The 72,089-nt window shown below is 32.3% G+C and overlaps 4 protein-coding genes across 4 annotated transcripts; 3 read left to right on the top strand and 1 right to left on the bottom strand.

Moving 5' to 3' along the window:
• Nucleotides 1-314: 314 nt before the first annotated feature.
• Nucleotides 315-6,747, top strand: LOC118435417 (uncharacterized protein YOL098C-like). Its single transcript, XM_035851443.1, has 6 exons — nucleotides 315-696; nucleotides 3,957-4,173; nucleotides 4,255-4,350; nucleotides 5,098-5,468; nucleotides 6,097-6,246; nucleotides 6,317-6,747. The coding sequence occupies exons 1-6, from the start codon at nucleotides 341-343 to the stop codon at nucleotides 6,384-6,386; spliced, it is 1,260 nt and encodes a 419-aa protein (XP_035707336.1). The 5' UTR covers nucleotides 315-340; the 3' UTR covers nucleotides 6,387-6,747.
• Nucleotides 6,748-42,389: 35,642 nt separating this feature from the next.
• On the top strand, nucleotides 42,390-47,212 carry LOC118435250. Its single transcript, XM_035850961.1, has 7 exons — nucleotides 42,390-42,587; nucleotides 42,650-42,814; nucleotides 43,287-43,443; nucleotides 43,763-44,199; nucleotides 44,752-45,334; nucleotides 45,819-45,985; nucleotides 46,721-47,212. The coding sequence occupies exons 1-7, from the start codon at nucleotides 42,390-42,392 to the stop codon at nucleotides 47,165-47,167; spliced, it is 2,154 nt and encodes a 717-aa protein (XP_035706854.1). The 3' UTR covers nucleotides 47,168-47,212.
• Nucleotides 47,213-47,488: 276 nt separating this feature from the next.
• LOC110848225 (pre-mRNA-splicing factor Slu7) lies at nucleotides 47,489-51,644 on the bottom strand. Its single transcript, XM_022095387.2, has 7 exons — nucleotides 51,306-51,644; nucleotides 50,843-51,031; nucleotides 50,473-50,709; nucleotides 49,862-50,166; nucleotides 49,173-49,479; nucleotides 48,774-48,902; nucleotides 47,489-48,293 (listed from the first exon to the last, which is right to left on the bottom strand). Exons 1-7 carry the CDS (start codon nucleotides 51,450-51,452, stop codon nucleotides 47,649-47,651), a joined length of 1,959 nt encoding a protein of 652 aa, XP_021951079.1. The 5' UTR covers nucleotides 51,453-51,644; the 3' UTR covers nucleotides 47,489-47,648.
• Nucleotides 51,645-53,317: 1,673 nt separating this feature from the next.
• On the top strand, nucleotides 53,318-56,082 carry LOC118435412. Its single transcript, XM_035851438.1, has 3 exons — nucleotides 53,318-53,640; nucleotides 54,227-54,472; nucleotides 54,949-56,082. The coding sequence occupies exons 1-3, from the start codon at nucleotides 53,340-53,342 to the stop codon at nucleotides 55,158-55,160; spliced, it is 759 nt and encodes a 252-aa protein (XP_035707331.1). The 5' UTR covers nucleotides 53,318-53,339; the 3' UTR covers nucleotides 55,161-56,082.
• The last annotated feature ends 16,007 nt before the right edge of the window (nucleotides 56,083-72,089 follow it).

The following is a 72,089-nucleotide window of genomic DNA, read 5'->3' as shown; positions in this document are numbered from 1 at the left end:
GCTTTATTAATTTCAAAATTTCCTAAAAATTCAGCCTGTCTTCTAACCCTTTTCGGAGTAGATAAAAATCATGATTTTGAGAGTTTCATTTGCACAGAATTATCTGAATTGAAAAATTTTCTAAAAATTTACCAAGCTCAGAATACAAAAAATGAATACTTAATTTGTGATATTGAGAATTTTTTGGAGTTCAAATTACCTTCATGAATACCCTGCTCATTTGTAACCTCTAAGATTTCATAGCTCAACAACTAAGAAATTTGAGATTTTTCTATTCTAAAAATTTCATAAACATTTTCCCTTTTCAGATTTCTCCAACCTATTCTGCATCCGATTTCAAATGGAGATGAAACGCGTCAAGGAAGGCTTCGAGTGGATGCAGATTCTCCTCTGGAACACGAAATGGCAGCCGGATCGGTTGAAAAATATCGCCACCCGACTCGCCTCCGAGGTCACGACGCTGCTCGACCACGGCCCCACGATGGTCGCAGCCATGAACGGCGAATCCCTCTACAGCATGAACTCCAACTTGAGGGCAATGTCGCTCGTGAGACAGCAAGTCTTTCTCGAACGGTTGGGTGCCGAACTACCCAAAAGTTTCAAAAAAGTCGCCAAAATGTTGGAGGCGATTAGAATGGTGGTTCTCCGTCCGGAAAATACGACTGTCCACGTGGCCACGAGACTGGAAAAGATGGAGTAAGTACTTCGATTTTTTTAGTTTGAAGGAATTTTGGAAATGTGTACATTTTGGATTTGATTTGAAAATTTTGATACGGTTTTGAAAACTTGTGCAACTTTATGATTAGGAGAAAAATTTATTAGCTAAATCAACTAGAGATTTGCTGTGGCTGGAATTATTTTGATGGATTTTGATGAATTTTGTTGATTTTTCTAAGGCGAGACCCAAACGTAACCATGCACCCCAAAAAATACGTGCATGGTTACGGCGAAGCCATAGTATGCAGTTAAGTGGACACCTCAAAACAGTCAGACAAGATTGTGAGAGAACCGTACGTCGTAGGGACATGCGGTTTTGACCAATGGGTAGTAAATTCTGTGTAGTATTGTTTATAGGGCTTAATCGGTTCATACCTTCATGGTGTATTTCTCGTTTTACTGACTTTTTTTCTGTATCTCAAAATATTCCGCTGAAAGTGAAAAATCGGCTCAGGGAAATCGAAAGAGCTTCAAAAAACATTAGGATCATTCTTTTGGGTCATGCAGATCGGATCAAAAATGACGAAGTTATGGAGGTTTTAAAATTTTAAAATTCAGTTAACATCCATAGCAACTTTAGTAAATAATTCATTATATGTGTGTGCAAATGATGGCCCGAGCCAGGGCTTATATAATCGTCACGTCCGTCTGTCTGTAAATTTGTAATGGCTCGTAATGGAACAATATGAATTAAGTAAAATCGGAAACATATTCATCTGGAGGGACCCGAAAGGATTTATTTTAATCGTCGTATCGAACCGCAATTTGTTACATATGCTGACAATTGCTACTAATGTAAGAATGTGAATTTAAATTAGAACCATTAGTTTTTATTTAAAAAATATTGATATGCATTTATGAAAAAATTTCGTGCAAAACTTCGGATTGGGTGATCATTGCAACCTTTTCTTGACTCGGGCTATATCAAGTCTGCACTGTGGGTTTTTAATGGCGGAGTTAAAAAATTTTTCACTTAAAAACGACGAAATAAATGAATTAAAAAAATAAAACTAAGGCGAGAGGCGCCATTAGAAACAAGAAACAAGCCCTCCCACCAACACCCCCGTCTCGCCGTGGCCCATTAATATTTTTATATCCGGGGGGGTATAATCACAATTTATGATTCAAACCTAAACTTTCTATTAGTAGTTAACTACTAACGTAAAGTGTATTTAAAATTGATGTATAGTACAATTTTATATTGCACTGCACTTTTAAAACCTATTACCTGTAGTTCTTACATTAATTTCAGTTTAAACATGCAGTCTAGCATTAATCAACATATTCTTAAAAACTCCGAAACATTTATCTAAAATGTTTAATACAATCGACAAATATGTATAAAAACATTTTTTTAATGAATGATTTTTTTATTAAAAATGTATATAACAGAACCAAGATACTAAAGTTTCAAGTCAATCGGTATTGTAGTTGAAAAAGTTTGGAACATATACATACCCGGAATGCACCCATGTTGGCATATATACCACATTATTGGCTTTTTAAATTGTGTATAATGCAGGAAAAAATTTCAAAAAATAAAATTGTGGTTACACCCCCCAGATATAAAAATGTCATGGGGCCACGGCGAGACGGGGGTGTTGGTGGGAGGGCTTGTTTCTTGTTTGTAATAGCGCCTCTCGCCTTAGTTTTATTTTTTTAATTCATTTATTGTTCTTGATTTGAAGGAATTTTTGAAACGTAAAAAATACTGGATAGATTTTTGGTATAATTTGAAGGGTTGGTTAGGGAAATATTGACCGAAATTTGAGGGCAATGTCCCTCGTGAGGCAGCAAGTTTTTCTCGAACGGTTGGGCGCAGAATTGCCAAAAAGTTTCAAAAAGGTCGCCAAAATGTTGGAGGCGATCAGAATGGTGGTCCTCCGCCCGGAAAACACCACCGTCCACGTGGCCACCAGACTGGAAAAGATGGAGTAAGTTTTTCCGAAAAGAGTGTGATTTTTATTTGTTTATAGGAATTTTTGAAATGGAAAAATATGTAAATCTTAGATTTAATTTGAAGAGTTTTGAAAATTTTGGCATGATTTTGAAAATTTTGGCATGATTTTGACAATGTTAGCATGATTTTTAAAACTTGAGTAACTTGAGTAACTTTGAAACCAGATATGAAAACTTGAGGATAAATGATTAGTTAAATAATCGAAGATCAAACCGTTGAATATATTTTGTATGTTTTAAATTTGATAGATTTTGATAGATTTGACAGTTAATTATATTTTTTTTAGTTTGAAAGAATTTTTGAAATGTAAAAATATTTTGGATTTAATTGGTAGATTTCTGGAAATTTTTGGAATTATTTTGAAAGCTTTATCGCCAGATATGAAAACTAGGAAAAAATATTATTAGCTAACTGAACAACAGATTTCGCATACTGGAATATTTAAGAATTTCATGTATAATTCTGTTGAATTTTTTAGCTTGAAGGAATTTTTGAAATATAAAAATATGTTCATTTTGAATTTAATTTGAAGATTTTTGAAAATTTTAGCATAATTTTGAAACCTTGTGTAACTTTATGGCCAGATATTAAAAATACGAAGAAAGACGATTCCGGAATAGACCAACAGATTCGGTGGGGTTGAATTTCAAGGATGTTTTTAGATTTTGATCAATTCTGTTGAATTTTTTAGTTTGAATGAATTTTCGAAATTGTAAAAAAATACTGAATTTAATTTTAGATTTAATTTGAAGATTTTTGAAAATTTTGGCATGATTTTGAAAACTTGGGTAACTTTATGACTAGATCTGAAAAGTTGTAGAAAGGATTACTACCAAATTGAACCACAGGTTTGGACTGATTGAAATGTGGTGAGGTTTTGTGGATTTTTGTGGATTTATGTTAATTTTGATGAAATCTGTAGAAAATTTTGATGGATTTGGTCAACACTTGTCGATTAAAAAAGGTGTATTCAATCCGTTATATATACGTATGTATTTTTTCGGGACAAAATATATATTTTGCAAAAAATTACAATGTTTTTTTTTACTTGCAACTTTTATCTCAAAATTTCAAGGAATTTGTTGGAATTTGTTAAACTAGGTCCACATTTATTGATTTTTTTTGTTAAATTCGGTATATATAATAATTTTTTGGAAAAAAATAAGTATTTTCAAATCCAATATGCTTTGATGAATTTGGTCAAGTCTCGATTTAAACATTTTTGTATTTTTAGAGACAAAATAATTACTTAAAAATTTCAATATTTTTTTACCTGCAGTTTTTACCTGACAGACAAACCCGATGTTCGAGACGCTGTGTCGCAACTGCTCCGGAGGACATTTGACTACACCGGGTGGCACTGGGGCTACCCCACAAAACGACTCGCCAACGACCCCGACACCAAATTTATGAAGAGTTTGGACTGCATCCAACGCTGTCGGGCGGAGAAAATCCTCCGAATGCATGCCTCCTCACAGGGCGCCTTCCTTCTCCAAGTAATTAATTTTGAAAATTTTGGAAATTTTGAAAGAAAAAAACGTCAAAATTTTGAAAATATATATATTTTTTGTGTCAAGGTGGCCCCCTGCCTGAGAGAACTCAACTGTCCCGAGTACCCCCTCCTTTTGACGGCAATTCACTACTTCACACAGCATGAGGGACCATTTCATAAGGTTAGTTGGGAACAAATAATTTTCATAATTTTTAGTCATAATAGCGGCAAAAGTTTGATTTTTTTGAATTTTTAAAACAAAAAAAATTATAACGATTTATGTTATAAATTCATTCAGGGATGCTGTTTTTGTTAATTTTCAAAGATATTTTAAATCATGAATGCTGAGATTTGTTACACCTTTTATAGAAATATTCAGTGTTTCGAGACATTTTTACAACAATTTTAGGATTTACAATTTAAAAGAAACTGAAGAAACCTTTTTTATAAATCCCAAAAATTTAGCAAAATGTAGAATTTCAATACCTAATTATATTAATTAGATTAATTACAGCGAATATTTTTCCATATATGCACAATCTCAGCATTCACGATTTAAAGCATATTCGAAAATTATACAGGGTGGTTAAAATGTCACGCAACAATGGAAAATTTTTCGATGGGAAAAATTTGTAAATTTCCATTAGTTACCGAAATTTTGTCTCTAAAATTCAATGTTCTAAGAATTTCGTCATCAGTTTTCCACCAGTTTTGATAATAATTATAAAAATCTTAATCCAAAATCTTGTAACTAATGGGGATTTAGGGATTTTTCCCATTGAAAAATTTTCCATTGTGGCGTGACATTTTAACCACCCTGTACATCTTTTTAAATTTTGGTCACAATATATTTTAAAAAATCCGTTATAAACTTTTTTACTTTACAAAATTAAATTTTTGCAACATTTCATTTCCAATTTGATTTCAGGGAATACGAAACCTCGGTTATGCTCCGTACTTCCGCCTCCACCTGAATCCGGAAGAGGGCATGATATACTTTGAACTAAACGACGCCACGGATCTCGTCAAAGCTTATACCGCCGCATTCAAAATTATTCTCGACCATTTGAAGTCCGAGTCGGAAACGCAAAGTGTGGTCTCGACCGTAACGATAGCTTCAACAACAACAACGACGACGGTGGGAAATGAGGCTGGAGTACCAATCTGGAAACCGGAATTGCTCACGAGTGCGAAAAGTTCGGCAATTTTCGACCTCATCGAGAAGGAAAATACGCCCAGAAATTTAGCCCTGGGCTCCCTCCTGGATTACTATCGCCTCGTGCCGACACATTTTAATCGGTGGGTTAAAATTTTTTTTATTGAATGAAACCCGGGTTTTATTATGGGTAGTGTTTCGTTTCTGGCGGGTTTGCTATATTTATTGCACTGCAAATCATCAGGAAATACGAGATGCACGAAACCGCAAGAAATAAATATGCGCCACCAAGCCATGCGCCTAGCGGTGGAATGTAGTTTCTTGCGCCTTGCATTTCTTGCAGGTCAAAATAGCTGAAAGAAACACTTTGTTGCCGTGATTTCTTGAAAATGGTTAGTAGGACTCGAAACACGGGAAAAAATGTGTCATAATTTCCAAAATTTTTCCAATTTTGGGTCATAAGTAGCCAGAAATTTTCAACATTTAGATAACTTTTTTGACAAAATTTCAATGTTTCGTTTCTTGCGGATTTGCTATTACATTTCTTGCATTTCAAAGAAAGACACGCAAGAAATGCGAGGTGCAAGAATTTGCAATAAATAAGCACCATTTAGCCAGCCACGCGCCGTATGAAGTTTAGCGGCGGGCGTAGTTTCTTGCGCGGTGCATTTCTTGCAGGTCAAAATTGTTGCAAAAAGCTGCTTTCTTGCAGTTACTTATTTCGTGTAAATGGTTCTTTCAGCGTGAAATACGATTTTTATTAATTTTCAGATTTGTGATGCAACGAATCTCAACGGTGACGCTGGACGAAGTACGACAAATGACGAAAAAGTACTTTCAACCACTTTTCATCAAGACGAGCACGTGCTCCGTCGCCGCGCCGAGTGAACAAGTCCCATCCATTATACAAGGACTTATGGAGTAGGTTTTAAGAATTTTTGGGATGTTTTTGGAAAAAAATTGCATGTTCTTTTTTTGAATTTTTTTGCAGTAATTGCGGCAAGAGGTTGTCGCTCCTCCCACCCGTGCATCAATCTGAGATGGCTGTTTACACAACGTAAAAATTGACGGAAATGGATAAACAGAATTGAAAATGTGGCGAAAATTCAGAAATTTTCAATTCATGACTTGTATGATTTATGTTTTTTCTGTAATAAAAATATTATGAAAAATTATTTAGCATGCGAATAATATGGATCAACAATGCAACAATTTTATCTAGATTTGCTCATCAAATTAAATACACAATTTGTCGTTCAGAATTTAAAAATACATTCCCAGAGCTGAGAAATGCTAAAAATTTGTTGCTTTTGGCGATAAGTAATTGAATCTTACGTTAATTTATAGTCACATAGAACTACATTTGTAAAGTTGTAAGCTGCGTAAATTAAGGCGATATTATAATAATTGAAACGAAATATATATGTACACTTGATTTATTTATGTATTAAGGTGCACTTGTAGGCGGGTTTTGAATTGAAATTTTCGTCTCAACTTTCCCTTCTTCCATGTCTTCAAATTGCAATTTTGAAACAAGTTTTTGAAACCTGAAACACTCGTTTTTTTATAAAATGAAGATTTTTGTGCGTATAAAAATCGACAATTTTTAGGTTTTAAGCAAAGCATGACCTAAAATAGGGAAAAAATCATTCGTTTTTTACAGGTTTCAACTATCGATTTTGTACCCTGACGAAAAAAAAATCGAATTGTGAGTTTCATCAAATTGTGACAAAATTTTGGATTCGTTTTTTTGGATAAGTTGTGTCGAAAGATTATTATTGATCATAATAGATTATTGATATAATCTATATTATTGATAATTATAATTTGTTTATTATAAAGATTATTTCTAAATATATTTATAAAGATTATTGCTTGTCAATTTTTGACTCAATTGAAAAAGTTCAGGTTTTACGCCAGTTGTCACATTTTGAAGAAAATTAATACCATATCACACAAAAGATGGACAGCCTTTAGACCTTTAATTATAATTTCTCAACTAGCACAAAAACTGAATCTAAAGTTCCGTCATATTTTATATTCTCGTAAAATTCTCGTTTAATAAACCGTACATTAAAACAAATTGAAAAAGTCATTCATTGTAATAAACTCCGGCTTCAAATTCAAAACCTGCATACAAGGGAATCAAAAAATTAACCTGAAATTTCGTCATATTTTAAATTCTCGTAACAATAAATGTCTCAATTATCTTAAGTACACTCTAAATAGAAATTTTCTTCAAAAATAAAAATAAATCGGTTTTAAACTGTCACAACTTATTTTTTTTTGTGTGGGTGAAAAATTAGCATTTCAATTTCTCAAATAACGCAAAACAATAAATATGAAATTTAGTCATATTTTAGATACTCTGAAAAACATGCATCTGTCATAAATTATAATAACGCTACACCAAACTGCCAGAACTTTGTAGCTCTTTTAAAATGTAAATACGAATTTCTTCAAAAACTAAACATCGATTTTAAACTATTACAATTTAAATTTTTTCACGGATTTTTTTTGTGGGTCAAAAAATGGCTTAACAAATTAAATATTTGCTAAGACTTTTATTCCTGTTGTTTTGTTGCCTCCTTATAATAAAAATGGTTACAATAGTTAAGAAAAATCGATAAGTTTAAATATCTAAGAAAGTTTGACGCTGTATTTTCAAAAACAAGGTTTGTACGCTAAAAAATAGTGTATTATGTTAATATCTATAAGAAATATGTAAATAGTTATGAATATGGCAAAATATGTACTCAAGTAATCCAACTCTTGCTAATTGGTGCATGTATGTAAAGTTTTAATTGATTGATTAAGAAACTTTCCAAAAATTAATGTACGTAGTACGTACTCTCCATTCGCGCACAGTTGAACTTCTACAGAACTTGAGAATTCTGAGAACACTGATAGTCTCAAATTGCCTCAAATTATTCGGACGGCAGACTCGGTTCACGGGGGTGTGGCCTGAAATGTGCTTAAATTTTACTTCAACAGGTTCCTTATCTATCCTAATAATGTAGGTAGATTGTAAATTTTGACGCCCTTTCAGCAGTGAAATTGTACTTTATTTTTTTTTAATCTCCCAGCGCCAGGTTCTCACGCGTTTTCAAACTTTGATGACTTCAACTATCTTTCGAATGCCATAAATGCAAATTTTATATTTTCGCAGGTTCGGAATTAATCATCGCATTGTATATATTTCTATACAATCTTATGAGTTTCGAGCATTTAACATTTTAGGTACATTTTTAAAACCAGAAATACACAAATTAAAAAATTGTACATGTTTGTGTACAATTTTATTGACTCTTATAATCTTAAGTACATTTAAAGAATAACATTTCTTATCAAATGTAGAACCTGGCGTTTGATTTTTTTTCATGTAGATGAAAACTCAACAAGAAATACTTTGAATTTCTCAAAATTCAAAAAAGCACAAACAAGTGAATATGAAATTTCATCATATTTTACACTCACGTAAAAATTATGCACAAAATTGTGGCCAACTGTGACTATGTGTTTCACGAATCTACAGTACATTTTAGATTCAAATTTTATTTAAAAACTAAAATGGGTTTTAAACTGTCATTCATAACTTGAATATTTTCATATGGGTGAAAAATTAGCACTTAAATTTCTCAGATAACACAAACCAATAAATCTGAAGTTAGATCATGTTTTAAATATTCTTAAAAACATGCATAAATTCAAAATTGTAGCGCTATAAATAACAAACGGCCACCATTTGGTACATGTTTTAAAATATAGATACCAATTTCTATAAAAACTAAACATCGGTGCTAACCTGTCACTGATCAGATAAGAAAAAAATCAAAATTATAACCTCCTAACTTATGAGTCCTAAGTTAGGACTCCTAACTTTGTAAACCTAAAATTATCGATTTTTGTATGCAATAAAATCTTCAATTTTTAAAACGCACGGAGTTGAGCAGGTTTCAAAATCGCAATTTGAATACATGGAAGAGGGGACAGTTGAGATACAAAAATTTAAATTCAAATCAAATTTTGATTATCAAAATCCGCATAGGATAGCACGTTAAAGTATTTGACCAATTGGTCCTTCAATTTGGAGTGAGTTTCACCCAATTCCAAAGAGTGACACTTTTTTGTAGAAGAAATTGGGTGAAACTCACTCCAAATTGAAGGACCAATTGGTCAAATACTTTAACGTGCTATCCTATGCGGATTTTGATTTGAATTTAAATACAAATTAAAATAAAATATTTAAAATACACAGAAAAAAAATTAAAATTTAAAATCAATACCTGAAATCATATTACTCTTTTGTATAAAATGTAACGAATGGTGTTAAACCGTCACGATGAGAGTTTTATCGTTTGGGTAAAAAATTTAAAATTTGTTAATTATTAATTTATCGTAAACTTACTCAGATCTCAGGCTTTAATTTAATTTGAACAACAATAATTTTGCATATCTTCTTATACAGTTTACGGAGTTGAAAACTTTCGCATGAATTGATACAATTTTAGAAATCTGGTATAGTCAGGCAACTATTTATACCGCGGTATTAAAATTACTACCGCTTGGTGCTAAAATTATTTATACGGGGGTATGTAGAAAAAGTTTTCTAATGACATTGTCAACCTTTAATACCGAGCTATTACTACACACACGGTATTACTTATCAGTACCACTTTGGCAGAGTCTTATAAGAATATTACCGCTTGGTAAAATTTTAATACTGGATTTCTAAGAGTGTGGGAACACCCTATGAATTTTTTGGCAACCATTTGTATATCAATATTCTAAAAGTTTGACGTATTTATTTCGCCCACGCTGTAATCAAATTTAGTGCTTTTGTAAAGAAAAACGGAGCCAACAATACAATAGTGAAATATTGGTGTAATCGCATCATCAGATTGTATCTTGATATTTATTGAGATGAAAATAAACTCCCGAAACAGATTTAATGAAGTAGGGGAAGCAAAGTGCTGAAAATCCTGGATTGCATTTCCCACATTTTTGAGGTGTATAATCCAAAAATTTGACATTTTTTTAACCCTTTGACCTCTTTTACACGATCGTCTTACCTCGAAATTATGTTGATTTTTGAAACCCCCTGTCCCAACTTGGGCTAAAACTATCAAAATTAAAGAATTATACATTTTCGCCTTTTTCATTTTTTGAGTCGATAAATATTGATGAAATTCAAGTTGAATTATTCAATACATGCCAAATCCATTAAAATTAAAACCTATCAAAAATAATCAAAATCGTCGAAATTCCGCAACCTAATAATCTGTGGTTCAATTTATCAATCATTTCATTTGCACTTTTCATAACTGGTGACAAACTTTTACAAGTTTCCAAAATCATGTTAAAAAGTTGACCCCATCGCCGTGACCTATTGACCTTTATTTAACAAGCTCCCTCTTAATCTTAAAATTGGATCTCGATATCCGAAGGTATAAACAAACAAAAAACTGACATTTTCGAAAGTTATCGTCCGGACGGACGGACAGACAGACGGACAAACCGGTCGCAAAAAGTAGCTTCAGCTCCGTTCCTTCCGCTACATAATAAACGATGAGGAGATGATTCGACTATTTTGATTTCCAGTATTGTCACCACTTTCCCATTGTTCGTTTCCCCCATTGAATTGAATGGCACTGAAAATCCTGTCTGATACGTCTGCATTGCACCCCTAATTTTGATGGTAAGCCGATTTTCTCCCCATTTACCGATCCTCCTCCTCCGCTCAGAGAAGTAATAAATAAGTGATGATCACTAAATTGAAAGGAAATATTGGGCTTAATTTTAGGTATTATTTTGTTACCGATAATTAATTGTTATTTATTGAGGCAGTCTTTGATAACTTGTAAAATCCGTAAACTTACAAACTTTTCTCATATTTCGAAGTAAAATTAGGTTACAAATGATTTAGTAGTAAATTTACTTATCCTTAGATCGTTTAATTTAGTAATTCTGTAGGAGAACAAGGGCGTCTCTTTATTTTGTAAAAGTTTGTAGAATTATTTTATGCTTATAAAATGGGAAGTGACAACAAACGCCGAAAGTGAAATTTCGTGAAATTTGGAATTTGTTAAACCAAATTGAAAAGGTGTATCAGAGTAGTCAATTTAAATACATTTACGAAAAATTGGATAAATTTGGGTAATATTTTCAAAACACAAACCAAAATATTTAAGAAATATTAAAAAAAACAAAAATAATAATTTTCAGAAAAACCGTATTTTTAAATATAATGAAAAAATTCTTTTGGTAAAAGAAGTTCGGAATTTCCTCGATAAAAAAATTTTGTCTTACATCATTGAAATAATTATAAAATACATGTATTTTTGAAAAAATGAGTAAAATATTTCTGTATTATTTAAAAAAATAATATCGAAAATATTTACAAATCTGTCTGAAAACCTGGAATTATGTACCAATAGTAAAGTAACAAATACCACATATTTCGGAAACGAACAATATTCTTTGGTTTTTTATTTCCCAATATTTCTATAAGTAAATAAACGCAAATCTTATTTTATTCTTATTTTTTTTACCTGTGTTAATGGATATTTGTCGTGTTTCGGATTTTACCCGTAATGGAAACTAAGTAATTTTTCGAACTGTTTAAAATCGTGTAAAAAATAAGCCCCATGTGGAGAAAGTGGATGGTATAATAATTCGATTAGTGCCGGTTAAGTGGGCCGGGTAGACGAGCCATGCATGCAAGAAACTATTAACACGAATCATTTATCCCATATCGGGAACTAATTTCGGTCTGGTGGAGAGAGAGAGCATCATGTAAGTATAAGTAAGTAAGTAACTAACCAATAATAATGCCCGGATTCGGGTATTATGTATAGAAAACCACTTAAAAACCACGTTTTGTTTCACACACAAACACCACCCGGTCATTCTCTCATGGATGGAATTATGTATCTCAATATGTATCTAATGATGCCATACGTATGAGCAGAGGGCGGTTATTTATGAATGCTCTACTTTTTCACGCGATGCTGACCGAACTTTGTGGGTGGATGTCTTAACTCGTATAGATTTTCAAGAAAATTTCGAAATTTTTGTAATTGTGACAAATTGCTACATATATTTTTCTATTTTTTTCAGACATAAATATATCTGCCATTATTTATGAAATGCGTAAATCTTTTAAGATTTTTTAAAATGTACGCATTTTGTTTTTATTTTTAAAAAAATTCGAAATTTTTGTGAGTGTGGTAAATTGTTACATATATATTTCTAGATTTTCAGACATAAATATTTGTGCCATTATTTTAAAAATGCGTAAATCTTTTAGGATTTTTTTTTTAAATGCATACATTTTGTTTCTATTTGAAGGATACGAGACGAAATTTGAATACTTAAAAAATTACGTCAAGAAATCCACAGCATGAATTTCAAAAATACAAATTTTGTTTTTTTTCTTACATGCATATTTCGTAAAAATTTTGACATGTTTTCGTAAATATTAAATACATAGGTTTTTCAAGGAGTTTTTGTAAATACTTATCCGGCCTCTATATATCATCAGTTATCAGTAATACGTATTTACTCGTGAAGTGAAGATTGGGTTTTATTTTATGGACTCGTGAGAAAAATGTTACCTGGATTTTATTTATCCTCATGTTTACGACTATGTTTTGTAATAATAAGAAAAACTTTGTAACTATCTATTTGTTGCGCAATTCGTGACTTTGCGTGTCTCGTGATAAAGACTTTCACTTTTTTGTGGATTGAGCAATAAATAATGGAAAGTTGTATAATATCCAACTGATTTTTTTTCATATCACCAGAATTGTTATTTATCTGTAAATATGGCGAGGAAATAATAAAATGATGAGTTTGATATTACTTAATTGAGTGAAAGTTCGCGTGACAATTTTTTTTAACATGTAAATTTGTAATAATTGAAAAAATTGGCAATTTTTTTGCAAAGATTTTATTTTCTGTGTAAATTATAAAGGATTTTTCACATCAAGAGAATTGTTGTGTATAAAAAATGGTGATGAGATAATAAAATAATGACTTTGGAATTATTTATTTCAAGTGAAAGTAAATATGCGTGACATTTTTTGTTTGTATTTTACTTTTCCCGATTTTTATGTGCCAATGTTTTAGTTCTTTTCTCATGCGACAAGTAATTTTTCGTAATCAAGATTTGCCACAACTTCGAACCTGTTTAATAGTAATGATCGGCTTTATTTATTGCAAAATATGCAAAACGACGTCGCAGGGGACAAAAGAAAAATGCAAATTGGTATGTTAATGTATAATTATTTTATAGTTACTTTTGCTGTACAAATTCTATATATCTGCTCAAATTATAGAGGATTTTTCCTGTTAAGGGAGTCATTGTACATAAAAAATGTTTTGGTATTATTTATTTTAAGTGAAAATGAACTTGATAATCTTTTTTGCCTTCTCTGACTTTTAGGTTAGCAATGTTTTTATCGTTTTTACGTAACGGCAGTTATTTTAGAAACCAAACGAAAACAAACGACAAACGAAACGAAACAAGACGAACGAAAACGAAAACAAACCAAAACGAAAACAGGAACTGAAAAAGAAGGTCTGCCAATTATGCTCACATATTTGGACCAAACTGGTGTCAATCGATCATAAATATAATTATTTTGAATTTTTCAAATTGCACTATCTGCAAATGCGCAAGTTTGGCCGAGATATTTCCATCCGAAGTGTAAAATTTGACAATTTTCGGGCCCATTTTATCTTCTTTTTATGCAAATATCTCTGTCAAACTTGCACATTGGGAGATAGTGCTACTTACAAATTTCACACTAGTTATATTTGTGATCGATTGAAACCAGTTTGGTCTAAATTTGTGAGCATAACTTGGGAGACCCCCATTGTTAATATGTAATATTTTTGTACTTTTAATTTGTACTTATAATTCAAGGTCTGTGTAACAAAGATCGACAGGTTAACCTATTTAACAACAATGACACACCATTATTTATTGTAGAATATACATAACGACGTTGCAGGAAAGGGAAAGTGCAATTGGTATAAAAACTGAACTCAAATGATAGTTATTTTTCTATACAAATTGTATATTTTTGTACAAATTATGCAGAATTTGATCCATCACGAGAATTTTTAGAAATATGTCGACGAAATAATAAAATGATGAGTATTTATTTTGGTGAAATTAAATATACGCGACATTTTTCGTTTCTATTGACCAAAAAATATTCAAGCGTGATGGAATTTCTGCCCGCCAAAAACACGTGTCTACTTGATTAACGTTGCGAGCGGGCTGAAATTCAAATCAAATCCAGGACCCAATCAATATGTTGCTTTCCCCGATTTTTCTGTGTGAAATATTCTGTTGTGTGACAATCATTTTTTAGCGAACAAGAACACAATCAAGAGATGCTACCTACTTAATAAGGAAACACTTACTATTCATGCAAAATATGCAAAACGGCGGTGACGCAGGATAAAGAAAAAAATTAAATTTCTGAATAATTATGGTTTAATTTTCTGTGCAGATTTTAAACTTTTTGGAGGAGTTTTCCTACCAAAAGAATTGTGATTCATACAAAAAATTACGAGGCGATAATAAAATGATGAATTTGGTATTATGCAAGTTGGTGAATGTAAGTATGTAAATACGATCTAAGTTTTATGGCCGGGCACCTGATTTGCATATTTTGACGCATTCGCGAGAGACATATAAAGTTTATTCAACATGGAAATCCCAAAATCGCCGAAAATGGACATAGTGAGATTTATGCAAATCAGGTTCCAAGCCTAAATACGAGGATAGTATTTGTGCTATTTTTTTGTTTTGGCTGGTTTTATTTTTCAGACTTTTATGTGCCAAATGTTTTTTTGGGTTCCACAGCTGATTTTTTTATATTCAAAGTTTGTAAATAGCCTAACCCATGATAATATGTATTTTCGATCTGTTTAGCAACAACGGCAGGCTATTATTTATTGCAAAATGTGCAAAACGGCGGTGCGGCAGGACATAGAAAAAATGTAAATTGCTAAAAATCGATAACAAATTATGATTATTTTTCTCTACAAATTGTACTTCAGTGCGGAGAGGATTTTTCCTAACAGGAGAATTGTTATAAAAATAATAGAATGAAGCATTTGATGTTATTTCTTTTTGGTGAAAGTAAAAAAAATATGCGTCACATTTTTCGTTCGTAATGCCTTCTCCGATATTTAATTGTGAATTTTTACGTGCATTTTTACGTGCGAAAGCTATTTTTTTCTAAGCAAGGTGTTCAAATAGTAAATATTACACCTGTTTAACACAAAAACGGTTTATTATTTATTGCAAAATATGCAAAACGGCGATGGTAAAGAATAAAACGCATGCAAATTGTTATAACTTGGATAAAAAATAGTTATTTTTCTGTACAGATTTTTGTGCAAATTATCTAATAACGATTTTTCATGTCATGGGAATTACTAAAATAAATAAAATGACGAATTTGGTATTATTTATTTGAAGTGAAAGTCCGCGTGACAATTTTTTGGTCTCCGATTTTTGGGTGCGAAAATTTTTGGTTGTTTTTTTTTTTGCGGGGGACAACAATTTTTTTGTAATCAAGGTCTGTATCAAATTTGGCAAGTTTTTACCTATTTAAGAACAAGGACAGCCTATCATTTAGTACGAAATATGTAAAACGACTTTTTAATAGGACATGACAAATAAAAGAAATGCCAAAAAAATCCCTAAAAATATTATGGTTTGATTTTTTTACGGATTTTATATTTTGTGGAAATTGTGGAAGAATTTTCCTATCAAGAGAATTGTTGTAAATATGACGAGGAGATAATACGAATACATGGAATGATGAGTTTGGTATTTTGCAAAAATTTTGCACTTTACTAAACGCATGTATACATGCGTGTTTTTGTGGAACTTGATTTGATAAGTGCGCGTGATAGTTTTTCTTATTATTTTTTTCGATTTTTCGATTCGAATTGTTTTGATTTTTTATGTGGGAATGATTTGATGCAAACTGTTGGTCTATGAGATGCTTTTTATTATCAATTTTTGCAACATAATTTAATTACATAGATTAATTAATTAGCATTCCGTAATTTGGATCAGGCCCAACCACATCTGACTAAAATTATTCTAAAACTTATTTCTTGCCGAATATGCGAAAATACTTTGTGTCAGAACAATTTATTTTTTATTAAGAATCCAAATTCTTCTATAACTAAAATTATTACATACAAATTACATAAAAAAAGTATAGTTATAATATCAAATACAAATTTAAAATATATTATTTTTAATTTTTGAAATTCAAAATTGTAACTTTGAATTTTGAAACTTTTTTTCCAGAATTGTTTACGTACACGTTTTCTGGTATGAATTTTACTCAAATTCTTACTCGCCGTCGTCTTCATACATAGTCTCGTCTATTGCGTGTTGTGAGAATCATCATGCATAAAACTCATGATTTTTAAAATTAAATAAAAATGGTAAGTTAAAATTTTTCGAAATTAAAAATTTCTAATTTATACTTTTTCTAGAATTGTTGTTTCACGATTTTTACTTAAATTATTCGTCACCTACTTCGTCTTCGTGGTCGCGTCGATTGTGAGAGTCGTCATTCATAAAAATTATAATTTTTAAAATCAAACAGAAATTATAGGTTAATTTTTAAAATTTTTGAACTTAAAATTTTTTAATTCGCACATTTTTCAAAATGGTTTACACATTTTATGCCACGATTTCTACTCATCGTTACCTTCGTCTTCATCGTCGCGTAGATTGTGAAAGTCGTCATTCATAAAACCATAATTTTCAAAAACATAGAAGTGTTAAGTTAAAATTTAAAAATTTTTGAAACCGAAAATTTTAAAGTTACACTTTTTTCCAAAATTCTTAACACATTTTCTGCTACGATTTTTACTCAAATTCTTCGTCACCTTCGTCCTCATGGTCGCGTCGATTGTGAGAATCATCACTTTCCAGGGTGGTGGATGAGGAAACGTAGCACGACGGCGGGGACCATTCTTGGCGTCGTGGCGTCGACGCCATGGGCGCCACTCGTCGACCTGGCGACACTCCGACGGCCGCTGCTGCTGCCGCTTCTCGGAGGAGGGAGAGTTGATGGAGGTGCGGAAAGTAGGTGTTGAATGGGGTAAAGTGAGAATTATTGTGGTCAGGGATTAGGGCGGCGGGATGTGGTAAATTGTTGTGGGGGTGAAATAAGGGTCGGTTTTCTTCGACTGAAGGGGACGAGGACGCGGGTCGTGTAACGAGACCCATTGAAGACGCGATGCATCTGGAAATTTAGGTTTTTCGAAATTATTGTTGATTTTAGGATAGAAATATATTTTCGTGGGGTTGTTTTTGGAAAAGTTAGAAGTGTCGTTTTTAACAGGGTTTTCATCAAATGTGTTTAAAAAAATACTTGCAGTTTTTTTAAATCGTAATTATACAATTTTTTTATTTTGAAGGATTATTTGGAAAAGTTGAAAATTTTGTGGCATGACTTTCGAGATTTTCTAATAGCGGGTTTAGATTAAATATATAAAAACAAAATTCGTAATTTTTTAAAATTGTATTTGTTAAAAATTTGGGGCTAGTTCTTTTGTGGGGTTGTTTTTGGAAAGCTTTGAAATTAGATCATCATACGAATTTTAATTTCAAAATGAAAATTTCCGAGATGTATATTTTTACGAAAAGTATGTATTATTTTATTTTCTACTTACCGTACTTGTTGATCGACATGCGCCTTTTCTAACCGCTTGTCCTTTGCGCGACGGTTTTGAAACCAAATTTTGATCTGAATGAGAATAAATTTAACTTTGTATAAAATTGCGGTTTTTAATAATTTAATGAAAATTCTCGTAAACTGTGGGTGTAATTTTCGTTGGTCAGAAGCTGATTTTTCATATACCTATAAGTAGACTTTGTGTGCGTAAATTTTACACTCAACATTTTAAAAAATCTTAAAACTTTGTAGTAATATTTTTTTATTACACAATTTTAAAGTAAGTGCCAAATTGTAAAATTTGCATCAGGGAGAAAAATCCCATCTCAAATTTACGTAATTAATTACATACTTTTGAAATAATAAGTGAAGCAATTCATGCAGTCCTCCTTAGTAACTTTGTAAAATCCGTAAAGTTACAAACATTTAGAAAATTTTACAATTACATATTCCAAAGGAAAATGAGCTTTTGCAAATTTTTGCAAACGTACTCAGATCAAAGGTCGTCTATTAAATAATTGTAGAGTAAAAATAACAGACTTTGCAAAGTTACAAAGGACTGCGTCACTCACGTTTAGAGATCCTGTTATCTAACTCATTCAATTCCTACTACAAATTTCCTGAATTTTAATTTTTGGCATTATTCCTTCTCATTTTGCAACCATAAAATAATTTTAGACACTTACAAAATTTGTATTTTGTAAATATTTTATACAAAATTTACCAATTTTACAAAATTACAAAGGACTACCTGAACCATCTCAAAAAACGAATCTAATTTATTTAATTTAGGCTCTAAATTTTCAGAATTTCAATTTGTAGTGTTATTCCTTCTCATTTTGCAATAATAAAATAATTTTTAAAACTTTTACCAAATTTTTATTTTCTAAATTATTTTACAAAGACCTGCATGAGTTTTTACCTGTGTTTCCGTCAGACAGAGACGTGTCGCCAATTCGCAGCGTCGTGACCTCGAGATGTACTCAGCCCTCTGGTATTCAACCTCCAAAGCGACCGTTTGCTCATTGCTGAACGTCGTCCGCTGTCGACGTGACCGTCCATCCCTCCTTTTTCGTCGAGCTACTAAACAAAATTTGGACAAGAAATCATGCATTTTACAAAAATTGATGAAACAAATAGATAAATTTAAAATTAGCGACCTGTGACCAATTAAATCTAGTTTAATTTCGTAATTTAATTTTCGGTCGCTAAAAGTTGGCAAAATTTAAAAAAATCAACAGTAAAAAAACAATTAATTTTTTAAAAGTTGAACATGGAATAAAAAAATCATGCATTTTACAAAAATTGGCATAACATTCAATCCAGTTAATGCCCTTTGTTTAATTAACTCTAGTAAAATTTCATAATGTAATTTTCAGTCGCTAAATGTTTGCTAAAAAAATGGAAAGTAAAAAAGTCACAATTGAATTTTATTAAATTGAAAATGTAATCACTATTTGTTATCCGTTTTACAAATATTGCTGAACAAAGAGTAACAATAAATACCTCTCGCAATTAAAATCTAGTAGAATTTCATAATTTAATCGTCAGTCGCGAAAAGTTAGCAAAATGCTAAAAAAATTTGAAAAGTAAAAAATGATTGAAATTTTTTAAAACTTTAAAATGGAATAAGAAAAGCACCACTATTGAACACAAAACCTTCCGTTTATTAAATATATTAGATTTTCATAACTTGACTTTCAGTCGCTAAAAGTTAGCAAAGTGCCACAAAATTCAAAGGCTAAAAACAATTGAATTTTTTTTCAAGTTGAAAATGGAATCATGATTTACAACTGTATAAGCAATTGTACTTATCAAAAAACACATGTTTGCATTTTCTAATAAAATATATTTCTAGTTTCCCATGAGTTGGGCTTAAATGGCGACTATCAACTATCTGTAAGTAGTCATAAACTTGTGCAACATTGAATTTTTAAGAATTTTTAGACTCCCAGATATTTAAATTTGAGATGAAATGGTACCAATTTCAAGTAAAAATAAAAATGTTACCCGTTTTAATTTCAAACCAAGCTTTTAGAAAAAATCTAATCAGTCGTATTTATCGTAGGCCGAAAATTATCAATTTGCAATTATGTTATTTCGTTGGAATTTAGTATACCTTAAATTTATCTCACTAGGGGTACCTTTTACCTGATAGGCGAAAAATGAGTTCTAATTTAACTTTTTGCATACATCATACTATGTTTCAAGCGTAAACTGCAAAATTTTTTCTGAAAATTCAATTCGCGAATTTTTTATTAGGCTCCGAAGATTGCGAAATAATGGGTGAAGGAGCAGGGGAGTGGGAGTGGAGGGCCGCCCTCCGAGGGCGAGGCTGACCGAGCTCGCGAGGTCAACTCTCCCATGCTCACTCTACCTCTTCACTCGTCACCCTCCGTTTGCATTTCTCCAAATAAATTTCAGCATTTCAATTGTGATTCACATTACCCAACCACTCACCAATAATTCAAAGTTTTTTAGCGCTGTAATTTTCTCTCATTATTATTGTCTAATTGTAAAAATAAATATGGCTACAATTATTAAAGTGTGTGAATCGTTATTAGAGTTAGCAAAATTAAAATACCCTGTTCCTGATACATCTTTAGTAGAAGATAATTTTAACTTGGATCAGTTAGCTAGTGAAGCACTTGTGTTAATTGAAAATTTATTGAATCCTGACAGCAGTGAACGTGAAACAGTTATTTCATTAGATATTGATTGTGACGATGAAATTGATATTTATGAAAATGAAGACGTTCCTGCAAGTGAAAACGACGCTAATTCACAGGAATCAGGTCTCGCATCATCCCAAGAATGGCAGGTCGAAAAAATCGGGCAAGAAGAATACAATCTTGAAGAACTGATAAAGATCGTGAATTTTTATAACAATGTTAAAACCAACAAATTGTTTCAAACCCAGCGACGTTTCCCAAAAGTTAGAAGTTATGCGTCAATCTCTCGGATGAAAACGTATGTTGATCAGAATGGTAAAAAGCTGGAGAAATTAAGTAAAGTGGAAACTTTTGTCAAGGAGAGATTTAATCATGCTAGACAATCTTTAATTCATGTTAGTGAAGTTGATTTAAAGCGTTGGGGAATCATCAAATCCAAAGATTTATCTTTACAATTTAAGGCTAGCTCAACATGGATTCACAACTTTAAGAAAAAAAATCGAATTGTTTCACGCAAAATAACGAAATATTTAACAAAAGCTGAATATGACAATAAAAGTAATGTCGAAGAAGCAGCCTACACGTTTGTGGAAAATGTCAACAAAAAACTTATAGGTGTTCAACCAGACCTTGTACTCAATTTTGACCAATCTGGATTTACATATGAATATTCACCGAAGCGGACTTTATCAATTAAAGGAGAGAAGGACACTCTTGGATTGGTTGTTTCGCACAATGCTAACACACATTCGTACACTGTGATGCCATTATTATCCATGAGTGGAAAATTTATCGGAAAATTATTAATTTGCCTCCAGGAACCACAAGGATATTTGGGTCCAATAGTCAAGAAAAATCTCGAGGTTCCATCCAACATTTATTTGGTCGCCTCCAAGTCAGGAAAGTTGGACAAAACTATTATGAAGAAATGGATTACTGATTGCGTTGCTCCATACATCAGTGAAAATAAAGCCATCCTAATTTACGATTCTTGGGCAGGACAAGTTGACGATTTGACCTACGAATCACTTTCAGAACAATGCAATATGCAATGCAATGCAATATCCCAAGGTTCCAAATTCCAGCTAAAGCAACATCCATCATTCAACCATTGGATAAATATATTTTCAGACAATACAAAATATTTCGTCGAAAGATATTTGAAAAAGTAGTCCTAGATTCCATTGATATCGATTTACATAAAAGACAAAACGTAATTAAAATGCAGTCCTTAATGTACAACCAGTTCCAGTCAGCTGCTTTTGAGCCGATGTTCAAATACGCATGGTTTGCATGCAACTATAAGAGTGACCGAGTGAAGTTTAAAAATGTGGCAGAAACATTATTTTCGACTAGTTTTGATGACTGTGAGGAGGAAATGTGCAATAGAGAGACTTTTATCAAATGTGCTCACTGCTCTGTTAATATGTGTTTTCATCACTTTTACATCGATAATCACTTTCATTCGGATGATTCAGATTTGGATGAACTCGCTTCGCTTAATTCAAGTCAATAAATGTAAGTACTTGAAGATTATTATATTATTATTTAAGAAAACATTATTATTGGATTGCTGAAATTTATTTGGAGAAATGCAAACGGAGAGTGACGAGTGAAGGGGTGGAGTGGAGTTGACCTCGCGAGCTCGGTCAGCCTCGCCCTCCTCTCCCACTCGCCCGCTCCTCCACCCATTATTTCGCAATCTTCGGAGCCTAATAAAAAATTCGCGAATTGCATTTTCAGAAAAATTTTTGCAGTTTACGCTTGAAACATAGTATGATGTATGCAAAAAGTTAAATTAGAACTCATTTTTCGCCTATCAGGTAAAAGGTACCCCTAGTCAGAGCATAATTCCAACGATCTCCAGAATGTATCTATCTTGAAAGGTTTTAAGTTAAACTATTCAAAAATTACTGAAACGAGCAGAACTAGTTCACACAGAGATTTATTTATTTGCTGCAATTTTTTTTAGAATTTAGAATTTTATTACATTAAATTTTTCGATTTTGCACAAATTATTCTACCCATGGGCAAAAAAATATAGGAAAATCCTCTACAAATTTGCAATTTTTTCTTCACGAATAAACTTTTTTTAGTAAATTTCCTAAAATTGTCAATAAAACCCCAAAATTTGTTACATGTATACCGGTGGTTTCTTCCACCTCATCTGTTAATAAAAATGAGCCCTAATTCTTCCCATAAATATGTACTTATAAACACGCGTAATTGGTAATTGATGCGGGATGCACACCCGAAAAGAGAGGAGAAAAAGAGAGGACCCTTCCTAATGCGATGATGATTTGTTACTTCCGGTTTTAGGACGAGATCGTTTAAATTATCTATTTATTTTTATCATCTATTTACCCCGATTAATAAAGGAATCCAAAATAAAATATAAATACATAAATATTGCTTACTCGTAGAGACAAATGAGGAAATATTTGGTAGGTGAGTAGTGACTCAGAAATTGTGTGGTTTACACATGTGGGTACTTACAGATATTTAGGTCATTAATAGGCTGTCATGAGTGAATCCTTCCGTATTTACTTCACTCCCCTTCGATACAATAAATTAGTTCGAGTGCACATGGTGTGCAGGGAAAGGGAACAAAACTCGACCCTTCATTTCAGCTAATAGTAAACAGACAGTGGCTGCGGAAGGGTGAGGACTATACCTGTTCACTTTCATTCATGTGACTGATTATGATAGGGAAATGATAGTGAATGAAAATGAATTTCCTGTGATTTGAATAAAAATGAGTGAAAAATTCAGTAATTTCAGACGAGTGACTGTGAATGCAAGGATTTTTCACTCATTTTACTACTCACCCTATGCTTAATTCATGGGGCGAAGTGAGAAATGAAGGCCGATGAAGTGAAGTGAAGTGAAATGATTGTGAATGATGACTGAACTTTGAATGAAAAAAGTTTTTTTGAACAGGTATGTGTTAATGTCCCCAGATATCCCCACAGTTTCCGCGGCCACTGATTACATGAGTATAACATACTTTTATGCAGTGGGCGCGGAAGCATGGGTGGGGACAGAGGGACAATGCCCCCACGGTTATTCGATGTCCGCATCATCTGCCTATGTTATACAAACCCCTCCTTCCCCTATTCTACAATGGGAATGTTCCCCGATGTCCCCACAGCTTCCGCGGCCACTGAAAACCGGACACAAAAATGAGGAGAGGATTGCACACGAGATGAATGAGTGAGGAGACACGAACAATGGAAATGTCAAAATGAAAATGAAACCGATTTTGATGATGACACGTTTTGAATGAGAGTGTAAATGACTCGTGTTTCTGTAGAAAGAACCGTTTTCACTTAAATTCAGGTTAGTAATTGTGGTTATTTAATTTTTTTGATCTAATAAATTTGATATATTTGAACTCTGATCATTTTGATAATTTTGATCACTTGATTAACTTTGGTAAATTTGAATTATTTGATAAATATGATTTTGATAACTTTGGTAAATTTGAATAGTTTGAAAAATATAATTTGATGAATTTGATAAATTTGATAATGTTGATTACTTGTATTTTGATAACTTTGCAAAATTTGAATAATTTGAAAATTATAATTTTATTTGAAAAATTTGATCTTGATAACTGTGGTAAATTTGAAAAATTTGAATAATTAGCGACCTAATTATTTAAGAATATAATTTATTATTCGGTAAATATTTTTTTGTATTCATTTATTTCAATTGGTTTAACCAATACCCCCGCTACTTCATCTACTTTAACATTTAAGCAAACCAATTAATGACAAAAATTCACATGATCGTTGAAAGTGTGCTAAGCTGTGTTATATGATGTCTCATTTTCTGGTCATAGTATTTTTTTGCGGACAGTTTTTAATGAATGATTCGTCACCAAAATCGTCAAAATCAGCACATTTTTAATCATATCTCGCCTCTGGGAATTTATTTTAAAATTCTGAACAACAAATTTTGTAGAGCAGGTCGTTCCCAATTTTAAAAAAATATGCACTCCAGATTTTTACCCTTTTTGAAGGAGGAGATCTTAAGTTTAAGAAACCTTCAGAAAACTTGGAACTCATCGAAACTGGCTAAAAAAACTAGCATTATTCCCTTAATCAGCTCACTGACTGCAAATTTGTCGTCCAGAATTTTAAAATAAATTCCCAGAGGCGAGAAATGATTAATATGTGTGAATTTTGACGATTTTGGTGATCAGTCATCTAGTCTTGCGTTAATAGCAGCCCTGTTCTTTTACTTACTTGCCTAAAATAATTAAAACCTGTTTTTTTTATATATTTTTGGATGCAATAAAAACTTAATTTTAAAAAAATCGCCGGAGATGAACATGTTTCAAAATAGTAATAATTTGAAGAGTTGGAAGAAGGTTTGAGACAAAAACTTCAAACTCAAAACCCGTATTCAATGGAATGTCCGATCTTATAGCTAAGTTCCCAAAGATGTTTCATCTCTTGTGTGATGTGATATTAATTTTCATCAAAAATCTAGCAACTGGCGTTAAACCTGAACTTTTTGAATCGAGTCAAACATTAACAATAAATAATTTTTAGATTTACACAACTTATCCGAAAGACTGAAATTTTGTCACAATTTGGATAAACTCACATTTCGAATTTTTTAACATCAAATTTAGATTGGAATTTTGATTTTTCTCACCCACGAGAAAATATTTTGATTTTCACTTATTATTTTTTTAACAACCCTATTTGACTTATATTTTCTCGTAGAAGAAAAAAATCAAAATTTTAACCCCAATTATTATTATTATTATTATATTATTTTAACCCCCTAACTTTATAAACCTAAAGATTGTCGATTTTTATAGAAAAGAAAATCTTCGTGTTTTTAAAAACGCATGTAGAAGGGAAAACCAAAATTTAAATTCAAAACCCGAGTACAAGTGCACCTTAAAAATACACAAATAAAGGAGGCACATATTTCATTAACTTTACACTTCTTGCATATCTTTCGTCGCGTTTTAAGAACAACACTTCTTCTAAATTTAGAACTGGTGTTGGACCTTTACAATGCCAATTTTTTCATGTGCGTGAAATGAAAAAGTAACATAATATTTTTAATTTTTAAAGTAGCGCAAAATAAGCAATTTCATAATATTTTAAATATAGATGGATATATAATATTCTCTTAAAACTCCAATCTATTTCACCTTAAATACACTATAGGTACTCTTTGTATTCATTGATTGGTTTCAACAGTATCTCAACAATTCCATCTAATTTAACATTTAAGCATACCAATTAATGATGAAAATTCACACGATTGTTGAAGGTGTGACATCTCGTTTTCTGGTCATGTAGTGTGTTTTGCAGACAGTTTTTAACGTAGGATTCATCACGAAAATCGTCCAAATCCCCACATTTTTAATGATTTCTCGGCCCTGGGAATTTACATATTTTAATTCTGTTCAACAAATTTGTAAGAACGTTTGTAAATTTTGTAAAAAATTTCAGTTAAGAAATCCGGAAAGAAGATTTAAATAAGTTTTGAAAGATTTCATTACAAAATTTTGAAGATTTCCTACTCTCCAATCTAATTCAATTTTATAAACTGTTCTTTGATAAAATTATTTTTCTGGCGTGAACATGTTACATGAAAACTTTCGAAATGTGATGTTCCCGTGAAATCAAAAACGGGGAATGTGACACAATTTTTTAAGGATGAACATCAATTAATTATGCAGCATAATTTATGCTGTTAATTTATTCACGTTACGCAATCTTGTCGGCAACCGAATTTTAAATTGTTCACGCTCAAAAATAAACGGACCCATATTTTTGATTTTTCCATAATGTGCATGTTTGCATGGTGGAATTTTAAAAAATCAGCCAAAATTAGGATTATTTCCACAGAATACAGAAGATTGAAGAAATTTTGCAGAAATATGGCAAGAGTGGAAACTTTTCCAAAATCATAAATTCATACTTTTTTTCATAAAATTCTAATCAAAGTCATATCTTTGCAAAACAACCCCAAAATGCAAAAAAACCCTTCTGCTATTTTTGTGCATCTATTGTGATTAATAAAGAATGATTTTCCAAAATGCAAAAATCGACGCGTAAATCAATCAATCAAAATAATGTGGCCACATCCGACCCTCTTATTTAGCAAGTACAAAATTTACCGCTGTCAAGTTTAATCTCGTCCACTTTTTGTGGGGTGAACAATTATAGAATAATCAAGAAAAATTTTGGGATTTAAATTTCTGGAAAATTTTGACACAATTTTCCACCGAATTGCTTGTATGTCGTAAAAAACGTATTATTTTATGACCTTGAAATATCGCTGAGAAGTAAATAGTTTTAGAAATGGCAAAATTGTGGCCAAATGTATTCTTCACTGTAAATAAACCCTTACAAACGAATATAAAAAAGTAGCGTCAGAGCGATCGAAATTTCCTTTAAAATGTCACCGTATCCGACAATTGTGTATTTGTGACCCTTGAACTCGTCCTCAAAGTCATGAGGTCAAAAATATTAATGTCCTCACAATCGTTGTCAAATTTCCTTTAAAGTGACACCGCATATGATAATTATATATTTTTTTGACCCTTAACCTCGTCCGCAAGGTCATGAGGTCAAAAATATTAACGTCCCTAAAATCGCGGTCAAATTTCCTTTAAAATGACACCCCATATGACAATTAAGTATCTTTTTGACCCGTGACCTCGTCCACAAGGTCATGAGATCAAAAATATTAACGTCCTTGAAATCGCGGTAAAATTTCCTTTAAGATGACACCCCATATGAAAATTAAGGTTAAATTTAATTTTGGACCACACCCCCTGGCGCAGTTGGGTGTGGTCAGATTGACCCAATTTCCGAACTCGACCGAGAACTAAAAATTAGGAGCACAATGGCGAAAACGGAGTTTGATTATGTTGACTCGTTCTGGAGGTATCCTGCTTACGGACAGACGGACGGACGGACAGACGGACGGACGGACAAAACGATCACAATAAGTAGCTGACGCTACTTAATGAGTAAAATTGCCACCAAAGCAACTATTGAGTAAAATTTACCCCGACAAAGGTAAAATTTACTCAAGGTTGAGCAAAAATCTTTCAACTTTGAGTAAATTTTACCTTTGTCAGGGTAAATTTTACTCAATAGCTGCTTTGGTGGCAATTTTACTCAAAATTGAGTAAATTTTAATCAAATTTATTTAGAGTGTTGTCTTATCCATAATCCATAATTAATCTAACTCTTGCTAGTTAACGTATGCAAATTTTAATTGGTTGATTAAGAAACATTTCTCAAAGTTATACATTTCCTCTGCGAAATTATTACCATAGGCTGATTTTTTATGGCAAAATTGTGGCCAAATTTAACCTTGCCTTATCCATAGTTAATCAGGGTATTCCTACCCAGGGTTGTATTGGGTTGGGTTTTTTAGCTTTTTGGGTTGTTAATGAATAAAACCCAGTGAGTTTTACCATGTTAAATGGGTTTTATTTGGATTTTAATGGGTTTTAACTGAACTTTGCCTTAAAATTGCATCATTGAAAACACCTCTCATACGTTAGACGAAGTTTTTTCACAGGAGATAAGCAGTTTATTTCATTAATATCGTAATTTTTTAAAACCCCGAAAAAATCAACAGTGGATAACATCCCTTACCATTCAATGTTACAAAAAATTAATTTCATAACCGAAACAATTTCTAATATGGACAAGGGGAATTTGTATATGATTAGAAATAGTTTCAGGATTTTGTTGTTGAGTTTATTACCTAAAATCTATAACCCCTGGGTTGTTATTTTTTTATTAAAACCCTGGGTTTTTCCGAACAAATTAATTTAACTCGTGTTAATCAACGAGTATATAAATTTAAAATACGTTATAAAGTTTAGGCGATAAAATTCAATGTGCGGTTTTAAAACCGCACATCGGTTGACGGGGATGAATCTTGCCATTTTTTCGATAAAAAATTTTCTTGTAAAACTAAAACTTGGTATTTAACTGTAACAATTTAAATTTTTCATGTGTGTGAAAAATAAAGAAATAAATTAAGAAAAATAAAATCGAATCTTAAATTTTGTAATATTGTAAATACTCTTAACAATACACATGCACAAAGTTATCTGCAAACTGCAAATGGTTCGCACCTTTTTTATCATGTGAATATAAATTTTCTTCAAAAACTAAAACTTGGTATGAAACTGTAACAATTTGAATTTTGCTGTGTAGTTTAAAAATCAATCAAAATCGGAATTTTTTAAAACGCTGCCACTTTTCGAATTTTAACCCGATTTCAAAAATTGAGCATAATTTATGCTCAGAATTACTTCCCTAAAATTATAAAATTTCATTTCATAATTTAGAAAAATTACGTCCCGAAAACAGAAGATTAAATAGATTTTGCTAACACATAAAAAGTATGGAAACTTTTTCAAATTATGAATTTGTCACAAATTCGCAAAACAAAACCTATATGCTACTTTTTCTTCGCAGATCTTAGGCATAGTTAATGGTTAAGACTTATTTTATAAAGTACAAAAATCGAGGCGTAAATCGAGCAAAATAATCTATAGCTACTTCCGCCCGACCTTATTCAGAAAGTTGCAAATTTGTCAACGCTAAGATATTAAATCTCGTCCAATAAAACATCTTATTTACAAAACAACATGATTAATTGAGAAATACAGAAAATAGTGTAATCATATATTATCATATTTAAATAAAAAAGATTGCTTTAAAGTAAAATAATTCGATTTAATTAATAAAATTTCTACTTTTTTAACAAATTGTCACTTTGGGCAAAAAAAAGTAGTTCATCATTATTCTTACATCGGTTTAAAACTGGAATTTGATAAAAAATGTAAATCAACATTTTTCTTTCGTTTGGAGATTTTAGGTAACAATTATTAAAATTTGTTCCCTGCAAAATACCACGAAATACACAAATAAAAATAACAGAATCATAAAAAAAATTCGTTAAAATTTCCTCATCTAAAAACTACAAATGTCATATTTATAAATAAACCTTAATTACGTAAAATTAACCGAATATTCAGAGTCGACCTTAATAATTTAAGCTGCATAATTTACACAAATTTGTACGTGCTCAAGTTACACGAAATTAGAAAACTTTAACTCCATTTTACGAAATTTTGAAATTCAGAAATTTTTCCAAAATAACTAAAGGTAATATAGTCCATCCACCAAACGCGTTGTCAAGAGTGAGTATACAATCAGGAAGAATCTGAATGAATCTCATCAAAACTTTGAAATATTTGAGAATTTTTTCATTTTGTAAAATTTCGAAAAATAAATTTCATCTTACATCTTTACGAATTTACCAATGTCCTACCTATGAGTTACAAATTATGCAGTAATCATAAAATATTACAAAATCAGGTTTGAAGTCATACAACAATTTTTGACTGTCAAAGAAAACCTTGATCAAATTTTGATTTGTTTTTCATCCGGAAGAAATACACCTTTAATGAAAATGAGACTAATTAAAATGAAAATTTATCTTAATAGTTGTATAAATGAGGCATGTCTCGGACAAACACCATTCCCTTAAATTCGAAATTGACAAATTTATAGTTTCACAAAATTAGAAAACTTTAACTCCATTTCATGAATTTTTTAAGTTTTTAGAAGAGCTTGAAAAATATACCATCGGCAATAATCTTAATCTCATCTAAATTTTTAGTTTTGTAAATTTTCTAAAATAAGTTATACCCTGAAAAATGTTTATTGTAGAAAGTAGAAAATTCTCGGAATTCGGAATTCCTCGTGAGAACCTAAGAATTATTTACAATACGAACAAAAATAATGAAATATAATAAATCAGACTTGAAGCCACACAATAATTTTTAACCAAACAAAAGCTTGACAAAATTTTGGTTATTTTTTCATCTGGAAAAAATACACCTTTAATTAAAATTAGAATTTATTTAAATCGTTGTCCAGATGACACATATCGCGAACAAGAAGCATTCCATTAAATTCGTGTCTGGCCTATTTAATTGTGGATAAACAACCGAGAAAATTGACAATTTGAAGAGAAAAAAATCAATCAGAAAGAGGCACTAAAAAAGTCTTGATTCAGGTTTTAATGTCCTGAAATATTTTAATTTATTGTGATCAAATCACCAATACCTAATGCAAATCTGGTTTTTATATTTATCACAAATATTATTCAAGAACAAAAAATTGGTGTTAAACAGTCACAATTTGAATTTTTTTATGAGTGAAAAATTATTTTAATAATAAAAGAATAGTTTGTAAATTTAAATTTTTGGAAAATTTTGGAAAATTTTGGCACTGTATTTGAAGGGAAATAATTTAAACATTATTTAAAAATTTGAGTATTTGTTTGGATTTGTTTCCTTGTTGGTGCCGGCTTATCATATTGTTTTAACATTTCAGAAAAATTTGTGAATTTTAATTTCTTGAAAATTTTAAACCTATATTCATATGCAAGGTTTGTATGCCACAAAAAATGCGTATTACCTTATGAGCAATATAACATATGGGACCTATAACCAACTATAAAATGCATCTTGTTTATATTTTTCATACAAATAGAGACTTAGAGATTTTTTGTATTTTTACTTGTACTGTACTGTGGCTACAATACAATACAAAAATTAGTACAAAATTCAAAAGACCTAGAGAATTTCCATTATTTTGTACTCTGAAAAATTGTATTGTAGAACTCCGCGAAATAGATGCGTCAAAAATTGAGACAAATCAACTCATGATATACGAAATGAACCTCCTTCCACAAATTGGGTCTAAAATGTTCAAAACTTAAAATTCGATATTTTTGACCTTTGACCTCGTTTACAACAATCACCAGGCTGATGTAATCCGAAACGATAGTGATTTTTGAACTCCTCGCCTCAAACTAAACACGTCTGCAACGGTCCAAATAAAAAATAAACATTTTTGACCTTTGACCTGGTCTACGTGGTCTCAGGGTCTTCGCACGTTAAAACTGTGTCAATTTCTGAAATTCGCGCCCAAACCCAAGTCTAAAACAGTCGACACTTCAATTTTGACCTTTGACCTCGTCCTCTGGATTATGGGTTGGTCGGAGGTCAAAAGTATTGACGACGATGAATTCTTCGTGAAATTTCCTTTAAAATGACACCGCATATGAAAATTAAGATTGAATTTTGCGTTTACTTCACGCCAGGGTGACCTTGACCTTGACCTTGACCACAGGGCGCCCATCTTCGAACTCGACCTAGGGTAAAAAATTAGAAGCAAAATGGCGCAAACGGCGTCTGATTATATTGAGGCGTTCTGGAGATATCCTACTTGCCAACCCTTGATTTTTCCACAGTAGTACAAACTGAGCCGTTGAAGGATCCCTTTGAAGAAAAATATTGGCGACAAAGTTCAATTTTTTAGTAAATTTTCTCTCTCTTTCCCTCCACGAGGCGAAAACAAGGCACTCGTGGGTACTTTGACCCCCAATATTTTTCTTCAAAGGGGACATTCAACGGAATGATAAGCACGATCTGATTCCTAATTTTCGGCTTGATTTTTTGATATAACTCACCAAATAATCCCGGTGCAGCTTGAAAAATGGTTCTATTGTGAGTGGAATTTTTTCATGAGGGTAAAAAATTAACAAATAATGCTTTACACTTTCTCAACTAATACAAAAAAACTGAATCTGAAATTTGGTCATATTTTATCTCTTTAAAAAGTACACACGCATAAACTGTCAAATTATACCAAACTGCAACTGGTTTGTACCTTGTTACATTGTATGTACAATTTTTCTTGTAAAACTAATAATAGGTGTTAAACTGTAGCTTTCACAATTTGATTTTTTTGTGCAGGTGAAAAATTAAAATTATTCAGCAATTTTGAATATTGTCTAGATTTATTTTAATATTGCTGCCACATTATAAAATTGCTAAAATAATTAGGAAAAATTTGTAAATTTAAATTTTCTGGGAAATTTTGAAAGGAAATAATGCTTGTATGTATGTGTATTAAATGTTGTATTTCTTGTGTTGTTCGATTTAGATCTAAATGTTTGTAGATTCCAATTGTTGGAAAATTTTGACACTACTTTCAAGCGAATTGCTTGTATATCGTAAAAAATGTATTATTCTATGAGGTTAACATATCGCTGAGAAATAAATAGTTTTAAAAACGGCAAAATTCTTGCCAAATTAAATTTTTGCTTATCTAACTCGCCCAAATCAATGTAAATATCTAAATTTAAATTTAACGCAGAAAAGTTTTGGCTTAACTTCAATTTAAATAAGTCAAGAGTCATTTTTACAACAAGACAGATGCAGATAAATCTTGTCATGCTTGCCATACAAATTTTTTTAAAAACAAAAAATTGGCGTTAACCTGTACCAATTAGAATTTTTTCGAGTGCGTGAGAAATTACTTTAAATTTCTCACCTAAAATACAAAGTGGATATGAAATTTCGTCAAATTTTAAATACTCCTTAAAATACACATGAACAAAATTGTCCGCAAATTGTAAACAATTGGTACCTATTTTACCACTTAAAACCAAATCTTCTTCGCAAAGTACAAATTGGTGTTAAACAGTCACAATTTGAATCTAGTTGAGTAGTTTCAAAATTATTTAAAAACTTGAATATGTGTCTAGATTTGTTTTCCTGTTGCGGTCGTCTAATAAAATTGTTAAAATAATTCGGAAATCCAAATTTCTGGAAAATTTAGAAACTGTTTTCAAATTAATTGTTTATACATATGTCGTGGAAAGTTGTAATACCTTATGAGCCATGTAAAATACACGAAATAGAATTCATGCTTTGTAAACTATCTTGTTAATATTTTAGCTCCAAATTTTCTTAAAAAAATAAAAATTTGTGTGAAACTGTCACAATTTAATTTTTTTTCGTGTGGGTAAAAAATCAACAAACAATACTTCAAATTTCTCAATTAAGACAAAAATTGATTATGTACCAAATTCATAATACATATTTTAGATACTCGTAAAAATTCACAAAGTTATCTGCAAATTGTCAGCATTACGTACCTATTTTACTATTTAACAAGAAATTTTCATCAAAAGCTATACAAATGGTGTTAATCAAGTCATAACTTGAATTTTTACTGTGGGTGAAAAACTATTTAACAATTAGCATATTTGTTTAGATTTTTTTTCTTGTCGCGGCCGCCATATAAAGACTTCTAGAATACTTAAGAACAAATTTTGACACTGTTTTTACAGGGAAGGTTTGTATGTGACAAAAAACGTTATATAGTTTTATCAGCATTGAATATACAAGGAATGCAGAAATAGCTGGACACATCTTTTTTCACATTTTCCGTAACAAATTTTCTTCAAAACTACAAACCGGTGTTAAATTAGAACTTTTTTGAGGGGGAAAAATTACAAATATGTAATACATTCAAGTTTCTGAAGTAGCACAAAAAATTTCGTCAAAAAATTTTCACATTAAATTTATTGAACTGAGAAGCTTCTTCACCTTTTTTCCAAATTTCTGTACAAATTTTCATCCACAACTAAAAATTGGTGTTAACCTGTCACAATTTATTTTTTTGAGTGTTCTCAACTAACACAAAAAATGATTTTGAAAATTCGTCATGTTTTCGACACTTAAAAATTTTTCAAAAAATTTTCCCCTTAGTTAGTACCACCTGTTTTACATTATAAATATGAATCAATTTCAATTTTTTACCTTTTTTTACATCCAAAATCAAATTTCGTTCTAAATTATAAATTTGTGTTAAACTATAAAAATTTTTTTGTGAGCTTAAAATAATTAACAAAATAAGCACTAAATACCAATTTTATTACTGATACAGATAATCAACCATAGATCAGCCAGGCCTCCTCTTTATCATGATTGATTGTTTTACCCGAATGGTTTCCACTCCACGTGCGTGTCAATTATCATAAAAAATGTTGAACCGGAAAGAAGGAGGAGAGGGTGACTAATTATGTACATGGATATTTTTATTATGGCTATGCAGCTTTATGGACGCTTTATTAATTAGCCAGTAATTAGAGAAGCCATAAATTTTGAGGCTAATTTTAATTCACAATAATTCAATCTAATCCACTCTAGAGAAACATTCGTGGTGGTGGTGGTGGTAATAATCATTTCATGTTAATGCTAATTATCGCGGTATTTTTGCTGTTTTCATAGAGGTAATAAAGGCAAAATATTTTTATTTTGTGGGGAGGTGAACAGTGTTTCGGTTTTTTGCGGGTTTGCTACACTTTTTGCAGTGCAAAGGGAGAAATGCGGAAATGCGAGGTGCAAGAAACTGGGAGAAAGTGCGAGAAATATGCGCCATTTAACCACCCACTAGTGGTGAAAATTGTAAATGTTTTGCTGGGTGGAAGAAACGATCTGTAAAAAAGTTGTTTCTTGCCGCAGCTATTCGGACCTGCAAGAAATGCACGGTGCATGAAACCACTTCTTGCAAAAAATAACGGAAATATTGCAATTTTTGCATTATTACTTTTCAGCGTAAGAATTGTAGCAAACCAGTAAGACATGATTGACATGAAACCTGCTTGCAAGAAATTCACGGCGCCAGAAACTACGCCTCGCCAACGCTATACTTCATAAAGCACGTGGCGAGATGGCGCATATTTCTTGCACTTTCTCCCAGTTTCTTGCACCTCGCATTTCTTGCATTGCTTCCTTTGCATTGCAAGAAATGTAGCAAACCCGCAAAAAACGAAACCCTGTGGGTTGCATTAGTGCAATTATTAGGAATTTTGCAGGCATATTTTTTTATCGTGGGTGGCTCTGGTGTGGTCGTTTCGTTGTTGTTTGTAATCATTTTGCGGAATGATGATGAGGTATGATTAGGATGGTAATTAATAGCGATCATTAATTATTTACGAGATCGACAGGGCGGATCACACCCGGTTCTTTTTGGGGGATATATTCGCATATTTCTTATTTAGCTAAAAAAGTTATGAAAAATTTGCGAAAATTTTTTTCCATAAATTTTTATCATCTTGTTGATTTTGAAAATTAATAAATGTAGAATCGACGAAGGACCTAAATTATTTAGTAATTGCCTTAAAAAAGTAATTTGTATTATTGGCTTTCGGAAATGACAAGAAATTCTTTAAACATATCAAAATTTTGGAAAATTTAGAATTTGAAACTTTTAGGAAAATTTGTGAAATATTTTATGCACGGGGGTTTAATGTTCTCGTGTTTGGAAATTAATTAGTATTTTGCATGCAACACATCTGATTTATTGAAAAATTGCGTTAAAAAAGTAATTTCTATTATTGACTTTCTGAAATGACAAGAAATTGTAAATATATCAAAATTTTTTAAAACTAGATGTTTTCTAACAAATGAAAACTAGATTTTTTTTAACAAATTCAAAAATTGAAACTTTGAGCAAAATCGAGAATTATTTTCTGTAAAATTTTGTATTGTTATCTTGTTGATTTTGGAAATTAATAAAACCGATGGGTATAAGAAATCTGCTTGATTGAATAATTGCGTTAAAAAACGAAATTGTATTATTGGCTTTCTGAAATTGCAAGAAATTTAAATATATCATAATTTTTTAAAATTAAAAAGTTTTTTGAACAAATACAAAAATTAAAATTCTGAGAAAATTTGTGACATATTTTCTGCACACAATTTTATTGTTGATTTTAGAAATTAATTGATTTGCAATTTGTGCCCTATCTAATTTCTTCAATAATTGCGTTAAAAAAGTAATTTTTATTATTGGCGTTTAAAAATGACAAAAAATTAATTTAAATATCAAAATTTTGGAAAATTAAGATTTTTTTTAGCAAATACAAAAATTAAAACTTTGAGGAAAATTTATAAAATATTTTCTGCACAAATTTCTATTATCATCTTATTCATTTTGGAAATAATTAGTTTAAAGGGTGTAACCGATGTAATTTATTGAACAATTGTGGTAAAAAAAGTAATTTGTATTATTGACTTTCTGGAAAGAAATTGTCAACATATCAAACTCTTGGAAAATTAACAAGTTATTTGAATAAATTTAAATTTAAAAAAAATTGTGAAATATTTTCTACCCAAATTTTCCATTTCTCTTGTTCCTTCATAGTATAAACGACAAAAGTTACTGATTAATTGCGCTAAAAATTAATGTCATTAATTTTGGTATGCGAGTGTCGAAAAAATGCATAGAAATTTTGGACATTTATAAATTTTTGAATCAACTATTTGAGAAAATTGTAACTTTGCGAAAATTTTGTGAAATATTTGCCGTGCAAATTTTCGCCTCTTCTTCTCCTTCGTGAGATGATTAACGACAATTGTTACTGACTAATAATTGAGTTAAAAATTAATGTCTATCATTAATTTTGTTCTTAGAGTGTCGAAAAATACATCAAAATTTGGAAATTTAAGAATTTTGCAAAACAGAAAATTTAGAAAATTTAAAATTTGCGATAAATTTATAAAATATTTTCTTTTGCTTTTACTTTTTCTTTGAATAAGAGTATAAACGACCAAGGTTGTTGATTAATTGAGTTAAAAATTAATGATGCACATTAATTTAGTATCGAAAAATTTTAAAAAGATGTCAAAACATTTGGAAATTTAAGAATTTTTTTAACCAAACAAAAAATTGAGCAAATTTCGAACTCACAAAAATTAGTGAACGCGGGTGGAAGATGGAGTTGCGACGAGGTGGCGAATTGTTGAAGGAGACGCCACGTAGAAAGTGTGGTCGAATTGTAGCTCGGTGGCGTCAAAGGATGTGGCGATACGTCGCCAGAATTTCCGTCGCCCTTGTCGTCAAAGTCGTCGTGCTGGACAATGGGGCCGTGCAGCTGGGTAGGAATGATAACCCCGTCCTTATCGAGGTCACGATTTTCATGTAGTCCGAAATGTGAGTTCTGCCTGTGAAATGGGTCCAGAGACGGGGAAGAAGTATCGCAATTTTGGGGAGGATTTAATTCTGGAAATATATTTCAAAAAATTTAATAATTAAAATTTGTAAAATCTGGAAGCAATTTCATGTTTAAAATGGAGGTGAGGCGTATAATTCTGGAAATTAATTAAAAGCTGAATAACATACTAATTACAATTTGTAAAATGTGGAAAGTAATTAATGCAAACGAGATGTTAACTTTTGTAGCAAAATTACGAAATAATTGTTAAATACAATTTGAATTGTTAAATACAATTTGAAAGTGGTTATATTTAATTGAACATTTAGGTTTTTTTCTGGGGATTAAAAAATACCGAAAAATTCTCGATATCTTAAAATTATTGAATTACTCCGGCTCCGTTAAAGTGTTTTAAAGAGTTCTACAATTTGAATACAGATAACTCCTCAGGGTCAGTTGAATTATGCAATTTTTTTAATGAAATAAAATCCCAAAATTTAGAAATAAATAAATAAATAAGTCCCGATCTCCTCAGATTATCTTATATTATCTTATTTTACCTTATCTTATTGAATAAGTTCGGCTACATTTAAGTGTTTTAAAGACTTTAACCTCGAACTCCGATAGTTTTTCTGGAAAGCTCAATTATGGAATTTTTTGAATACTATAAATTCCCAAAATTTATAAGAAAAATAAATAAATGCTAAATTGCAAATCTTACAATAATATTGTACAAAATAATTTTGAAATGAGGTATAAAATAATAATTTTCTTTAATACGTTCCATTTACTTTGCTAGTTTCTGAAACCATGCTGAAACAAATAAAAATTTGATTTTGCATATCCCCCCTTCGATTCGGGAAGGTTAAAAAGTGCAATAAATAAATAAGTCAGATTCCTCACATTATTGAATAGATTTGGCTCCGTTTAAATATTTTAAAAGAGTTTTACCTGAATTCACTTTAAAATAGATAATGTCACCAAGTAAGCACAATGATGTAATTTTTTGAATAAAATAAAATCATAAAATAAATAAATGCAAAATTATAAATCTTGAAATGATATTGTACAATATGAATTTAGGACGAGTTATAACGAGATAATTTTTCTAATAGGTTGAGGCAATTCACACATTCATTTGTAACTCGTAACATTTCAGTACGTTTTGCAAAATAATTTTACAAACTTACAATGCAAGTCTTTTACGTGTACAACTCAGATCTGGTTGGGACCAATTTTATTTTGTTTACCACAAAAAATAAGCATACCCGTATTTTTTCATTTTTCATAATGCGCTAATTTGAGCGCGGGGCGCGAATTTTAAAACATTTTTCAGCCAAAACCTCGGTTTTTTAAAATTCTGTAACTTTTCCAATTTTAGCCCGAATCCAAAAATTCGAAAACATGTCTCTTCAGAATGACTTACCTGACTTATGAAAAATCCCATTGTCTCGAAATTTGATTTTCAAAATTTTTTGCCAGTTTTTGAAATTCATTAAAATTATAAACTCTTTCAAATTTTCAAATTTTCAAAAAATTATGCATGTAGATTTTTCATTGGTCATTTGTAACTCGGAAAATCCATGCGTTTTGTAAAATAATTTTTACAAACTTTTACAAAATAAAGAGACACCAGTGATCTGAGCAAGTTTACAAAAAATATGTGTAAGATTAAGCTTGTAAGTTTACGGATTTTACAATGTTACCAAGGACTGAGTGAATTGGGTCAGTTTGTTTTTGGCATAGGTTGCATCCCGTTAATAAACTTTTGAGGGGCTCCAGTATTTAAGGTGGTACGTAGGTGAATTATAGACATTTGAAAATATCTCAATGGCAAAAAAATTAGCAGAAAATAATTCCTAAAAATGTACCAATAATTTTATGATGAGAAGGACTAATTTTGCTTAGAAATAGTTGCAAAAATTTGCAAGTTTACAGAATTTATGGAATTACAAAGTTCAGTAACTGCCTGAATTGGCTTAGTGTATTTTTTGTATAGTTTGTAAACCGTGAATAAATTTTTACTCCGCTATAAAAGGTGACCACGAGGTGAAATATTTCCGTGAAGAATGTTTTGAATTTGATATGTAGATCCCAATTTTAAAAATCTAGCATAAAATATTTCCCAAAAGTACCAATATTTTCATGACGAGACCGACCAGTGGGAGGAGGAGGGGAGTAGTAATTGGTCCAAATTAGGGAAGAAGTTTCCAGCATGACTTTCTCCCCGGGACGACTTTCTCCAACCTTCTTGACCCCGGGGACGAACAGTTTTCTTAATTTTGGCGTCTCCTCGGCGTCAATTTTTATCTGCGCGTCTTCTTGTTCCGCGGATTCGTACAATTTCGCGAAAAATTCGCGCGGACTTGACGGGACTTTTTTGACAAGGGTGGAAAGTTTATTAGATGAGTTTGTTTCCATTTCCGGTTTGGGTTGAGTGTTCATCATGTTACGACGGGAGAGAAAGTCAAGTCGCATTATCAGAAGAGTAGAATTTGAAGTTGAGGCAAGGTGAGACTATGCAGGAAGAGAATTGTTCAGTATGGGTAATTTGAGACTGTTTAGTTTTCACGGTCAGTTTTTAGTGGAAACAAATTGAGATGCAATGACGTTTGAAGTTGAGGCAAGTTGAGACAATGCAACCGCAATAGAATTATTTGGCGAGGGGAACCTGATGCACAATTTTATTAATTCGCACAGTTATAAATTCACAGTTTTTTTAAATAGAAACTTTTTTGATAAATTGATATATAAAATTATCTATTAAACAAAATTCTGAATTTAAAGCTGAGGCAAATTGAGATGTAAATAAAGAGTTGCGACGACGGTTTGACAGTGAGGCAAGTTGAGACAACGCAAATGCAACTGTTCGACTGGGGTAACTTGAAAACACAGTTTATTTCTCACCGTCACAAATTCACAGTTTTTAAATTGAAATTTTGTTAATAAATAGAGACACAAAATTTGCTCTAAAATGAAATTCTGAATCTAATGTCGAGTAAAATTGAGACGTATGTAAATAGCAACACAAAAATTTTGAATAAAGTTCTATCCAACCTATTCCAGAAGTTGAGGCGAATTGAGACCCCTTAAACTAAACCACACTTACAAACTTGAGACAATCTCACTTTCCCGTGCTGACACCGTCAACCATCACTCCACTTCGAACCAAAAGTATGAATGAACTGCTTGTCAGAAAAGTGGGAACTTCCAGTTCGGAAACAATAACAGAGAGACATAGACATGCAACCAAACCACACACCTCATCATTGGTCGACTCATCCTCTCCTTTGTGTACATGCACATGTATGTATCATCATAAATAATAATACCTTTGCCAAGTTTACATAGACAGAAATGTATCGAGGAAGATGAGACACCCTTGCAGTTTTTCTCTCCCAACTTGATTCAATCCCACCACAAATATTAGGAAATTTTTGTGTGCTAAGGATGAGCAATGAATCATCATAAGTTTTCGGGTAAAATGCATATGTACATCCGGACATATCGTCGTCACCCTCACAAAATTTTAGCTCTGTGTTTCTGAGCCGAATAGACGTTTAGTAGATTGGATGCATGATTGGATTCTTGAAAATGATGATGATAACAATGTATGTATTTATAAATGATGTCCGGATTTTATTTGTGTGAAGGGTGCTTATTATTAGTTGTGTATGTATTGGTGTGAGATGGTTCTATGTAGTATGATGGGGAAAATACCCGGGTGTTGTATAAGTAAATCGGGTAGTATATATCTCCTTACAAAGTGAATAAGCGGATTTGGGTATTTATTCTGCTTCGATTTCTATTCATTTCTGAATAATTCCGACTTTTCTGAGGTAATTCTACTTTGTTATTTATTGGCGGCGATGATGATGATATCGTGATAATGATAAGATTAAAGCTTAGACATTGGTTGATAAGTCTAGATTTTTTATAGACATTTTTGTAAATAGATTATTTAATTTGTCCGTATTTTGTTGATATTATAAACTACACTCTTAGAAATCCGGTATTAAAATAATACGAAGCGGTATTCATATACATACATAAATGACTCTACCACAGTTGTATTGATAAGTAATACCGTCTAGTCATAGCTGGGTATTAAAGTTTTATCATTTCGGTAGCAAATTTTTACCGAGCGGTAGCAACTTTACCCCCGAGAAATCAATACCTGCCTGACGATAACAGATTTCTAACAATATAGATATTTGTATGTATTTTTTGCTATTTAGATTAATTGGATAGTAAATTGTGTCAAATTAAATAATCTTGTTTGCTACAATTCATTCCCGAAATATTGGGGAAAATTAGTAGAAGAAAAACATGTGTGCATAAAAAATTGCAAAAATACTTTCAAAATGTACTAAAAATGATAATTTAAGTATGACAATTAATTTTATTGAATGTGAGATTACAACGCCAAATTTGAATTTATTTCAGAAATACACAGCACAATAAATTAAAAATAGATAAAATTAACGTACATTTTGCTTTGGATTGGAATTTAATGATAATTAATATAATTGTGCAGTTAAAACTTAATTTGATCGTATAATTGTTGTTATCAATTCTAAGATAAGGTATCAAGATAACTCAATACAGCTTTTGCAGATATTCATCATCACGATTAAACTTTTTTTAAAGAAATTTTCTTCCTAAATTTTGTTGCTACGCTATACTCCAAGATTCTGTCAGGATTTTCCACCCAGAAATAAATTACAAACAATTTATTTGTTGAAATAAATAGTTATCTTATATCGCTTATCTTCTCCTCTCCTCTCGTCTCATGATGTCGAAATCGGGCAGAAAACCTGGCATGGATAAGGATAACCCGGACAAGAGGAAGTTCGGGTCAGTCAAAACTTTTGGTGGTGGTGGAGGAAATCAGCTTGACACGGATAAGCAACGGGGCTTATCATCCATCCTCATGGTGCGCGGAAACTCAGCCCGACCTCGAGAAGGAGATGATGTCCCCTTAAAAACTGTGGTATTTTAGGATTCAAATTCAGATAAGGTCAAGATAACCATTAATAATAAATAACTTCCCAGATCTCTAAAACCGACCACCTCGCCCGAATCTCGAGCTGGGAAGCCGCCATCCAGGACAACTTGGATTCCGTGGATTTCGAAACAGCCACCTCCGCCCTCGTCGACGAAGCGGTACGAACCCTGTCCAATTGGGAGAACGAGGTCGGGTCCATTCGGCACTTGGAGGTGAATTAAATCTACAATTTACAGTGTTTAGATTATGTGCAAGAGTAACCACTTGCAATAAATAACTGCAAGAAAGTGTAGCCCGCAAGGAACGAAACATTGAAAATTTTGTCTAAAAGCATTGAATTTTGAAAAATTCTGGATAAATATGACACAAAATTGGAAAACTTGTCGAAATTTTTGACACATTTTCTGCAGTGTTTCAGGTGCAAGTAATGACTTGCAAGAAATAGCGGAAAGAAAGTGGTTTTTCGCAGCTATTTTGACCTGCAAGAAATGCAAGGCGCAAGAAACAACGCCGCGCCGCGCATAGTTCATTTGCACTTTCTCCCAGTTTCTTGCACCTCGTTTTTCTTACGTGGCTTGCTTTGCACTGCAAAAAATGCGATGTACCAAACCCCGCAAGATACGAAACACGTATAATTTCATAAATTTTCGTCATAATTTTTTATCATCATAATTTTTTCGATAGACGGAGCAACCCTCACCCTCGACGAAGGAAGTCTCGTCGCAGCATGTCGACGAGAAAATTTCGCCCTCCGCGAGACTCAATCTTGTCGCGGATTTGAAAAAGATTAAGAAATTTATCGACCCAGAGGATCACATTACTCCTCGAATCATGATTTCCGGTATTAAATATTTTTTTAAAAATTTCCAAAAAATACCACCTACTTTTTCCAGAATTTAAATTATGATTTCTATTCGATTACAAATTTTTGTGGGTACCGTTTTTTTTTTAAATTTCCAAACATTACCAACAACTTTCCAGAATTTGAACGGTATATTTCCTCCAAGAATCAGTTCAGGAAATGACTCCACAAATGTTTTAAAATTTCCAATAATAGCAATAACTTTTTCAGAATTTGAATAATGGTTTCCAGTCGATTAAAATTTTTTTATATCCACCATTTTTTTCAAAATTAAAAAAATACCATCAACTTTTTCCAGAATTTGAACGCTACATTTCCTCCAAGAATCAAATCCCTGTCCAGGAAACGACTCCACAATCACCGACAACGCCACGACGTGTCCAATTCGACACGCCGCCCAACGAGGAAACCGGAGTCGTTTACTACCCGCGTCGTCCGACCGGGGTCGTTGTGGCGAAACCAGGGCCGACGCCGAGAGGGCGGCAAGATGTAGATTTGCGCCTTCAACGACCCGGCGCGTTGACGACTTATCGCGCAGAAAATGATAAGGCGACGCCAAGTGGGAGGGAGGAAGAGGGCGGTGGTGGTGGGGCCAAAATGCCCGGACCGAATACGGACTGGTGGAGGAGGAAGATTCGCCAAGGAATGATGCAGACGGAGATGCTGATGAGCGAGCTGGTTCGACAGAGGAGGGCGGATGAGAAGTATTATCATGGAATTAATCCGTACATCTATGTAAGCACGGTCGATAAGATAAGATAAGCGACGTAATTGAAAAACTAGTTCTAATTGATACAGTTAAAATTCAATTTCCAAAGTTTTGTGAAAATTTTGAGTCTCCGTCCATGATTTTCCATGATTTTTTCATTTTTTCAATACTGATTTTGAAATTTTGCTAGATTAAAAGATAATTTTTGGATAAGTGACGGTTGGATTTGATAAACTTAAATTTAAGCCAGAAAAGGTTCAAGGTTTGCCAAAGTTTTTAAAATCCTGACCCATTTTCTCAGGAATTAATCCCATTTTCATGCTTGATTTTGGAATTTGGACATATTTTTTCTATTAAAAACAAAATTTTCGATTAAGCGACAGGTAGATTTGATAAATTCCTAATTTAATTCCCAAAATAGTTTGAATTTTGTGAACATTGTAAAAATCCTGCCCCATTTTTTCACGATTTCATCCCATTTTCATACCTAATTTTGCAATTTTCATAACGTTTTCCACAATTTTTATCCCATAAACTTCCAGAATTTTGATCCATCCCTATTCTCCCCATATTTTCAGGGTCTCGAAATGTACCACCCTCAAGAACACGGCCCACCTTCATCCCGCCATCGCCATCCACCCGCCGTGCTCGCGGTCCAATCCCGTCTCCGCGCCTCGCTCCAAGAATCTCGTCGTCGTCACGAAGAATGTTTCGGATCGTGTCCAACATCAAGGACGAAAACTGTTCCGCAACAAGAGGAAGCCCCCGCTAAGAAGTTTCCTGCCGAGAAAAAACACCTCGTCAACACCGCGTCCGGTCGAGATGACCATGACGACGACGAAAGTATCACGTCCGCCGCGGAATTGAAGGTCAGATCTGTCTCGCGTCCGGTCAAAAATCCAAAAAGTGTCACAACTGGAGGAAGGAATTCTGATGTCAAAGTCATTTTTGAACGGAATTTTCGTACTGGTGGTGAAGATAACCGTCACCCCGACGTGCTGATAACCCGGGATGATAACCCGCCCCCACAAAAGAGCAGAGTTGCCACGAAGGCGCCAACGGAGACGGCAGTGGTGACGAAAAATGTGTCGCTGTACAAACCTAAACAGGTCGTTGTGGTGGATGCGGTGAAGGCTAAGGCGCAAACGGCGACGCAAAAGGGTATAGATATATGATAAGACGTTATCTTCAAGTTACTTTATTATGATAAGCAGAAGGCGGATATGTATTTGCGAAAAATTGCTGAAATATATTTATGAAATATGTATGTATGAAAAAGAATATAAAAATAAGGTCGAAAAATTCGTATTCCCGAATTGAATGCTGTAGATTTTTTTGGGGTCCAAGTTCTTTAAAAATTTTCGTCTCACATCGTGGAAATAGTTATAAAATTTACGTACTTTTCATAAAATTTCTAAGAAAATTACGTATCTTTTAAACGGTAGCAGGAATATTGATATTTCTGAAAACCTGGAAATATGTTCCAATATGTAAAATATTTGGAAATTTTTGTGATCTATGCGAGTTAGGGAACACGCCTACAAAATTTGACATTTGGTCGTCTTCAAACAAATGAAAAACTCGAAAATAAGTACATACCCACCCTCTGATGATAAGTGATTATCTTATCTTGCATTATATGCAGGTCACTCATCCATCAATCCGGAATGGGTCGAACGTTTGATTCAAGCGCAGAAAAAGCATCAGAACAAAGATCTCGTCGCGACCAAGAAACGCATCGAAACCGAACGGATCGCCACGAACGAGCTGTACTACGAGTTGAGGAGGAACAAGTCCCGGCTGGAAAACGAGGTTTCAAAATTTCGACTGTCATATTACTCGTTGACTTATCACCAAAATCGTCAAAATTACCACATTTTTATCATTTCTCGGCTCTGGGAATTTATTTTAAAATTTTGGACGACAAATTTCTGGTCGGTGAGTTAATTACGCCGGTTTTTTGAGCCAGTTTTTGTTAAAATATGCATGTTAACAAAGTTTTCCATATTTATCAATTTTTAAGTTTGTCGACTTTTATGAGGGCTGAGCATTTTCCAACCTTTTTCCCAGGACAAGGGATTAAAGGGTCCTTTTGTTTTTATGCCTCATTAGAAGGGACACTTCGTTTGAGCATAACTCTGCGTAGTTTGTATGGTCACTTCTGACCACATATTATTACATATGTATGAATGTCTCCTATGTACTGTCAAAACCTTAAAACCAAGTTGTTTAATAAAAATCACAATCAGTCTAAAAATATCTTCCAGCGAGATCATTTTTACTTTCAGTTTTGACTCGTTCCAATTTTTCTGAAGGCTTCTTAAACTTGAGATCTCCTCCTTCATAAAGTGTCAATATCTGGAGTGTATACATATTTTCAAAAAACTGGCAATTCCCTGCTCTACAAATTTGTCGGCCAGAATTTTAAAATAAGTTCTCACAGCGGAGAAATGGTTGAAAAATGCGTATTTTGACCATTTTGGCTGTGGGGCATCGAATCTTATGCTAAAATGTCAAATTTTTACATTTAAAATTTCCGAAATTTAGGTCAACATGGAAAAACGAAGGATGGCTCTCAACTGGAAACTTCTCAATCAGAAGAAAGCCCACGAATCTGACTCGTCCGATGAAGATATTCACCGTAAAAGTCGTCACTCGTCGAAATCTCGCGCCAAGAAGTATCCCACGTCACGACCGGCGACGTCGACCTATTCTCCAAAATTGTACTACCCTGATAACCACCAAGATAAGCATGACCACCATGACCACCACCACCACTCCGAGCATAAGAAAAAGACGCCCAAACCCGCATTTCCTCGGTGGAAAGAGACCCCCAAAGGTCTCTCCGACTGGTTGGAGGACGTCGTCGCCAAAGCGAAAGAACACAAGGACAAGGAACATAACGTTTCAGAGGAAAAAGAACAATATAAACCTATGAAACGGAGAGGGGATCATACCGGGTGGGCCCCGTTGGCGAAAAGTATGCAATTTTAAAAAGATTAAGTTCGAAATTTTGAAATACAATTTGTAGAAACAGTTTCGAAATACTACAAATTTTGTACGAAAAAAATAGGAAGAAATAAATATCACTTAAATAATAAATAAAGAAAATTTAACAAAGGAAACTTCAAAATTCGTCATTTTTCAAATTTTAGGCGATCAAAATGAACTATTTTTTTGAAAATTTAATTTTGTACGAAAAATAATAGCAAAAAATAAGTAACATTTAATAAATTAGGAAATTTTAGCATAGTAAAGTTCAAAATTGGACAATATTTCGTAACTTTTCAAATTTTGGGTGATCAAAATCAACGATTTTTTTTGAAAATTTAATCAAAAACAAGATGGTTTTTATTAGTCTGAAAATTCTAATCCTACAAAAACTTTATACACAATAACGTCAAGATTATGCAATACATAAGACAAAATCTGACATCTTGGCGACAAATTCGACACGATATATATAACACAATTCCTACTTCTTCTTCCTCTTCTTATCCTCAATAAATCCCAGCATGGGATCCTCTTCTCGACTCCGTGTGAGCAGAAATGCCTCCATTTCCATCTCCGTGGGTGCCTTGGCGTCATACATGGAATTATATTTCCGCTTCCGGTCGTCCATTTCTTCCCCTTTGCGCCGCTGCTCGATTTCCAACGCTTTCGCCAACTCTTTCTTTTTCTTGGCGGATTCGTCCTCCTCGGAATCAGACGAATCAGACGAAGAACTTGAAGAATCTGATGAAGAAGAATCGGAATCGTGCTTCTTTTTATTTTTACTGCTACCCGGTTTTTTCTTAGACGCCCGGGTTTTCTTCTTCTCTCTCCGTTTCGCATTCTTCTTTTGGTTTTTGTTGGTTTTTGAGGAGGAGGAGGTTTGTTTATTGTTTTTGGAGTCGGAATCGTCAGAGTCGGATGAAGAGGCTGATTCGTCGTCGTTTTTACTCTTGCTCTGTTCTTGTTCAAGTTCTTGTAACGCTTTTAGCTTTAATTGTTGGTGGATTTCGACAAGCGTTTTGGGTTCGGCGTTGCTGGAAGAGAGGGATTTTGGGAATTCGGAGACGTCAGGTGGGGCTGTTTCGTCGTTCGCTTCGCGACCGGCTTCTCCAGTGCAGTATGAATTCTGTAATGATAAAAGAGTACAGTAGTTAAAGTAAGGGGATATTCGTGGGAAATATAGTAGATTACAAAGATAGGACTCGATGAGTAATCACCAAAATTGTCAAAATCAACACATTTTTTTATCATTTCTCGCCTCTGGAAATTTATTCTCAAATTCTGTACGAAGAATTTGTAATCAGTGACTCAGTGAGTTGATTGATAGAATAGCAGTAAGTTTTTCAAGCCAGTTTGAGTTCAAATTTTTCTGAAGGCTTCTTAAACTTAAAATCTCCTTCAAAAAGTGTCAAAATCATAAGTTTTTTTAAATTGGCAACGACTTGTTCTACGTCGTCGAGAGTTTTAAAATAAATTTCGAGAGCTGAGAAATGATTAAAAAGATTTAAAATGTATTGATTTTGACAATTTTGGCGATGAGTTTTCCAGTCATACATTAATTGTGAATTATAAATATCAAAATATCTTATGATGATGATAAGCATACCTGGATAAGAGCATGACAACACTGATACCCCCACGCGCCCGCTCTCCAGTACGACCCGAAAATGGACGAGTGATTATTTGGGTAAATGTCTTCCTCATATTTAGATCGGATTACGGCACGTTCTCCTCCCTGTTAAATATCAAACGGGTTTTAATTTTATAGTTTCAAAAAATAATTAAAATCTGAAATCTGTTCAAAACTGAATTTCAAAATAGATCGAAAACTTTAAAACCAAGAAATAAACTTGAATTTAAAAGAACAAGTTGAAATAGAAACCTCTTAATTATTACAAACTTGTAAAACATTGAAGAAATTTAAAACGTTTTCAAAATTCTAATAAAAATTTCTTGAAAAATATTGCTGCAGAATTTTATAGAGATATATTTCCTGTTCTCCAACCTTAATGATCTTTCCTTGTCTCGAGTACTCGATGTAATCTTCCGTTTGCGCCATGAGGAGTGATTTTGGCGGCGCGTTGAGATGCTCTTCACCGCCATATTTGTCGATAATGTTTCTCGTGAGCGAGCCCTTGAACTCGTCCTTCTTTTTCTCAAACTCTTTCTTAAGGATTTCTAACTTCGTGGGTTCTGCGAGCAGGTGAACGTCCACGCCGCGTTCTTGCGCCTCCCACGCGAAGAGCTGCGCCTTTGCGTGCTTATTCGTGTCGCCAGTAAAACGGATAAAGTTCTCACCGACGAAATCCATGCTGGAAAACGAAAAATGGTGGAAATTGATTAGTAAATATTTTTCAATTTTGGAAATTCGCCATAAGAAATAGTGAAAATTTCACAAAATTACTTTAAATTATAGTAATTTTTACAAAAATTAATATTTAATGAGGTCAGGTTTTTTTAAAAACAGGTTTCCAGAAATTTTAAAAGTTTCAGATCAGCAAAAGTAAAGATTCAATTTAGGAACTTCGCTAAAAAACTTGTAGAATAGTGACAAGTTAGTGAAAATGAATCTGACATTAATATTGTGATCTGAAGTTTTTAAAAATTCAGGAAATTTGTTTCTAAAAATTTCTAAATTAATAAAATATTTATTTTCATAAAATATTCTCATGATTTTAAGAAATTTTGACCTACTCTTCGTCTCCCAGGTTAGTCTTTTTGTACGGATTGTCCCTCATAGATCTGGTCTTGGGATCATAATAAGCCGAATTTGGATCCAGATTTCTCAAATATTTGGCCGTGTCTTCACGAATTCTGAGATTTCTGACAGTAATTCGCTCCTTGGAGTCCATCTTGGTTCCGGGCATGTCAATATCGTCGACGTATTTGTCCTCGTCTTCTTCCGGTCCGTCTTCGTCCATCACCATGTTGTCCGGCAATTCGCCCTCAATTCCACTCTTGAGCTTTTCCGCTTTTAGTAAACGTTTCGCTTCTTCGACCTGGACAGAACAAAAGAAAAAAAAGTATGAAAAAATTGGTCAAATTCAAAATATAATTAATTTTTGGTTTCAAATTGCACAGACTTTCGCAATTTTTTTTACATGTTTCCACCAAACTTTTGAAACTCGTCGACAAGAACTAAATATTCAAAACCTAATTAATGTTCGCTTCAAATTGCAGATTTTTTCACAAATTTTGACAAATGTTGGTTTTTAAAGAAACTCAGTAACTAAATGTTCAAAACCTAATGAATTTCAAATTGCATACATTTTGCACACATTTTTACACAAATTTTCACCCCTCACCTTTTGAAACTCGTCGACAATGACTAAATGTTCGGTGGGGTCGTACCCATTCCAACGATCCCTCTTCCCATCAAAGTCTAGCGCCAGGTTGGGTTGGGAATGCTCATCGGGGGCGATTTCCACCCCAGAATATTTCGCCAAAACTTTCCTCGGCCGTTCTAAACAATCCTTTTTCTTGTGCGTCATTGCGCCGCAGTTCTCGCATGCGCCTTTTCGAAACTTGGTGGCGATCTTGGTCTATAAAATGATTTTAAAAATTGTAAAGTTAGACTTTATTCGCGAAAATTCGAAAAAAAATCGCAAACATTTTATTGCGAATCAAGACACTTGTATTTTTACGCATGAATTGAATCTTATCGTTTTTTCGTACCGTATCAACACCACGTTTATACCACTCGTCCAAACTAGAATATTGCTTTTGGCCTTCTTCCTGGACGCGCTGATGGCGTAGAGTTGGTCCTGCTGCGCCATAATACCACGGCGCGGCGGAAATATACTGCGGAATGTGGGGATTAATATCTTTCCCTGTCTCGTCAACGGCAGCGGGGGCGGTTCCGGCCTAGAAATTTATGGTGTGAAAAAATAATTAGTTTCAAAATATTACATCTCAAAATGCTTCAAAATTTAAAATCCGTACAATTTATACAGTAAGTTCAAATAGAAATTTGTGGAAAAAGTAATTTAAATTGAAATGTGTGTGTATAAAGCCAATTTCAATAGATGTTTGCGTAAAAAAAAGTTAATTTCACTAGAAACTTGTGTTAAAAAATAATTTCAAAATAAAGTGAATATTTCCTCTCAAAATGTTTCAAAATTTGAAATCTATTCCATACTTTTCTGGCTTCTTCCAGTTCCTTTTCCTTCTTCCAATCCTCCCTCGACCGCCCGACGGCGGAACCTCCCACTTCCGCCGGATCCGGAACGGCATCCTTCATCCGAATTAGTTCCGATAAGGCGGGTGTCACTTGGTGGGACGACATGGTAAAGGAGTCGTCGTATGTTGATTAGTTAACGTAACCAAACAATTAGGTAATTAGTAATTACCAGACAAAAAAACTTAATTACGAAATTTATCGAAAAAATAACTAAAAGATAATTAATTTTTTAATTTGTGAAAAATTGAACAGTTTTGTTTTGAGAGTTCGATTTAGGTTCTGGGGTGAGATTTGAACTTCCCGCGGGTAAAGTCTCACTGTAAACTGACTTGGTGTTAAACTAATCTATACTTATTTTCATCACTGAAAATCTGCAAATTAATTAAAACGGCGTTGAGATGCTGAAAAATTTCAAATTTTGTGAAAAATATTGCGTATAAAATTTTGAAAATATATTTTTTTATTCAACTATTTGCATTTTTTCTTAAATGATTTTTTCTTAAATGATACCTGAATGTCAACTGTGCATACATTAATGAAATGGAAGTATTTTTTTGCATGAAATGCTTTATGTAATTTTTTAATAATGGTTTTCTTTTATGCGCATTATGTGATAAAATTGACTTAAATTTTACAATTATTTACATAATTGCACAAGAATAAAAGTAAAATTGGAAACAATCGAGTATTAAAAACAGAAGCTGGGGAACATTCATTTATCATGTAGTTTGGTTATATCGTTAAAGTAGTGTAAACTGAAATTAATGGTTAATTTTTTTTTAGGAAACTTTACTCTCCAAAATATAAATTAAATTAAACTATTAGTAATTAAAATTAAAATTCAAATAGTTTAATTGGTCCTCTTGCCATCTTTGTTTTTTATTTACAAAGTCGTAAAGCGTATGAAAAATGCCGCACATTGGCAATAAATAACTTGCAATTTTTATTGTTTTGTTTTTCATAGGTTGTTAATGTACTCTTTATTTTGCGCATAATATTTTGCACATGCAAATCATACCGTCCTTTTCGCAAAAAAGAACAAAGCTTGAAGAAACTTAACGTTTTAAGTTTCTCGAAAGTTCTCTGAATCATCATTATTTAAAAATTACACAAATTTTTAATTTGAAAAAAACTAAAAGCACGAGTCTTTATTTTTTATAAATTTCTCCCTAAGAAATAATCAAAATTTGGAAAATGTTAATTTTTTTGCACAATTTTCTAAATTTATTATTCACCATAATTTTCGCCTTATTCTTTTCTTCTACCGAGGCTACGTTACACGCGTCGAGTCGAAGCCACGCCAAGGTGAAGAATGATAAGAACAATGATAACCCCATCCAGCAGTCGTCGTCGCTTAACAATATCGATAAGCTGTAAGTGCTTATTAATTGAATTTTAATATTTTTAACTAATTTGTATAATTGCATACTAATTTACATACATATTTACATAATTATTAGAAGCAAGAAGGGCTTGGGCGTGGAGGATGGTGACACGTACATGACAAGCACATCGATAAGTGTGGCTTATCATCACGGCTGGTATTCCGTGGCTGGGGGAAAGAATCAAACGTATCATTCCTCCGGGGGAGCTGAGCAGGTGCGAGATATCCGAAAAATACATATGTATTATGTACATAATACCCGGGTATAATTAAGACTTTGGGTTTTTGCTATCCGTTAAAAATCTGCATGGTTTCAACATCGGATAAAATGATAAACTAACACCGAAATTTCAGAAATACCCGGTAAATATAATATCACTAATATTTAATAAACCGGTAAAAATTTATCCGATTCTGAAATACCCGACAAAATTCTATTTAAAGTTTCGTTATATTTTTTATAATTCAACTATTAAAATTGCAAAAATAATAAAAATTTCGTCAAAAATAAAACAATTTTTTAGAGAACCGAAAATGGAAACATTCCTCCCATCAAATTGTTTCATGTTTTATGTGACTGAAAATTTTGGGGAACCGAAAATAAGAATATGCCCAATAAAATTGTTTCATTTTTTGGGGAATGTTCCCATTTCCGGTTTAATTTTTTTCAGACCGGAAGTAACAACGCGACAACGGAGGAGAAGATGCGTCGCATAATTGAGATGACGGTGCTAATTTGTGGCATCACGGTTGTCGTAGTCGTTTTCTTCCTCTCCGTCCGAATTTCGGCCCATCTCTTCAAAAAGTTCAAGATATACAGCAACCAGAGATTATCAGCCCCGAACGGAAATGGGAACGGGAATGAAATGAGTGTCCATTACTCGAATGGGAGGAGTGCAAATGGCGGAGGTAAAGAAGAGACGAAAATCTTTGCAAAAATTATGTAAATTATTACCTAGTGAAAATTGAGATTGCAAAAATTATTTCGGAATTTATGCAAACTTGTAAAGTAAAATTGGAACGTTTTTTTTCGGATATTCGTATTTAATTATCTAATTAGAGTTTAATTATTTTGTAGCTGAAATCGATACTATTTTGTGTACGTATTTTTTGCAAAATTTGATATGCCATATAACGAGTTAAAAATTCGAAACAATTTTTTGGCTTATCGATGCTGAATATTCTTTTTTGCAGGAATTTTGCACACAGTTTACTTTGTAGTAGAAATCGATATTATTTTTTGCAAATATTTTTCTTACGCATTTTTATTTTTTGCAAAATTTGATATGCTGGATAAGTAGTTAAAAAGTAGAAACAAATTTGCTTGCGTGTGCATCTTGAATGTTTTGTTTTTTTGCAACAATTTTGCACAGTCTACTTAATATAGTGGAAATCGATACTAATTAAAAAAAATTCTTGTAAAATTTGCTACGGATTACAAAATCGAAATATTTTTTTTGCATGTACATTTTTTGCAACAATTTCGCACACACAGGTTCCTCTTCTGGCGTGGAGTCTTCGACCATCCGCTCCCCCACGGCGCCTGCTGCTTCTCTTTACGCCGTCATGCCCGGGCACTTCCTTCACCAGCCTTGCTACCCGGGTAGCAGTAGGGACCCACCGACCGGAAGTGGTTCAACCAGCGGCGGCGGCGGCACTGATGTCAGACCGACCTCCACAACGACGACGACGATAAGCACGTCGCGACATGTGGATGGAACTTATCGCCCCGGAATTAGAGGTCAGATTGCAAATTTTTAAGAAATATGTATGAAATTTCACTATTTGGTGACGTAACTTGCGCCATAGTTAAATTATAACATTGGCGCAAGTTGGGATAGAAGTATAAAAATGCACTTCATTTCGTAGCACACAAAAACCGCAAATCTGAAATTATGTAAACTATAAATTAAACAAATTATAAACAACTTGCATAATGACGCAAAAGTTTTCCACTGTTTGCACTATATTTAGAATAATAATATGTATTGCAAAAGTACATACAAAATTTGCTCTGTGATTATGAAGTACAAGGTTATCTTACGTTTTTCATATCTTCTTCAAAAATGCAAAAAATACAGAAATACGCAAAAAATTACGAAATGGATAAAAATATTGTTAAGATTCATAATCATTTTTATTATCAAAGACGACTTAATCAAACAAAGTACGAAATAATTTGCGAAATAATTTGCGAATCTCTCCCAATTTTTTTAGGCATGAGCAGTATCACGACGCAAATTGAGGACGATGCCCAAATTCATCATCACATCGCCCAATCCTACGCAAGCACGTCACACCCAACGGCACCACCACGTGCAGAAACACCACCCCCACCCTACCCAGGACCTACCAAGGACGAGGTCAAAGGTCAAAGTGACCAGAAAATTAACAATCAACTTAAAAACAGAGGGAAGAATGTAGAATAAATAATTGTAATTTAGTTTTTTGCAACAATTTAAAGCATTAATTTGTTGTCTAATCCTTATTTGATTTTGATTGACTTTTTTATTTTTTTTTCTAATTTTTGATTTGATTTTTTTGGTACAACTCGCTAGAAAATCTCGGCGTAGCTTGAAAAAATGTTCAATTGGTTGTGTTATTCCAAAATCTATAACGTTTACAAAAATTATTGTACTAAATTTACATAATTATCGTAAAGGCAGATCTAAAAACATCTCAATGTGCACATAATAATTAAATGATACTTTCTCGCTTTTTCGGCGTTGGAGTGAGACATTTTGAATTTTATTGCCCGATATTTTGATAATTTTAAAGAATTTCGATAATTTTAAAAATTTAAGAATTTTCGAAAATAGCGTGATAATATCTAAAGGTAATTGGAACCCTAAACCTAATAGTTAGATTTATTAATTGAAATTTGTTTCTTTAGTTTTTCGGCGTTAACGTAAGACATTTTCAATTTGGTTGCCTAATATTCTGATGATTTTAAAGCATTCTGATAATTTTTAAGAATTCACGAAAATAATGCGTCTCGGAAAATCTGCACTTTGTAAATTCATAAGATTTGAGTAAAATTTTTACCGATCGGAACCAAACCGCAAATCAATTTTATTTTGAGTGTTTCAATTTCCACGACAAAGTAATAAAGGATTTGGTACACGGAGAATGTATATGGCGAGCAGGGTGTAAATCAAGATAATTGAATAATTAATTACTAATAAAATATTTAATGGAAAATTAATTATGCAAATAATGAGCATTGCAAAGATTTGATCTAGCTGGTTAGGAAACAAAAATTAATAAGAAATTGGTTTGAAATTAAGAGACACAATTAAGGCGGATGTTTGTAAATCTTTAGAAAATACTATCAACTATGCAGAAAAAATTAAAACTAATTAAAAAAATTGTAATAGTCGCAAAAGTAGAAAAGTTGATTGACTGCTGACAATGGCAAAAGTTTGGAAAAACAATATTTGCAAGATTTATCCAGTTGACAAATATCACCCCGAATTCTAATTTGGCGACCCCCCATCTACCTATTAATCCATTCGACAATAATCTCGCAAAAAATTCAGACTGGCGTTTTAACGTGACAAATTTTTACATATTTCTTCAGTTTGTCAATTCAGATTCACGCGGATGTCGTAGTTTACAAACTTCTGAAAAATATAATGAGATATATAAAACTTGTAGTAAATTTTGAACCTGACTTTCATGCCTAATTTTTATAAACCTTCTTTTCCAAGCAGGTTTGTTAGTACAAGTTTTTTTATGAAAAGTTTGCTAATTTACGAAGATAATGATTTTAGCGTGAACCTGCATAATAAATGCTCGACTAGACAAAAGTGAAAAAATTGGTTGATCACTGACATCAGTAAAAGTTTGGAACCTAATTTTGCAAAATTTACACAGTTTACAAATATCAACGTGAATTCGTCCGTAATAAGTTGTTATTTCGTGGTGCCCTTCCTACCTTTTAATCTAAACTACAATAATCCATTACGCAAAAATTTCAGACTGGGCTTTTAACGTGACACTTTTTTTCAGTTTTCATTGAATCATTTATTTTGCAAACTTTCGAAAAATAATGAGATCTATACAAGTTTGTTGTAAATTTTGAACCTGATCTTCCCCCGTAATTTGGTCGATAATAGTTTTTAAAAATAAAGTTTGCTAATTTACGAAGATCGGGATAATTTTTGGTTTGACATGGACTTGCTTAAATGTCGATGAGCCAATTCGACTAGAAAAATTGGTTGATCGCTACATTAGTAATGGTTTTCAAACTAATTTTGCAAAATTTATACAGTTTACGTGAATAATCAACTTGAATTCACCCGTAATAAATTAATGGATAGCGATGCCGAATCTGATTATGAATCTAAGCGACGATAATCACGCAAGAACTTCGAACTGGCGTTTGAACGTGACAAATTTTAAATATTTCTTTCAATTTTCATTAAAGAATTAAATAATTACGAATCAATTCGCACGGATGTTTTTTTTATATTTTGCATACTTTTGTAAAATATCGAAACTATGAGCCAATTCACGCAGTCCTTAGTAACTTTGTAGAATCGATGATTCTTGTAAAATAATTTTGCAAATTTTACAAAATAAAAAGACACCCTTGATCTGAGCAAGTTTACAAAAATTTGGGAGCCGATTTTCCTTCGAAATATGAGTAAAATTGGTTGATCGCTGACATTAACAAAAGTTTGGAAACTAATTTTGCTAAATTTACACAGTTTACAAATATCAACGTCATAGTCTCGTTATTTTGCAAAATTTTGCAAAATACGAAACCATCCGCAACAGTCGTAGATAATTATGAAATGATTAAATGAAAACGTCATGAACAAAATATTTAAAATTTGTCACATTATAGTAAAACGCTAGTGAGAATTTGTTGCACTATATTGTTTTAAAGGTTCATAACTAAATAGATCTTCAATAACTCCATGTTGATAAAAAAACACAATTTATTACAGATAAGTATGGTAAGGCGAATGATTTTTATTATAATTATAGGTTTACAAATATTCACGCGAATCCTGTTCCAAAAAAGGAAACTGAATCGTTATTCACGTGGATATTTGCAAACTGTACCAGCATTATAAGACCACCTGAAAATGAGTTTTCCTAAATAATATTCTTTCGTAGAGATTTAATTGGTTAAGGGGCAATTCACTTCACGCTGTCCCTGGTAATTTTTTAAAATTCTTAAATTTTGTAAACTTTACGAATATTTGTAATAATTTGTATAAGGAAAATTAGCGAGATTAGAAAATTACTAGTTTTGCAAACTTACTCAGATCAATAACGTCTCTTTATTTGGTAACATTTCATACGTATGTCAATTTGAACTGAAATTTAACCCCGAATTCAATACTGACCTCTATTTTGACCTCAAAGGTTACAAAAGCTCACTAAAAGGGCATAGAATGGTCATCCACAGTTAAATTTGATATATTTGTTGAAAACACATTAGACATGACAATTCTAACAGATTTTGAAATATATACTGTTCAGTTCGACCTTGGTTACATTGGTTGTAACGGTTTAAAAAATTTTGCAAAAAAAATTTTGCAAAAGTTTGTCAAATAAACAAAACCACAGATTTTACAAAGTCACCAAGTACCGCGTGAATTTCCTCATCATCTCGTTATTTTGCACAAGTTTGTAAAATATAGCATCATTCACGTGAATTGTCTTGTCTTATAATGATTTAGCAAAAACCGAAAAAAGAAATACTTATTTAAAAATGTCCTGTTAAAACGCCAGTCTGAATTTTTTGCGTAATTTTTGTCGAATAGCTGAATAGGCAGATGGAGGGTCGCCAAATTCAAAATTAGAATTTTGATGTTTGTCAACTATAAATTTTGCAAAACTTGTTATTCCAAACGTTTTCAAAATAATGAGATCTATCAAAATTTGGAGTAAATTTTCAGCCTGATTTGTGTCCGTTATTTTTGTAAACTCTAATTTTTTAAAGTTTGTTTAGTACAAAATTTTAAAAAATAGTTTGTTAATTTACAAAGATCGGTCGGAGGAGATGATTTTTGGCTGGACTTATAGAAACGTAATAGTCGAAAAGTCAAAAAATTAATAGAAACAATTTTGGAAACAAATTTTGAAAAATTTACATCGTTTACAAATATCAACTGGAATTCGTAAATTCATGGTTAGCAGCACATTATCTGCCTATTAATCCAATAGACAATAATCACGCAAAAAGTCAGAATGGCGTTTTAACATGACAAATTTTAAATTTTTTGTTTTATCATTTGTCATTAAATCATTACATTACAAGTCTTATCAAGCGAATGGTGTAATATTTCACAAACTTTTGAAAAATAACGAGATGCCTGTGATCGGAGTAATTTTACAAAAATTTGGGAGCTATTTAATTTTCCTTCGAAATATGAGTAAAATTTTGTAACTTTACAGAATTTAAGGATATTGCAATGCTACCAAAAGGCCTGCAATGCATTGTCTGAATGAAAGTTTGTAGTAAATTTTGAACCTGATTTTCCTCCGTAATTTTTGCAAACTTGATTGATAAAAATTTTTTTTCGTAAAGTTTGCTAATTCAGGAATATAGACGGGACCTGATTTTTGGGTGGACTTACGTAAACGTAGTCAAAATTTTTGACTACCTTTTGACTCAAAAAACCAGTGGAATCCCAAGTAAAGTTGGAGGACGATGACGAGAAACATGGCGATGATCCAAGGCAAAATCCACCTCCGGATTTCCACCCGCACCTCGTGAATCATCAACCAGGACGCTCCGATGAAGTAGAGAAAGAACAAGATGACAAATCCGCCGCTGATTTGAGTCGCTGAAATTTGGTAGTAAATCATTACCGGCCGGAGTACATATTTATGTATGACTCTACACCGTTAGACGTCTGGTATAGTCAGGCAGGTCTGGATTTCTCGACTTCATATCAAATTTTTAAAATGATTTCCCAAAAATTTAACGTTTCCCGTTTTTTGCAATATGTAATTGTTTACTTTTTTCCCATTAACTTTAACGCCACTTTGATTATTTAAATAGTTTTAACTTATAATTTTGTTGTACAGGTTTCGCCAGGGTTTAATTAATTTTAAAATTTGTGGATGCTTTAACTTTAAACTTTAGTAATATTTTTTGTCTAATTTTTGGAAATGTCAAAAATTATTTACTTTTTTTCCAGCAACTTTAACACCACTTTTGGTAATAACAGTTTAGTATTAAGAAATAATTTAACTGAGGTGGTGAAATAACTTTACTGTCGTACTGAGGTGCTTTTAAATCTCTCTTCAAATTTAAGAATTTTAGTACTATTTTTACCGATAGAGACCAAATCGTTACCAATTTTATTTTGAGCATTTCAATTTAACACGGAAAAGAAATAATGAAAAGGGTTATATTTTGGGTAATAATGTTACATATTCCAAAATGTACAAACTTGATAAAAATTATTTTAAAAAATTGTATTGTCGTAAATTTGATTAAGTCAGATCTAACGATACAAATTGCCATCCACCGTCAACCTGACGTGTGCTCATACTTATTGATTAAAAGTCACTTTCTTACGTTTTAGGCGTTAGAGTATGACATTTTAAATAATTTGCTGCTGTATATTTTGAGCATTTTTAGGAACTTTTACTGTGCTTTTTACGGGTTACATGAGTGATGCTAAATGCTCATGCTGTTGACTAAATAAATACTTTTATATATTAACCTAAATATGTTTTGTTATGTAATATTATCGTATGTTAACAAAAAAATCTGGTATTTGAAACAAATTATGGTTGATGATTACGACGGGAGATTTTCATAGGCGGGAGAGGATGAACGGGAGTCGGTGGGCGGGAGATTTCCACGGGCGGGGGCAAATGGGCGGGATATGGTGGGCGGGTTGCTTCCGTATACCAGTAATTTATCGCTGCAAGGTGGTAAATTTGCAGATTGACAAAAAATTGACAAGGTTTATAAATATTATTTTACTAAATTTTGTAATATAGATACATAATCAAAAAAGGAGACTTTTCAGGTGTTTATGTTAGAAAGTAATCTTTTACTTTCCGGTGCTAGAAGCTGAAAACAAAATAATTTTAAAATTGTCAAGTTAGAACGCCAGTTTTAATTATTTACGTGATTTTGTAGTTGGCATTAATATGCAGATGTGCTTCGGGGATCTTTCAATTTATTACGAGCGAATTCACTTTGATATTCGTAAAATTTTTAAATTTTGCAATTTAAAATTAGTTTCGAAACTTTTTTTTACTAATTTTAGCGATCAACCAGTTTTTCGGCTTTTTCGACTATTACATTTCTGCAAGTCCAGTCAAAAATCAACTCCCCACTAATATTTTTCCTCCCTTAGTTAGCTCATATTTTTAAGTAAAAGTCATATTTTCATATAATTTTGGTTTAGTTTTTACTCGGAATTTTGCTCTAATTTCCGCAATTAGTTAAATAATTGGTTAACCGGTAACGAATTAATCTAAATTATATAAATCTTATATAATTTACTCACTCCTATTGAGTAAATTTATTTCGCTAATTAATTTACAGAATTTGAGAAGATTTCAATGCCAAACTCGGAACTACATATTATTTCTTCCTTCGTAATTTTAGTTTAGGTGTTTCAGCGGCTCTGCTTAATTTGAAATTTGTAGAATTAGGTGCTACATATTTATTACCGATCGGGATCAAATAATTACCAATTTAATTTTGAGTGTTTTAATTTCACACGACAAAAAATATTGAAATACGATTAATTTGAAATTTATTTTTTTATTTGACTTTGTTATTACAAAATTTATAAAGCTTATAAAAATTACTTTACTAAACGTTATTATTATGAGGTCAGATCAAATTACAAGATACTTTCTTACATTTCCGGCGTTAGAAAGAGACATTTCAAATTTTGTTGCCTGATATTTTTAAGAACTAATTAAAAACATGACAAACTGACACATTAAAAAATTTCCAAAAAAATGCGCCTGAAGAAACTGCACATTATAAATTTCTAAGATTTGAGTAATATTTTTACTTATCAGTACCAGTTTTATTTTGAGTATTTCGATGTCACATGACAAAGAAATATTGAAATGGGTTTAATTAATTTTTTTATTTGATAGCGTTACATATTCAAAAATTTCCAAAGTGTATAAAAATTATTGTATTACGAATTATTAGTGTTAATGACATGCTTCAGCACCAGAATGCTACCTTAAACATGTATAAATTAATTAAAGTTTCATCTTTGACTTCATATAATTTCATAAGTAGCTATATAGTATCACCGTTCCAAATTTCAACTTCTTGGTACAAGTTATGAAAACCGGTATGGGTCACCCCCACGGGTTTCGGATATGAAAATTTTACCAATTTCACTTCATATTCTTCCATTAGGGGCCATTAGGTCGGTCAACTCGTTCGAGAGTTATCGAAAGACAGACGGACGGACAGACGGACGGACATGACGATTACATAAGCCCTGGTTCGGGCTAAAAATTGTATAATGCTTATAAGTTTATAAGTATTATTTTACTAAAGTTTGTAACATACAAAATCAAATAATGAGACCTTTCAGGTGTTTATGTTAATTAAAAGTAATTTTTTACTTTTTCGGTGCTAGAGTGAAACATTTTAAATTTTGTTACGTAGTATATTGAATTTTTAAGAATTTCGATAATTTTCAAGAATTTTCGAAAATACAGTAGTAATGCGTCTTGAAAAATCTGCACTTTGTAAATTTCTTAGATTTTACTATGTGGAAATAAATCTTATTTTGAGCGTTTCAATTTCACGTGACAAAGAAATATTGAAACGGGTTTAATTTTTAATTATTTTTTAGTTTTTAGTTTAACATATTTCAAAATGTACAAAATTTTACAAAATTTACGTGAAGTCAGATTTAATGACGTAAATTACATTCCGCAGCCTTTCAACCTTGCAACTGTGTATATTAATTACAATTTACTGTCTTACATTTCCGGCGTTAGAGCAAGACATTTTAAATTTTGTTGCCTGATATTGTAGAGTTTTTAAGAATTCCGATAATTGTAAAGAATTTTCGAAAATAATACGTCTGGAAAATCTGCCCTTTTGACTTTGACTTTGTACATTTCTAACAATAAGATTTGAGCAATATTTATACCAATCATTACCAGTTTTATTTTAAACATTTCGATTTCATATGACAAAGAAATATTGAAATGGGTTTAATTTGCAGTTTACTTTCTTATTTGATAGTGTTACATATTTCAAAATTTGCAAAGTTTTTAAAAATTATCTTGCATTTTTGATTTAGTGATACAGTGCTATTATTTAGTGGTACAGTTTTAACAATTTAGTGACATGCGTGGGCAGCAAACTGCCAACCTTACAGTTATGCAAAATAATTACATTTTACTTTCTCACTTTTTCGGCGTTGGAGTGAGACATTTTTAATTTAGTTGCCTGATAGAGGATTCGAAAGAATTCTGATAATTTTTTAGAATAATGTGTCACGAAAATCTGCATCATTTTGAATTTTCTTATCTGATTGAATTTTTAAGAATTTGACAATTTTACTGTCTCATTTGCCGGGACTCTGAAATCGAGGATAGAGTTTTACAAGGGAACTGGCCAAGGTGTACAGCTGCTCCTCCCATAATGGACGAATCCGGGATAACATTACCCGAACAGCCGAATTATTTTATTATTTCACAGCACTCATTTTTATTTTGGCGTTCAAATTATTCAATTTCGTAAGACTTGTACGCCAAAATAATAAAATAATTTTAAAAAAGCTTGCTTAGGCGAGGCGCTGCTAAAAGTGAAAAACAAGGCCTGTGGGCATATCTTTTAAATATCTCGTACCTTTATCATTGTAACAGGAGTTGGTGGCTTTGCATCACCGCGCGGCCAAAAATTTTGACCATATAACATACCACGCCGTTTATTACTAACATCTTCTGCTAAGAAATGGAATTATTGCTAATTAAAATTGTATCTATATATATAAATGCTTAAACAAACGATTATTGCTTCGAAAGGGTTATAAAATTGAGTGTAGTTTGTAAACTTATTATGCGGAGGACCAATATGATCAATCATGTTTATTTAGCTCATAATTTAATTAAATAGTTAACCAGTATTTCAGGTAGCTACTAAATTTTATGGACGTGCACAATATTCCGCAGGTGTTATGCAAGAAATTAAGATACCGACGCACGAATCAGGAGGACACCACGCGAGGATGTATTCCCTAATTTTATTTACATAGTAAAACAACTAGTTTTCAATTCGAATTTAAAAGTGATAAATGATAATTTTGAGAAATTCGTGAGCCCAGATTATGTTCTTGTGAATTCTTGAGAATATATTCTTTATTGCTAGAGATTTAGCGTAAAATGTTTGACCTCGCGGTGATGCAAAGCCACCAACTCCTGTTACAATGATAAAGGTACGAGATATTTAAAAGATATGCCCACAGGCCTTGTTTTTCACTTTTAGCAGCGCCTCGCCTAAGCAAGCTTTTTTAAAATTATTTTATTTCAAGGATTTTAGGTGATACATATATTTAATTAATTGCACCTCAAAATTGTTTTAACAAAACATATGCAAAACTTTTTTTAAATGAAGACCGAATGTGATTTGAATTTGCAAAATAATTTGTAATTAATCTGGAATCTGGATTAATAATCATGCCCAACATCAGGAAAGAAGTTTTTGGGCGATTGGCCAAAAATGGAAATTACAATTGACCAATTAATTTGGCTAATTGGAATTGCGTAAACACAACTACTTGTATTAGGAAAATTGTTATATTGATAGCTAGTAGCAACCAACTAGGAATATTGTAATTCTTGCTTAGCAACATGAATAGTTTCAGATGCCTCCATCAAAACTTTTTCAGTTTTGGACCGATCTCACAAGGGACACTCACGACCTGTCGTTTGAGTCCAGGGTACCCACTATGTTTTTCAGAATCTACTAGGACCCCAGATGAAGGATCCATTCATATTTCCGTGTAAAACTCATATTTGGCGCCATGGCGTGGCGCCAAACTTAAAAATTTGCATTTTCGACCAATTTCAAACCCCCATAACTTTTGCAGTTTATGTCGGATTTTTAAAATTTTATGCTTAAAATGATCAGCAAAGTTGAAATTTTAGAGAAAAAAAAATAAAAATAAAAAAATTTTAATTTTTGAGATATTTTTAGCACTTTTTCGACGAACACGAAATTTTGAAATTTTGCGAAAAGTTAAAAGCGATAATTTTGGAAAAAATTTCATAGAATACGAAAGTTGAACTCCTTGTCATGATTTTTGCCAAAAATCTTGAAAATCCGTCCAGGATTTCAAAAGTTATGGTGGTTTTAAAATGAAAAACCATCAAATTTGGCGAATTATGAGTCATTATGAATTATGAATTATGCGCCAAATATGAGTTTTACACGGAAATATGAATGAATCCTTCATCTGGGGTCCTAGTAGATTCTAAAAAACATAGTGTGTACCCTGGACTCAAACGACAGGTCGTGAGTGTCTCTTGTCAGTCGGATTTGTTTTAAATGACGCACAACCGATTTCTGCATGATAAAATCATGTTTTACACATATAGTCCTGTGGTGCAAGTATCTCAAATTTTGTTTTTAAAGTTTCAAATCTAAATTTGAGAGCGAAGAGTAAAGTTTTTCTATCGGGCATATTGAAAAACATCATCTCCTTATTCTCCTCTGCACGATTGCTCTTCACACCATTTGCGTAAGATTAACCGTTTAGGCTCTAGCCTCGCTGACAGTTTCAAAGGGTGTATACGAAAGCATACTTAGGCTTCGCCGTAACCATGGTGACGCTTTTTGCAGCACCCATTGTTACTTTTGCCTCACCTAAGAAAAATAGTAGAAGTAGAAATCATACGAAATTGAATAATTTGAACGCCAAAATAAAAATGAGTGATGTGAAATAATAAAATACTTCGGCTGTTCGGCTAATGTTATCCCCAAATTCGTCCATTATGGGAGGAGCAGCTGTACACCTTGGCCAGTTCCCTTGTAAAACTCTATCCTCGATTTCAGAGTCCCGGCAAATGAGACAGTATAATGAGTTAAGAATTTTAGAAAATAAATATGTGAAATTTGTGTGTTATACGAAAGTCTGCAACATTTTGAATTTTGTTCTAGTATATGTTTTTTAATTTGAGTACCTTTTGATAATTACACAATTTTCGAAAATAATACGCTACGAAAGCCTCAAATTTGCACATTTTTACGATTTTACTGGACGGACATTTTTCTCAAGTTTGAGGTTAGTTAATTAACTCACATTTTTTAAGTAAAAGTCATATTTTTATATAATAAATTTACACAGTTTACAAATATCAACTTGAACTCGTTCGTAATTAATTATTGCTACATCATCCCATTCATCGCACATCTGCTTATTAATCAAAAAGACAACAATCACGAAAAAAGACAACAATCACGAAAAAAGACAACAATCACGAAAAAAGACAACAATCACGAAAAAAGACAACAATCACGAAAAAAGACAACAATCACGAAAAAAGACAACAATCACGAAAAAAGACAACAATCACGAAAAAAGACAACAATCACGAAAAAAGACAGGCTGGCGTTTTAACGTGGCTAATTCTAAATATTTTTATTTTCCGAACAAACGCATCACACAACTTCAAACATCACAAACACAATCAATAATCACAAACTTTTGCAAAATAATGAGCCGCCCCGATGTATGAAATCTTTAATCTGATTTTCTTCAGAATCTTTAACTTTGCAAAAATTAAAAGTAGGGTAGGCTCATACAAGGTTTTTTATACTGAAGTTTGCTTATTTGCTGCGATCGCGGTGATTTTTAGTTGGACTTAGGATTAGAGAAATGTAATAGCCGAAGAAGTCGAAAAATTGATTGATTTCGGACATTAGCAAAAATTTGGAAACAACTTTTTGTAAAATTTATATTTATATATTTACCATATGTATATTTAACACAAAGATTTGATTTTTTTAATGCGACATTTGTCGCGTATCTGTTTTGTGAGGTCATAATATAAAATACTGCAATAAATTCAGATAGACGTTTAAATGTTACAATTTTTATGTTTTTTTTTTTAATTTCATTACAACATTGCATAATTACGACTCACCATTTGCACGGATGTTTTTATATTTTAGAAACTTTTGCAAAATAACGGGACTATCTACGAGAAAACTCACGCAGTTTTTATCAACGTTGTAAAATCCTTACGTTTCGTAAAATCATTTTATAAACTTTTAAAAAATAAAAAGACGCTCTTGATCTGAGCAAGTTTACAAATATCAACGTGAATTCGCCCGTAATAAATTAATGGATCTGGCCTATCTATCGCCTATTAATTTAAACTGTAATGATCACGCAAAAATTCAGGCTGGCGTTTGAACCTGGCAAATTTTTTTTTTAATTCTTCATTAAATTATTACATTTACAAATCAATTCACTTCAATTATGTTGCATTTTACAAAGTTTTGCAAAATAACGGGACTTTTTAGCCAATTCACGCAGACATTGGTAATTTTTTAAATTCATAAATTTTGTAAAATAATTTTACAAACTTATACAAAATAAAGCCACCATTGATCTGCACAAGTTTCCAAAAATTTGTGAGCTAATTTTCTTTAGAAGTATTTGTAAAATTTTTACGGAAAAGTTTACGGATTTTACAATATCATGAAGGCCTGCGTGTACTGCCTCAGTGGAAGTTTATAGTAAATGTTCAACCTGATTTTTCTTTGTATTTGTTTAAAACTTTCTTTTTAAATTCGTTTTAAACGTTCTACTTTTGGAATTTTTTTTGCATAAAGTTTGCTAATTTACAAAGAAGGAGCCAAAAGTCGAAAAATTGGTTGATGTCTGAAATTAGTTAAAGTTTGGAAACTCATTTTGAAAAATTTACATAGTTTACAAAAATTGTCGTGAATTCTCCCGTGATAAATTGGGTGGATCAATATGCCCTATTTGCCTATTAACCCAAACTACAATTATCACGTAAATAATTCAGACTGGCGTTTTAACTTGACAAATTTCAAATATTTTTTTTTCAGTTTCCATTAAATTATTACATTACAAATCGGTTCACGCGAACTATGCTAAATTTTAAAATTTTACAAACTTTTGCAAAACAACGAGACTACGAGACAATTCACAAGATCAAGTGTAACTTTGTAAAATCTGTGGGTTTTTTAAAATAATTTTATAAACTTTTACAAAATAAAGAAACGCCTTTGATTTGAGCAAGGTGAGAAATAATTGCAAGCGAATTTTACTTCGAAATATGTATAGGAAATATTGAAATGGGTTTAATTTTGTGTTTATTTTTTTATTTCGCTCATTGTTAGTTCAAAATTTACAAAATTTATAAAAACTATCTTACTAAATTTTACAATTGTATAGTCAAATCTAATGACATATCAAAAAACAAAAGAAACGGATAACCTAAAAACTGATTATCTTGTTTAAAAAGTACGTTTTACTTTTTCGACGATGGAGTGAAGCATTTTAGGCTTCACTAAAATGCTGCTTGATAAATTTAGAATTTTCAGAATTTTGATGATGTTCAGAACTTTTAAAAATTCAAGGATTTCCGAAAATAACGTGCTACGAAAGTCTGCAACATTTTGAATTTTGTTACCTAACTGAATTTTTTAAGAATTTCGATAATTTATTAATTTAAGAAGTTTCGAAAATAATTTGTTGAAATTCTACAATTAGTAAGTAAGTATCTAATATTTTACTGGAGGACCATTTTTCAACTTTTTGACATAAATGTAGTAGTCGAAAAATTGGTTGATTGCTGACATTAGTAAAAGTTTAGAAACTAATTTCGCAAAATTTACACGGTTTACAAATATCAACGTTATTAAACCCGCAATAAATTGATAGTTTGTCATCACATATCTACTTGTTGATACAATCGACAATAATCACGTAAAAAATTCAAACTGGCGTTTTAACGTGACAAATTTTATATATTTTTTGTAGTTTTCATTAAATCATTACATTACAAGTCAATTCACGCGAATGATGTGATAATTTACAAACGTTTGAAAAATAACGAGATTAAATCATCAGATTAAATTATCAGACGTGTGCGAGACATGGTGGTGTGAGGTTGCTCTCTCTCCGACTCTCTTACTTGACTACAGAAGTGGGCGTATTTAGTTAATTAATTAATGAAAAATAACGAGATTAAATCATCAGATTAAATTATCAGACGTGTGCGAGACATGGTGGTGTGAGGTTGCTCTCTCTCCGACTCTCTTACTTGACTACAGAAGTGGGCGTATTTAGTTAATTAATTAATTAATTACGAAAAGAATTACTATTTTGGAATTTTGGAAATGTTATATTGTCGATCATATACTACTAAATTGTGACATTTGAAATTGTTAAACAACTTTGTTACAAAATATTGGACACGAAACTTTGGTGAGAAATTTATCCCATGAAAAGCTACGTTGAATATTTTTACATGAACCTTTGTAATTGTAATAGAACGTTATTGTTATAATTGTTGCACTGTGACGAAGTATTATTGTACGTTGTATTATGTCAATCTCCCCTGGCCGTTGTTCAACCAAACTGCAGTGAATTTTGGGTGTGGCGGGGATAGGGACGCCTTGCCTTCCGCACCTCGACCTAGAGGGGACGCCCAAAGGGTCATCCGTTGGGAACCATCGGGTCTCTGGGGACGCCCGGTCGCACCCATGGAACCTGACATCCATCATTTTTTTTTCGGTTGCTGGGGGTGGACCATTATCATGATTACTACATTGGGATTCTGACCTCACCGTGCTTGGAATGTGAAACTTGACACCGTCTGCTCATTGTGCTCGTACGACGAATTACTAACGACCGAACTGCTCTCGTACTGTGTATTAAGCACTGTATGTATTTAGCCTGTATTGGGATGCCGAGTGCTACTTGTGGATAATGCCCACAACTGGATACTTACTTTACTTGGTTATGTATTTTTGCTAAATTTGACTTTTACTGAAATTAAGAAGTATTAAGCATTGTATGTATTTAGCCTGTATTGGGATATGCCGAGTGCGACTTGTGGATAATGCCCACAACTGGATACTTACTTTACTTGATTATGTATTTTTGCAAAACGTGATTTGTACTGATATTATGAGCAACTTCACACCACCACAAAACTTTGCTGAGAATATTAATTGCACTTTTGGTATTTTAATGCACACGACACGTCTCCGGTTACGATGTTAGATATTACGTTGTAATGTTATAACATATTAAGATCTGTAACTGTATGGAACTTGTCATGTAAACTGTAATGGTAATCTTGCTATGTAACTTGAATAGAATGTTAAAACCTGTGAAATTGGTTAGTTATTTTCCTGAATCGAAATTCGTAATATCTGTTGTTTTTGAAAAATTGGAGTTTGATTTGTAACCCGTTTAACTGTTAAATGATGTAAAATTTTTTGTCGTGCTCTATGGGCCGGTTGGCTTGAAAGAGTGGTGAAATAAAGCAATACAAATAACGAGATTAATTCACGCGGTCATTGGTAACTTTGTAAAATCGGTGCGTGTTGGAAAATAATTTTACAAACTTTTACAAAATAGAGAGATGGTCTTGAATCAAGACCATCTCTCTATTTCTCTCGGATCAAGACTCTTGATCCGAGTAAGTTTAAGAAAACTTGCAATTTTCCAGTATTTGCAATTTTTTCTAAGGCGAGACCCAAACGTAACCATGCACCCAAAAAAATACGTGCATGGTTACGGCGAAGCCATAGTATGCAGTTAAGTGCCCACCTCAAAACAGTCAGACAAGATTGCGAGAGAACCATACGTCGTAGAGACATGCGGTTTCGACCAATGGGTAGTAAATTCTGTGTAGTATTGTTTATAGAGCTTTGGGCCTAATCGGTTCACACCTTCATGGTGTATTTCTCGTTTTAGTCACTTTTTTTTCTGTATCTCGAAATATTCCGCTGAAAGTGAAAAATCGGCAAAGGAAAATCGAAAGAGCTTAAAAAATTATTAAGATCATTCTTTAGGGTCATGAAAATCGGATGCAAAATGACGAAGTTATGGAGGTTTGAAATTTTTTATATTCAGTTACATCCATAGCAACTTTAGTAAAGAAACTCTTTATACATTATATGTATGTGTAAATGATGGCCCGAGCCAGGGCTTATATAATCGTCACGTCCGTCTGTCTGTAAATTTGTAATGGCTCGTAATGGAATAATATGAATTAAGTAAAATCGGTCATCTGGAGGGACCCGAAAGGATTTATTTTAATCGTCGTATTGAACCGAAATTTGTTACATATGCTGTCAATTGCTACTAATGTAAGAATGTGAATTTAAATTAGAACCATTAGTTTTTATTTAAAAAATATTGATATGCATTTATGAAAAAATTTCGTGCAAAACTTCGGATTAGTGATAATTCCAACCTTTTCTTGACTCGGGCACTGCCTGATCAAGTATGCACTGTGGGTTTTTAATGATGGAGTTAAAAAATTGTTCACTTAAAAACGACGAAATAAATGAATCTAAAAAAATAAAACTAAGGCGAAAGGCGCCATTAGAAACAAGAAACAAGCCCTCCCACCAACACCCCCGTCTCGCCGTGGCCCCATTAATATTTTTATATCTGGGGGGTGGTACCACAATTTATGATTCAAACCTTTAACTACTAATGTAAACTGCATTTAAAATTGATATATAGTACAATCTTATATTGCACTGCACTTTTAAAACCTATTACCTGTAGTTCTTACATTAATTTCAATTTAAACATGCAGTCTAGCATTAATCAACAGTCAGGGTAAATATATTCTTAAAAACCCCGAAACATTTATATAAAATGTTTAATAAAATCGACAAATATGTATAAAACATTTTTTTAATTAAAGATTTTTGATTACGGAAAATCTATGCCAGAACCAAGATCCTAAAGTTTCAAGTCAATCGGTATTGTTGCTGAAAAAGTTTGAAACATATACATACCCGGACTCCATTCTTCAACCTTCGTACAAAAATGAAATATTTACTTCTTAAAACCAACTTTTAATGCAGGCAATCATGTGATTAAATACATTCCATATTTGCATTCAGAAATTTCAGAATTGAGCTAGCTGCTCTGGTAAACGAGTTAAATAAATAAGCTTTCGTATTTTGATTTCCGACATTTGTGTGACAATTTTATGACGCTATCATGAAAATGACATGCACCCATGTCGGCATATATCACATTATTGGTTTTTTAAATTGTGTATAATGCAGGAAGGAATTTCAAAAAATAAAATTGTGGTTACACCCCCCCCCAGATATAAAAATATTAATGGGGCCACGGCGAGACGGGGGTGTT

Source organism: Folsomia candida, unplaced genomic scaffold (genome assembly GCF_002217175.1).
Source record: "Folsomia candida strain VU population unplaced genomic scaffold, ASM221717v1 Fcan01_Sc004, whole genome shotgun sequence".
NCBI classification, from domain to species: Eukaryota; Metazoa; Arthropoda; class Collembola; order Entomobryomorpha; family Isotomidae; genus Folsomia; species Folsomia candida.
The sequence above is the reverse complement of the archived record's forward strand: the minus strand, read 5'-3'. Positions and strand labels throughout refer to the sequence as shown.

What these genes read in the sequence shown, in the direction of transcription:
- LOC118435417 (XM_035851443.1), top strand. Translation starts at nt 341, where the DNA reads ATGGAGATGAAACGCGTCAAGGAAGGCTTCGAGTGGATGCAGATTCTC. An exon ending in AGGGCGCCTTCCTTCTCCAA is followed by an intron (nt 4,174 to 4,254) that starts GTAATTAATTTT and finishes TTTTGTGTCAAG; the next exon opens with GTGGCCCCCTGCCTGAGAGA. An exon ending in ATTATACAAGGACTTATGGA is followed by an intron (nt 6,247 to 6,316) that starts GTAGGTTTTAAG and finishes ATTTTTTTGCAG; the next exon opens with TAATTGCGGCAAGAGGTTGT.
- LOC118435250 (XM_035850961.1), top strand. Translation starts at nt 42,390, where the DNA reads ATGTCGAAATCGGGCAGAAAACCTGGCATGGATAAGGATAACCCGGAC. An exon ending in TCCTCGAATCATGATTTCCG is followed by an intron (nt 43,444 to 43,762) that starts GTATTAAATATT and finishes AACTTTTTCCAG; the next exon opens with AATTTGAACGCTACATTTCC. An exon ending in AGTCCCGGCTGGAAAACGAG is followed by an intron (nt 45,986 to 46,720) that starts GTTTCAAAATTT and finishes TCCGAAATTTAG; the next exon opens with GTCAACATGGAAAAACGAAG.
- LOC110848225 (XM_022095387.2), bottom strand. Translation starts at nt 51,452, where the DNA reads ATGTCGTCCCACCAAGTGACACCCGCCTTATCGGAACTAATTCGGATG. An exon ending in GACAAGGAAAGATCATTAAG is followed by an intron (nt 48,903 to 49,172) that starts GTTGGAGAACAG and finishes GATATTTAACAG; the next exon opens with GGAGGAGAACGTGCCGTAAT. An exon ending in GTTGTCATGCTCTTATCCAG is followed by an intron (nt 48,294 to 48,773) that starts GTATGCTTATCA and finishes TTATCATTACAG; the next exon opens with AATTCATACTGCACTGGAGA.
- LOC118435412 (XM_035851438.1), top strand. Translation starts at nt 53,340, where the DNA reads ATGCCCAATAAAATTGTTTCATTTTTTGGGGAATGTTCCCATTTCCGG. An exon ending in GAGGAGTGCAAATGGCGGAG is followed by an intron (nt 53,641 to 54,226) that starts GTAAAGAAGAGA and finishes TCGCACACACAG; the next exon opens with GTTCCTCTTCTGGCGTGGAG. An exon ending in TTATCGCCCCGGAATTAGAG is followed by an intron (nt 54,473 to 54,948) that starts GTCAGATTGCAA and finishes CAATTTTTTTAG; the next exon opens with GCATGAGCAGTATCACGACG.